General features: G+C 39.8%; 2 protein-coding genes across 2 annotated transcripts; one reads left to right on the forward strand and one right to left on the reverse strand.

Moving 5' to 3' along the window:
* Positions 1 to 10938: 10938 nt before the first annotated feature.
* MFSD9 (major facilitator superfamily domain containing 9) lies at positions 10939 to 22005 on the forward strand. Its single transcript, XM_068679954.1, has 6 exons — positions 10939 to 11280; positions 14008 to 14095; positions 15474 to 15517; positions 16816 to 16945; positions 18236 to 18445; positions 18973 to 22005. Exons 1-6 carry the CDS (start codon positions 11194 to 11196, stop codon positions 19761 to 19763), a joined length of 1350 nt encoding a protein of 449 aa, XP_068536055.1. The 5' UTR covers positions 10939 to 11193; the 3' UTR covers positions 19764 to 22005.
* A 3924-nt stretch (positions 22006 to 25929) lies between these two features.
* Positions 25930 to 60586, reverse strand: SLC9A2 (solute carrier family 9 member A2). The gene is made up of 12 exons (XM_068679968.1): positions 60181 to 60586; positions 54248 to 54711; positions 48632 to 48882; positions 40776 to 40993; positions 39263 to 39465; positions 37406 to 37495; positions 35919 to 35989; positions 34261 to 34422; positions 33537 to 33633; positions 32199 to 32330; positions 30214 to 30307; positions 25930 to 28426 (listed from the first exon to the last, which is right to left on the reverse strand). Exons 1-12 carry the CDS (start codon positions 60470 to 60472, stop codon positions 28056 to 28058), a joined length of 2445 nt encoding a protein of 814 aa, XP_068536069.1. The 5' UTR covers positions 60473 to 60586; the 3' UTR covers positions 25930 to 28055.
* Positions 60587 to 60948: the final 362 nt, after the last annotated feature.

Below are 60948 nucleotides of genomic sequence, written 5' to 3' on the forward strand. Positions count from 1 at the left end.
TTACTATAAATCACTTCACTAAATTAAGATTGCGTTTGTTTGTTTCTTTATGGAACTCTGAAAACATGTCAGCCAAATCACAGAGATGCCTTTGGAAAGTCCTGACCTTTATTGCACATACACTTAGCTTTACAAATTTGCATCTTACCTGTAAAGTAATAGCTTTAATGACACTAAGCATTTAACTGCTTTATTTGTTCCCATTCAATTTATTTGCATATCTGACAAATGCAAGCAAATAAAACCAAGAACATCCTAAAAATGAAAAAGTGAAACCAATTCCTGCATCACATCTCCCAAGCACCTGGTATAGAAATATCAAACTTTTTAAAAAAGAAGACACTTTCCCATCTGTGTTCCTTGGACATTTTGGAAAGTGATCAGGTAGCACATTTAAATTCCAATGACTCACTGCATAAGAAAAAGGCTTTTCCAAAAATTCTTGTAATGCCAAGGAAGCCTTCTCTGCCATCTCCAGTGAATTACAGGGTTTCCTCCTGTAGAGATCTGTTGAGTTTGTACCATGCATCAGATCCTGCAGTTCTTACCCAATAAAATTCCACTGGTGTTATCTATCACTGGAGTAAATAATCCTCACTGCTTTCCTGTGCTGGGAAGTGCTGTAACCAAGAGAAAGATGAAGTCAATTCACTCCATAAAATACGTGTTGCAAAATTTTATTGCAACAGATTTAGCTCTTAGGAATTCCTACTGCCAATGCCCACTCAGACAGTACTGCAGTGTGCTCACGGAGAGTAACGGAAAAGACTGTTTCTACCTGCTCTCACTTCCAGACAGGTGAAGCAGAGATGTGTCCTGAGTGTTTTCATAACACTACATTATCTGCCTAATGCCTTCTTTGTTTATTACGATTCATATTTTATTCAAACTTGATACTATACTAATTTAATACAGAAGCATTTCTGATATTTTCTGGCCCTTCTGCACTGCCCAGTTTCAGTGCAGAATAGTAAACAGATTTCCAGTCAAACAGAGTCTTTGTGTCATGTTTTATTTCCCTGGCAGACACAGATGCAGTTCATTTTGCTATACTTGAAGGGGATCTTTGGAGAGTATGCTATTAAAGAACAATAAGCAAAAAAATAATATTAATATTCAGAAAAAGAACATAGAATGTGTTATAGCAGGAAATAAAGCATATTTTAGAGCATATTTTAGAAAAACATTACTTGCTAGTTAGAATAATTCTGTGATTCTATGATTCTATGATTCTATGATTCTATGCTAGTTAGAATAATGTCCGGTCAAAATAGAAGAAATAGAAAAAGTCAGATTCAGCTCAGAACTAACCTGTTCAAATTTAGACAACTTCATGTGAGCTAGATGTCCTTCCATTTTAATCAATACAGATCTAATAAATGCAAATGGTAGCTCCAGCTAGTTCTCAGGGGATCCTGCTGGCTTACAGCTGCCACTCTAGAGGTCAATGTTTGTCTCCTGGCTTTAACTACATTTGCTAGCACCACACAGGGGTCTTAGGTACCCACCTGAAAAGGCACTAGGAGTGAGGGTGACTAAATCAAGCCTGGAAAGAGGGATACAGCTGCCTTGCCATCATTCCCTACCATTCCCCACCAGTACCACCGGATACTCCAGCATGTCTAATACATCTACATTTGGCAAAGAGGGATGACGAAGGACTTAGAGGAGATCCACACTTTTCATAAATGACTGCTACGGGCCAAGTTCACATCACCTAAAACTGATGCTAGATACCTCTGTTTAGATGACTGAAACCAGTCTCCACTAGTTGGTCAGGTCATTCTGGTTGTTTTAACTAGACCTCCATTGACTTTAGCAGCAGCACAGATCTCTATTTCACATGGAGACATGAATTTCAAGGTCTTACTCTGGAACTCAATCCCACTCTGCAGGTAGGAGCTCCCAACAATTCTGCTGCTGTATGGGTGGCCTTACGAAAGATTTGCCCAAAGCTTATGAAATTTCATTCAGTGAAATCCAGAGATGTAGACACTCACAACATAAACAAAATCAATAAAACATAAACAAAATCATTGTCACAGTTTTTTAGGATAGCCATTTAAAAAAAAAAAAAAAAAGGAGAGAGAGAGAATTACTTCAGATGTGCTGTTCAACAACATAATGCCATTTGGCTCATCTTGAACATTATATTTCTGAGTGTTATACAACATTATTTATAACATTCAAAATACCAATTAGGCCAGGCTTTGTTTAAGTACTGAGAAACTCACTACAACTTGAATTTGGTGAATTTTGACAATGAAAATAATAAGGCTTTTCACTCTTGTGTTTTAGTCTGCAAATCTCAAATATTTTTTTTTTCTTTTCAAAATTGTTATGCACTGCTATTTGTACCCGTGAATAAGGAAACTGTGGCACACAATGGAAAAATGCCTTTTACAGTGTTACATCTGAAGTGAAAAGGGGACTCCAGTCTCCTGACTCAGCCATTGAAACACATATAATAAAAGAAATAAAATGGTTGGTTTCATTCTTAGTGCACCCAGCTGCCTCCAGGTGGCTTCAGGTCAGACAAAAAAAAATTAAAAAAAAAATAAAAATAAAAAAAATAATAAAAATCAGTGACTCTATGAACCTATGAGAGAGTAACTTACTCTCATGAGTGGCTTCACCGTAATCAGTTTGTATGAAGTTTCACTGAATTCAAATGACACCTGAATCACTGACATAGGTTCTGTACATTCATTCTGGTCTCAGAGTAGAATGTTCTTCCTGAGATGATCTCATTTAATTATTCTCTTTTGTATTTATGGTACATTCTCTGGCAGCACTATCTTCTAAATACTCTTAACATCTCCAGTATTATGCCCGACTATGTCTGGAATGAATCAGAAGACAGATTTAGATCTGTTATGTCATCATAAAAATTCACTTTTTCCCACCGCTTGAATGCTCACTGAAAGTTCCAGGGCACTTTTTCTTCAATTCAATTAAATTAAATTCTGAAGGTTCCTCAATAGAATAGAGAAAGTTTCAAGGCAGTGAAAATAGGGGCAGGCTTATCAAATCAAAACAATCATTAATCTGATTCTTAAACACGGTCACTGTCCAATTACTTTGTAAACTCCTAAATTTCTACAGAAAGACTGACACTTTAAAGTCATAGCCAAATTTATCCCTACTATAATGACAATGATGTAATTAAATCTGTTTTAACATACAATCAATTTGGCCAATTATGCCCAACATCCATTGATTTTGTTGATTCATAGTGTGAAGATTGAAGGCCCTCATATAATGGATGCATTCCAATCTCATTTAACAAAGCTGGCAAAAGTTTTATGATTATATTTCTGTTTATTTTTCTTTTGCAGATAAGGCTAAACTAACTCCAAAATCTGCATATTTTTGTTTATTTATGTATCTAAATGGCTCCAGCATCAATATACTATCTGAGCCCCTCCTCGTATTTAAAAATAGAAAAGAATTAAAAACAAAATGAAACAATAGCGGGCTGTTTCTTTCTTCCCTTTCCATCTGAAGGAGAAAAAGCTTGATTAGTTTATGGGAGCGGGAGGTTGTTTATTTGCTTGTTTATGTTTGTGTGTGATTGAGTAAATGTCGTGTGTATATGTTTGGAATTGGCAGGCAGCTCCTTATCTGTGCTGGCAGATATGTCCATGATCTAAAAACAGCCTGTTAGAACTGGCTGCATGTCTCACTACACACCAAGAAACAATTTCTGCAGCTGCCTCAGAGCTGAGTCCTTCTGAGACCTCATTGCCCATTTGCTGCTGGAGAAAAAATGTTTTGAACATCAATAAAATACCGCACCCACTGATTCAGATCCTCATCCAGTCCATCCTCCCCAGCTGGGTAGTATGTTATCCATTGCACCTACAAGATCAATTGTCAGCAGTGTGCTGGGCAGACATATATAGTACACCTTGTCCATTAAATCCTTGGCTGGGATTCATCTTACCTAACACTAGACAGCTGCACTATAGCTGCCTCCAATTAAGCCAGTCCACCTCAGGTTTCCTTTACAGTTATATAGGCACTTTTAGGGCACCGTCCATCTGATCTATTTTTGCATGACTACTTCAACGTGCAGTGAATTACACCCTAGAAGTTCAATTCTCTGAATTCACTGAAAGGGCCTGGCCCTGCCTTCTTTGTACCCTCCCCTCAGGTATTTATATACAATCACAGAATCATTTAGTTTGGAAAAGACTTTTAAGATCACGTCCACACTACAGTTTGACCACTGAACCATGTCCCTAAGTGCCACATCCATGTCTTTTAAATGTCTCCAGGGATGGCAACTCTATGGACAGCCTGTTCTGATGACTAATCACCCTCACATCAAGAAATTCTTCCTGATATCCAGTCTAAACCTTCCCAGGTGCAACTTGAGGACATTTCCTCAAATCCTATCACTTGTCACCTGAGGAAGAAGGCTGACATCCTCCTTGCTGCAACCTCCTTTCAGGTAGTCATATAGAGCAATGAGGCCAGGATGCCACTGGTCTTCTTGGCCACCTGGGCATGTTGCTGGTTCATGTTAAAATGGCTGCTGACCAACACCCTCAGGTCCTTTACTGCTGGGCAACTTTCCAGCCACTTTTCCCCAAGCCTAGACTGCTGCATGGGGTTGTTACAACACAGGTATAGGACCTGGCACCTTGTCTTTGCTGAATGTCATGCGCTTGGACTTGGCCCATACATCTAGCCTGTCCATATCCTTCTGCAGAGCTTTCCTACCCTCAAGCAGATCAACACTCCCACTCAACTTGGTGTGATCTGTGAACTTACTGAGGGTGCACTTAATCCCCTCATCCAGATCACTGATTAAAATGTAAAACAAAACAGGCCCCAATACTGAGCCGTGGTGAATACCACTGTTGATCAGCCACCAACTGGATTAAACTCCATTCATAATGACTCTTTGAGCCTGGTTATCTAGACAGTTTTTTGCCCAATGAACTGTACATCCATCCAAGCCATAAGTAGACATTTTCTCCAGGAGAAGGCTGTGGAAAACAGCATGTTCATGTCTCTCTTGTACTGGGATGTCCAGAACTGAGCACAGTTCTTCATGTGTGGCCTCATTGGTGCTGAGTAGAAGGAAGAATCAGCTCCCTCAAGCAGTTGGCAACACTCCTCCTAATGCAGGCCAAAATATCATTAGCCTACTTTCTGGCAAGGGCACATTTCTGGATCACATAAATCTTGAGAAGAGACTGTAGAGAGTTCAAGTTCTCCACACATGGATGAAATCAAGCCATTCTGAATACAGAATGTCATTCCTTCTGCAGCACTGCTACGCTGGTATGTAGTATAGCTCATGAAGAGCTGATGGCCCAAGGACAGAAGAAGCCCTTTTCCCAGCTATAGCTTCAACAGGAACTCTCTAATGCACCAACAAGAACCATCTTCTTTATGATCCATTACATCTACACATTTTAATGTATCCAGATATTATACCATGCACATTGCTTATTTACTGTGTGGGAGGTAATGAAAAACACAGCCTCTCCCTCTCACTTCTATTTGCACAATCTGGTGCAACCTGCCTGAACAAGCACTAGACTCGCAGCTACCCCGATGAACTGCAGGGTGTATAACTCCTTTGGTGTATAACTCCCGCCACATATCTTCTCTGTCCTTTGGACTTTCACACTCTGCAGACCATCACAGGATTATTCAGCCAGAGGAAGGAAAAGAAAATGTTATTATGACCGTGGATGGATCACTTTGTTTCATGTATCCCACTCTGCAATATATTATACATTACATCTACAGTGGATAAGTACTTTAAATATGGGAAAGTAGGACACTTCTTAATTGAGTCATAACACTGACTCAAATTGTGATAAATCCACGGTGGACAAGATAACTAGAAACATCAAAGGTACAAGAAGATGCATCTGGGTTCCCCACTCATACCTGAGTGCTCTTAAATTTTCTTAAATGGATAGGAAAGCGAGGGAAGCATTACTGTTTCCCACAGTGTTTTAATGGAATACCTTACCCCTGAGTGCATTTTTCACATAAATGAGTTGCTTAATTTTAGGAGGTTTTCGAGGAAGTTTCCCATGGAAACAGTTATGTGCTTGCAGCACAGAAATGGCCAGAAATTAAGAGCTGCACCTCTCCTCAACATTTCTGTTGCTGTTTTATATGGGCCCTTTCACAGCAAAAATCTGTTATGAAACTCAGTCTGAGGCACTAACTCCTCCCATGTACTGCACAGATGCTTTTTGGTACATATTTTAGGATTTTACTCAGGAAGCCTAAGGAACCAGCCTTCAGCCCTTTCTGTACTCTTCAAGAAGTACTCTTCTCAGTTTTTTTTTTTTTTTTTTTTTTTTTGTTGTTTTTTTTTTTAGGCTGGGGAGGGGTGAATATTGTACTATGACAGGAAATGCGGGTGTGGGAAATGGACTGAAGTCAATAGGACTTGTCTGGGCAATCCTCTGCAATAGAGCAGGATCAATACCACCTAAACCTGACGTATTTATTTTATCTGATAATCATTAACTGAAAGAAACATGGAAAGCTATGCAGTTTTAGTTGTGCTGCCACAGAAAACTGCAGAAGGGGATAGAGGCCCAATGGCTGAAACAATTTCTTCCTTTAACAAGATTTTTAGAAATGCTTTCTAAGTCACTCTGTCTTGCCCACCAGCATTTATAGCTTTGAGGGAGGAGTCAATTAAAAGATTTCTTTCCATATTCCTTAAATCTGCACATCTTTTTGGAAAGATTACACTTTATATGCCTCGAATATTATCAGCAGCTTCCAAATTCAAGTTCTTTTACAGTTCCTCTTAAAAAGTTCTGGACCACTGGATTGTAACTCTTTCTACTGGCCTAATTTGTATATGAGAAGTTGAAATGACTGTTAGATGTTACCCTAATGATTTGAAACTGTAAACCAGAATGAAATAAGTCATTGTTAGATTTGCTAAACTTGGTGACAAATGGTACATTTGGGGGTCTTGACCTTTCCCGTTTGTAATGCAGAAATTCACGAATATGTTCCATTTACTGCAATAAGTTTCTGTAGTTGTCTTAGATCTGTCTTACAAAATGGCTTTAAGAACTGTATTTGAGAATTTATAAGGTTTAAAATTTTCTCCCTTGTTGAAGGAATGAAAAGATCTTTTTTTTTTCACAACTTTGTTAAATTTCAGATGACTTCCATCAGAGCTTTGACTTTGTCTTGGCGTGGAGCACACATAGCCTTCCTTGGCGCTGGCTGAGGAAGGACAAGTGCTGACTGCCTCAACCTCTTCCTTGGCAGGTGACACTAAGCATTTGCCACAGGAGATATTTTTAATAAAGGGTTGCAGATCCCTCATCCCTTCAACTCATTAGCAAACTGAACCTCAGACATCCTCCCAGATTACTTCTCCCATATATATGAGGCAAGAACAGTTCAGGAGGCAAGCCTTAGGAGGGTCAGATATCTGACAAACTGACACAGTAAGATACTTCTTCCTGCCATTAAAGGCTCTTTTTTGGACCCTCTCCCATTATTGAACATTGTCCTTCAATTACGACAGCAGAACTAGACAGAATGTTGCATTAGAATTTATATCAAAAAATAGATACAGAAGGAATAGTTTTCTGCTTTTTTTTTTACTTGAAATTCCTCTATTTATTATCAGAAGATGGAGTTAGTTTCTTTTGGTTACAGAATAGTAATAAAAACTTATTCTTCCTGATTATTTAACATGACTACCAAGTTTATTTCATAATCACTGGCTGCCACAACAGAGATATGCACCCCCTGAGCGTGGCCCTCATGCTTTGTTTATAGCTGTCTTTATATTTAGAATACTAAAATATCATGAAAGCTGAGTACTCAGATTGTATTGTACCAGTGGTATGCATAATTTTCCTGGTCACTGCGTTGCCCATAGCATCAATAATTTTGATACTATAGTTTCTTCCAGGTCATGAAAAAAGGGTAAGAAATGAGAGGACCCATCTAGACGCACCTTTTCCTCAGAGGAGATTCTTCATTCACAATTACAGTCCGGAGGGGTATCTAAAAATTCTGAATCCACATCCTGATGACCATTTCTGGGCATGTATTGTTCTACTGTTTTAATCAAAGAACCATCCAGTAGAAAGACAAATATCTTACAGTAATGTAAGTGTACAATATTGGCAGTATAAACCAACTATGCAATTCTGCCCTCAAAAGATATCAAATTAGACTGGTTCTATTTTCCTTCAGATTGAGATAAAAGGTCATTATATTTTATTCCTTTAATTCTGTGCTAGTCAAGTCGCTTAGCAGTCATACCATTCTTTATTTGGGATCCTTTATCTTAAATTTTGTAATTGCAATGATGGAACCTGAATGGGATGTTCTGAAGTAGCGGGAACCATCTACCTTCAATTCAAAGGTAACAGAGATCTTTTCAATGATATTATACATTAATGCCCTTTCCTTACACATTATGTAAAAACAGACAGATGCATATATATATATATATATATATTAATAACCTGATCGAGTTTTGCCAGTGCAGAAACAATAAAAAACCTGTTAAAGGAACAGATACCAGCATTTGTTGCTGGTTTTTTTTGTTTGTTTTTTGTTTTTTTTCCTCCATGAACAGTTGGCACTGAAAATGCTATTGGAGCAACCAAAAACTTTGTTTTTTGTCTGCTTTACAAGCCAATCTGCATAGATGGGAATAGATGAAAATAGTACACAAAACTAAGAAACACTTCTTACTATTAAGGAATTCATGGCTGCCAACAATATTTTGTCCCCATTATGATTGTTTGGATCTTCACATTATCTAAACCCTTGTACTGTCTTATAACTCTGGAATATTATCTAAATCCTTGCAACATCTTGTAATCATACACCTCTTTAATATTTTCCCTTAAAAAAACTTCAGGCTTTTTCCATTTCTTCTATCAAAATTAAAATGACCAAAATTAGTGAAATATTAAGAAGACACAGTGTAGTGTCAATTCCCATGATACTCTAATATTTCAATATCCTCTAATCATTTTGTTCCATTTCAGACCAACTGTATGTAACTGTGATCCCCATCAACGCTACACCCAAAATTTTAAAAGAATCATTATTCTGAGAGGACTTGTTATTCAAAGTAAATGAATAGCCTTAGAGAGCTAAATTAATAAGGAGCATTGGTTAAGCCAACTATAAAATATTACTGCCACTGGGATATTGAATAACCGAGTTATCTGAGAGACTGATAGCATCTTTGTCCCTATGCATACACAAGGCTATCCTTTTTGGTATCTTATAAATAAGCTGCATATTTAAGAATATTTCTTGCCTTCCAGCCTTTTTTTTTTTTTTTTGGTAGCTTAATTCTTCAGAACCATGAGGAAAATGACATTCCGTTCTCCTGTTTCATGAACTAACTCTGTTGAAGACCCTCGACCCTGTGGTATTTATTTCTTCTTAAAACATGAACACAGAGCCGAAGTTATCTGAAGTTATCCCATTAATTAATTAATAAGTGACATTCTCAAACTTTTATGAACAGGCACTGTTTAAAATATCACCATTGTTTTTCAAAAGCTTGTTCTTACTATTAATGAAAAACAAATTTTAAAATGTCCTGTTTCATAAATCAGTACTCTTGTTTTTGTATTATTATTATATATTTAACATTTAAAACTGTGCTCCTTTTGTAGATCAGCAGCTATACAAACAATCTCTGCTGCCTCCAATAGAACGATATTTTGCATGTGATAATCACTTCTATGTTTCTTGGAGATTTAAGAATGTTTTACTTCTTTGCATGCAAATACCTTTAAAATAGAGTAGTGGTCCAGATTTTTAGGTATCTCTGACTTTAGTGAAGCCATGGATAAAAGAATGGGGGCTTGCTTAATCGCATTAAAGATTTCTAAATAAAACAATCATTATTATTAAAGCCAGGAATGGAAGAATGGGGGCTCACTTAATTGCATTAAAATAGATATTGCTGAGTGTCTTTGCTTATTGCTGTGCAAATTAACTGAAACAAGGAGTGTTGGGGCCCCTCACAGAGGATGTTTCCTGACAAAATGGGGAACCTGTCTCAAAAACCAGCTGAGACTGACCTTGTTGTTTGGACAAGAACCAAGGAGCAGCTGAGTCTGTACAAAGGAAGGGGAGGGGGTCAACTAGTAGTGATGAAGAGGAGTTAGCAGCCTTTATCCCCACAGCCCCCCCAGTGACCACCAACAGAAGGCACTGAACAAGTGCAGACAGGAGGAGTTCATAGAAATGACTTCTTGAAGCTAATTTTAATACAAACCAGGGATAGGTTGTGAACATGTATAGCTGTATTAGGAAACTGCATGCATATGTAACTTTTTACTGCATATAACCAAAGCAAGTTGCTGTGTTAGGCTGCGCATGTCTTTGGGAGCTATCCCGCTTGTGCCCGGTGCCGAAATAAACCACATACCTACTATATAACTCATTTGCTTTGACTTGTAGAGTTCTTCCACGAGTCATTAGGAAAAATGCAGCACAACTAGGGACACACTAAGAAGAAACTAGGATGACCATCTCCTCTGGCTGTGTCACAATCTCCAGCCAGTTTGCACGCAGCATGGCAGGAAAGCACTTTGCCATCAGAAACACTTGAAGTGAGCAGATTTAGCCCAGTGAGAGCCAAACATCACCACACCAGTGGTAGTAGAACAGGGACACTTCCCCATGAGGGAGGCAGAACCAGAGGTGTACGGGTTTAAAAGTTGTCTTCCTACAGTGGCCAAGTGTACTGTGTGGGGGACCATCACCATGCTGCTGGAAGCAGAAATAATGCCCCAAAAGCAAAAAAGGAATATGATCTCCAAAGAAATATCACCTCCTCTCCTCCACCCTATCAAGGCGTTTCTACTTTCCTGGGGTGACACTGACACATTGCGAAACTCTCTGCAAACACGCAGAGAGAGGCAGAAAGGGCAAATTCCTGCAGGTGACGAGGGAAAGCCCGGGACTCCGAACACCTCCAAAAACTGGAGGAGCCCCGATTTCTTCGCCTGGAGGAGAGGAAGCACGAATATAAAAATTCGCTAAAACAAGAAATAAAGAACCGCCAAGGTCTACACGGCTGCACTGCGAGGGCTGCCCTGCCTGCCTGAGTCCCCGCCGCCGCCATTTTGCGGCCGCCCGGCGGCTCTGCGCACGCCCATCGCGGCCGCAGCGGGGCCAGGGGCAGCCGCCGGCCCCATGGCGGAAGATGGAGGCCGGGGAGCCGAGGCCAGCCCGGGGGCGAGCGCCCGCTTCGTGCGGTGCCTTTACGCGGTGGGCTTCCTGGTAAGCGGTGGCGGGGGGCTGTGCCGGGTGAGGGGAGGTGAAGCCCTCCCCGCCCCGCGGCTCTGGGGACCTCTGCCGGGGCGGTGCTCGTGGTGGTGGTGGTGGCAGAGGGCGCCTGCCCGTGAGGGTCCCTCAGCTGCTTGGGAGGCGCTCCAAAGCCCGAGGTTAATCAGGAATTGGGTTTCTATCTCCTTTTCTCTTTCCTCGGACACCCGGTCAGAGCCCCCGGTGCTCCCACCGAGCCTGCGGTCGGGCCTGAGGTGGTGTTGGGTCCCCCCCTTGCGCTGCAGGCGAGGTTGCCACGTTGCTCAGCTGCTTTCTGGAGTTAAAACATTTGCTGTAGCAGTGGTCTGTAGCAGCTGGGCTGTTTTTCCACTGTGATCAGTCATGTGGCCTGCCCTGGTATGGGTTGCATCCAGTGAATGCAGCAGAATAATGGCGTATCGCCATTAAAATTAAGTCTTGTTTTATATATATCAGAGCTGTTCTTTGCTTCCTTGAACTTATTGTAGTGCTCATTATAAACTCAAAAACCGTCTCTTTTTTTAAAGAAAAAAATTACAGTGGAAAAACAGTTTGTGTTCTGTATTTTACAAGTCTTGGGAAACAGGACAATTTAATATAATACCTTTTTAACTCATACCTTGCTGACACGAAGCTTTGAGTACGCACTGCCACCAAGCAAAAAATGAGTGCAATTCTAATGGTGTGGAGTGTGGTGAAATAAAGAGCTGTCACCGGTTATGCAAGTCCTGTAACCAAGCAAATGCAATATTGTTGCCGTTTGACATGAGATGTTATAAGCGAAATGACAAAATAACCAGTTATTAAAGAATAGCGGTCAATGGGTCTTGCCCAACTTGCTTGCCTGTGACAAGTTGAATACTACCAGGGTGCATTCCGAGGCCTGAACTTTTCAATATCTTCATCCCTGACCTCGACGAGGTGGCAGACTGCACTCTCTTCATGTTTGCGGATGACATCTAAGTAGGGGGTGCAGTTTAAGGCAGGGGAGCTATCTAGGGGGGAACTGGGCAAGTTGGATAGATGAGCTGACAGTAGCCTTATGCAACTGAATGAGGACAACTGCTGTCTTGTAATTGTCAAGAAATAACCCCTTCCAAATACACAAGCAGGGGAGTAGCTCTTCTGATAAGGCCCTGGTGGGAGGAAGTGAGCTGAATATAAGCTAGCAGTGTGCCCTGGTAGACAGGCAGTCAGCAGCATCCTGGGCTATGTGAACAAAGAAGTGATGTTACTTCACTCAGTACTTGCGAGAATGCATTTAAAATATTGTGTCCAGGTTGGAGTGAGCTTCCTGGGCCACCAGGATGGCTGGAGAGGTGGAACACTTGCCCTGTGAGGAGAGGCTGAGGAGGAACCTGGCAGCAGCCTTTCCTGTACCAGAAAGGAGGTACAAGAAGAAGGACCCAGACTCCACAGGGTGGTGCATGGCAAGAGTAAGAGGGACACAAGTCCTGTATGCAGTCAGAACCTCTCATTTTAATTTCAGGAAAGCCTTTTTTTACCATGACGATAGTCAAACAGCAGGACAGGTCATCAGAGAAGTTGTACAGTCTCTGTCCTTGGAGCTTTTCAAGGCATGACTGGTTAAAGCCATGAGTTACCAGGTCTGACTTCAAAGCTGGCCCTGCTGGGGACTGGACTAGAAACCTCCTGAGGTCCCTTCCAAGGGGATGATTCTATTTTTCCATGGTTCTATAAACTAGTGCTTGGAATAGCTTTTTGAGCCCTAATACGGTTTTACTGATGATGTTTGTAAGTCATGTGGGCTGTTTTAACTTTTTAAGTCTTAGTTGCAACCATAAGAGACTTAATGACAGACTGTTGGAATTTATTCAGTGGCATTCATTGTTGCAGTTATTCTGACTGTGGGCATACTATGAACAGCTAGTCTACTTCAGCTTCAGCAGTCAGTGATAAAAGGTGATCTTGCTTCAGTAGCTCTCCTTTGTAAGGTTCAGCTCTGATAAAAGACTCGTACCAACAGCGTATAGTGAATGAACTACTGGGTTAATGTGGTTAGCTTAACAAAAGATAAAAAGTCAAAAGGACTGAGTAGGAAATCCTTGTACCATTCAGAATGGGCAATGTCCTTTGCCCTCCTCTTACAAGAAGTTTTCTGCTTATGCTTTGTTCTACGTGTTTTTTTAATGTTTTTGCCTTTACATTTCTTCAGTTATACAGAAATAGAGTGTTTGGGTAGACTCAGATCTGTTTTAGCTTCTGCCCCATCCTGGCTGAGAGTTACAGTACTGTAGGTTTTCTAAATCCACTCCCTCTGTGCAAGTAAAAAGTATTTAGGCAACTGAAATGACAGACCACTTTGAATTTAAAATACTAGTGCCAAGTACTTTTCTTGTTAAACAGGTAAATATTCCCATAGCATATATTAAAATGTAATGTTTATATATGTATCTTCAGAATGTTTATATCTGGAGAGGGGAAAGTACTGATGTTTTCATAGTTTTCACTACTGTGTGAGGCAATCCTGTAGCTTTCAGCTTCTGTGTTTATAAATTTGTACATACAGGGTATGCTGCAGAGGTTATGACATACCACATTAGACATGAAAACTTTTTTTTTTTTTAATCTTGTACTAATGCAGAAATCATTTTGAATTAATGACTGACTGTTGTTAAGCCAGGTTGCTACCATCTCTGTAGAAGTGATCACTTCCTAAAACTTTTCCTGCCTTCTTTTCAGGATTTATTTGGTGTGAGTATGGTTGTTCCTTTAATGAACCTTCATATCAAATCTCTAGGAGCAAGTCCTACAGTTGCTGGAATAATAGGTGAGTTGCAGTACTCCATTGATTTACCAAAGAATTTACCTGCAAATTGGACATTGAAGCACAATTCTTCCTTGCTAGTAGCATGATAAAAAGTAATGACAAATTCCAAATAAAAATGTAAGGAAAATCATGCTGTGTTAGATCCAGAGACCTGTCCAACCTCCTGTCAGTAGCCTAAAGCAGAGTCCTGGGAAAGTGCGTTCTTGGCAAGAATAAGGAAGTCTTGCAATAATACTTGATATTATTATAATAATAATACATATACTGTACATATACAAATAAGAATAATAATACATGTGCTTTTCCAGCATCCAAGAATTCACAGCTCAGCAACGTTGGGATCCAGAGCTGTAGCTTTTACTTCTGTTGTTTGCAGGCTTTCCAAACAGTATTCCTACAGGTGGTTCTCACAAGCTTTCCAATGCCCCTGATTGCTTCCCATTTGATTAAATTCCTTGCAGCTGCCTTTTGATAAAAAAAAAAATATATATATATATATATATATATATATATATATCTTTAAGTAATATTTACAAGTAAACTCTGAAGTTTCGGAGTTGTATGTTAAAAATTAACTGGTAAGATGAAGTTCCATGGTTCTAAGGTTCTTATTTATATATTATGGTACTGATTATGGTTTTGCTATGATACAAGTGTGATATTCTTCATAGCCATGTGTGGTTAACTTGGGTTTTGTTATTATTATTTTTATTAACCTGATTTATTTATTTATTTATTTTATTTTGGATGAAAGCACTTTTTGTGAAATGATTTATTTCTGCTCTGAGGTGGCAATATTATTTTAAGCAGCAGTCCATCAAAAATATGTTTGCATTTCAACAGTCTGCTTTGATTTAAGCTTTAAAAAAATAGATTTTGAGGTGTATTCTTGTAAAAGAAAGAATTTGGCAGATGTTTCTCTGTGCTTTTCTTTGCTGCTTCTCTTCTGTCACTAACTGCGCTAAACTCAGCCTCTAAAATGAAAGAGTAGGGTCTGTGGTTTCTTCAGGGCTTCTGTGGTACCTTGGAATAGGTTGAAGTGCCAAGTGGAAAGTAATTACAGCCTTCCAGTAATGAAATCCTCTCCTGATTCTGAGAAAGGAGTTATAAATGCCAAGATCTCCTTTGCTTAATACACCATGCAAAGCAACATCCTTCTACATTACATAGCTTTGTGAGTTTGATCAGCAGTTACTTTTTCACTCCTGAAACTATTTTCCTTGCGGTCTAAACTTCATCCTTGGTTTGTTCTGTTCCCTCTTCTTTCAGTAAATTATTCCTAGAATCTTTCTCATGTTTCCTCATTTAAGATTTTGTGCACTTTTCATAAAATAATAATAATAATTTTTCCTGTTGGTATTTTACTTGTTTGTTTTAGGGTCTCTCTATGGTATAATGCAGCTATTTTCCAGCACATTTGTGGTGAGTTCTAACACTGCTTTTTAAAGTACATTGGTATTTCTATGGATTTTATGGAAAAAAGAGAATTAGGTTAATAATAACATTTCTTGAAATATTGAAAGTGTTTATAGTGTTCATGTAAGCATTTTGGGTTTGACAGAACTATGTTTTTTTTGCCTTTTTGTTTCACTTAAAGCAAATACCTAGATCCTTCAGAACGTTTCTAAATAGAATGAAGTCTTTAGACCGAAGCTAGAATTCAGGTTTGGTGTCAGTCACACGCCACATCTTAATCACGCAGGGTTGTCTTCAACATTGGTGTTAGTAAAGCAGTTTTCTTCAGTGCAGCAGCCTTTCTAAAAAGTAGTCTCATGAGTCAGCTCTTCATAATCCTGTTACCTAGAGCTTGCTTTCCCTGCTTCATAAGCAGTGTCTCGTAATCTGTCATATGGCCTATACTCAATGCAATGTGTCTTTGAGCTTTGTTTAGTTTTCTGTTTGTGTGTTGTTATTGTTTTCATTTTTTTGCTTGTATCCTGACTGAAAAAGAGTTCTAAGATTTGTCAAGTCCAAACTTGCTGAACACACACTTTACCTACTAATACCTTAGATCCATGCATTTAACCAGGAACACCTTTAATATTATTACCCTGGTACCTCATAGTTCTCAAGAGACCAGATTTTGAGCATCTTATGAAAAACCGTTTGAGAGTTTGTTATGCAGGCCACCTGGGATAACTTGCTTCTGTAATTTTGTGGCATTTTCTTTGAACTGCAAGACCACTACCTACTTTCTTAAAAACCTTCTTCCTGTTTGGAAACAAGCTGATTTATAAATATACTGTGTATAAGTTTACTGTTTGACCTTCTCGTAATTACTTCCTACTTTTCCTCTCTCAGGTGACAAACTCCTACCTTAATGCCATCTGTTTTAGGATGCTCATCAGCAAATGTCTATTCCATAGCAACCATTGTTGCAACCAAATATTTGTGGTTGGTTGTGATGACATTTTCAGAGGGCCAGCATCAGTAGTATTTGAGGGTGTTTATTGCAGGATTGTATTTTTAAAAAGAATGTATTTTTTAAGGCTTTATACATGACATTAAATAGAATCATAGTTTCAGCTGCTGCACTGCCAGCAGGACAGAACTCCTGTCACTTCCAGACTTAAAAGCACTTAGGAAACTTGTGTAATAAGCTTATTAAGCTTTCACTGACAGTCCTTTTAATTCTTTTCTCAGTTTAATTTAGGCATACTGATTGTGCGTTGTATCTAGTTAAATGTTATAAAATGTTCTTTAATTCCTTCTTTGTGAAGGGCTGCTGGAGTGATATAGTAGGAAGACGGTATTCCCTGCTTACATGCATTCTTCTCAGTGCACTGGGTTACTTCATTCTTGGAATGTCCACCACTGTGTACCTGTTTGCCTTTTCTAGAGTCCCTGTAGGTGAGTAAGCACTTGGCATTCTGCAGTTTAAATTCTCTGTACTTTCAGCTTGAGAATTGCTGCTAGAGAAGTGGTGGCATGTGGGTAACTACGCAGCATCATCCAACAGCACCAGCTGAACCCTGCTAATGGAAGCACCTCTACAAATTAATTCTCATGATTTTTCTGAAAATAATTTGAAATGTCAACTGTTCAAATGAAACTGTCACAAGTTTTATGCCACTTTTAGTGGCTGAGTTTTATGAGAATAGTAATGCAGCAATTCCTTGAAAGCAACTGTTGTAAGGTTAGTCCTTAGGGGTACCCAATATACCTGGTCACTGATGAAATCTTGCAATGCAGAATCGAATGATTTGTACATTATTTTTTGTTGTTGTTGTTCTGTTTTGGTTTTATGCTGAAAACATTCTTTTAAGTGATACTACAAAATCTGGCTGAAATTTTAGTTCAGTGCTTCAGTAGAATATTTATGTGCAAAAGCATGTGTTTTTGCTGCACGTAAGCTAGGTTTGTAGCAAGGTTCATAAAAGAATTTTTATGCTAGCTGAACAACTATTGTACATGTTCTGATGTACATTGCTGTTACTATGAACACTTCTACTGATGGGCACTTTTGTGCCCTATGGTCCCAATTTAGGAACTCCTTGTATTGTTTCTTAATTTAAAGAAAATTTGCTAATGATCAAATGATTACTCAGTAGAAGTAATACTTTTTAATACTAACAGCACTGTGCCTGTGATAGATGGTCAGAGTGGTTCTAGTCAGAGTGAAGGAACTTAAAAGATTGTATCGTTAGTATTCCTGCAGCATGCTTGCACTTCTGTGCTCTTCTTTTGCCACTCATCAGTCTCTAATATGAGTTTGGTGCATTACAGTCCTGGAAATCTCCGTACTCAGCAAAGTTGTTACTGAGCTATGTCTATAAAGAGAAAAGCCATTTCTGCTCCACCTTTACCCATCCATGTGATCCTGTTTTAGAGATTGTGTTATTCTTAGTGTGCTCCAGCAGTTAGCTCATTTACTTTTTATTATTCTTCCGGTAGGTTGAGGAGCACTTCATTAACTCGGTTATCTGAATAGTTTTGATTCTTAGGTCCAAATCCTTGAACAGCCGGGATGATGGTCATGGCTCAACACACTGTATAGCTCTAGCATTGAAGAATTTTTCTGTTTGTGGAATATTAAAAATATAAATAATACATATTTTTAATACTGATACTTAAGATAGTGTCTGGAATTTTTAATTTTATGAATTAAGCAATACACATTTTTTTAATATTATGTTGCAGGTATTTTCAAACACACGCTCTCTATCTCTAAAGCCCTGCTTTCTGATTTGGTTTCTGAGAGAGACCGCCCTTTAGTAATGGGGCGTTTCAATGCAGCCTCCAGTGTGGGCTTCATTCTGGGACCTGTTGTTGGTGGCTACCTTACAGAGTTGAAAGATGGCTTCTATCAAACGTCTTTCATCTGTGCTTCTATCTTCCTTCTGAATGCTGGTAAGTTTTGTCACATTTTGCATTTTGTGTTCCTTCACTCCCTGCTCTTGTATGTTTTTGTCATTTGTCACACCTGGAATTCACGGTTGCTTTTACTATTTATGGCACACATGTTCTGTATATTAATAGTACCCTTTGAATTTGAGCCTGTGTGGAAGAGCAGGAATTTTAAAACAGTTAACTTTAGTTGCTTCTCCATTACATTGCCTTTATAGTCAGACACAGGAATGGGAGCTTTGTATGTGCCCAAAGATGGCAACTGGAAATCAGAATTTTGGCTTCAGTCTTTAGATTACTATGTTGTGAGGGTGTTTGTGTTTTCAGTCCTTCAATTCATTTTACCACGTTTAAAATTGAACTGTGAATAATACTAGACATAATCTTTGTAATTTTTAAGGTGAAATGATTGTTGAAGTCATTTATTTATTTTATTTTTTTACACTAACAGTAAACTTACCATCAGACTAATGTCAGACCATAAAATTAATGCAATTTAATAAAATCAACTAATTTTTTGATCTATTTAGGTCTTGTCTGGATGTTACCCTGGAGTGAAGAAAACACTGGCAATGGGAAAAACAAACAAGGGAAGAAAAGGACAGACAGTATCACAGCAAAACCAAATTCTGACCTGCAGTTGAAATCAGTTACTAATGGAACTGTGGCCATTGATAGTCCTTTCCAGTCTCCGTGGGTCCAAATTGTGACAGTGCTGAAGAGGATTAAAGAAATTGCATGTTCTGACTTGTGGGATATATTTTTAGTGCGGTTACTGATGTCTGTCACTATACTGCTGTACCATAGCAATTTTAGTCTGGCCTTGGAGGAGAGATTTGGGGTGAAACCCTTGTTCTCTGGATACCTAATGAGCTATAGCAGTTCGCTCGGAGTCCTGGCTGGTTGTCTGCTTGGACCAATAACAAGACTGTATCAGCACAACACTTACAGACTTCTGTTGCACTCCAGCACTTTTACCTGCACGTTGATTCTGCTGTATGCATCAGCGCTTAGCATATGGATGGTCATTTTGTCTTCTACCTTCTTAGCCTTTTCAACTACTATAGGTCGTACTTGCATCATTGATCTTGAACTGACCATCGGTGGGAATGAGGCCAGCGGTACACTCCTGGGTGTTGGACAGTCCGTGACATCAGTGGGACGTATAATTGCCCCGCTCCTTTCTGGAATTGCACAGGAGTTCAGTCCTTGTGGCCCTCCAAGCCTAGCAGTTGCATTGGCTTTGGTAGCTATTCTGATAATGAATGTAAACAAACAGAAATATTGTAGCAGTGGAAATGTTAAGTTAAAAAATCAGTAGCTGCAGATTTGGATTTTATGGATGTATCTTACAGAAGAGGCAAAGTGAATCAACCTGGAGTGATGCTTACACCTACCAGACCTGTAGAGCAGTAACAGGATCTTTTACAAGGGCATGTTATGTTCACATGGACAACACGTAACAAACTTGTTGGAGATAAATACATATAAATGTCTGCTGCAGGACTGATATATTTCTGAACTGGTACCACTAGAACTCTGATGAGAGGGACAGATATTACTGTACAGTATGGGCTGTTTTTTTTTTAATGGACTTTACCCTTTCTGGAGGGAAAAAAGGATGACTTGAAGTACACAAATCCTGTTTGTAGCTAACATTTGAAACAGTATTTATACTGACTTTAAAAGGTGCAGACAGAAGTTGATTTGTATTATTTAATCAGAAGTGAATGTTTATTATTTAATTGGAATTTACATCATAACTCATTAGCCTTATTTTCTTATGCTGTGGCCTGCTTCCATGTGTCTGCTGTGACAATGGGATGTTCGCTTATATGATTTCGTTAAGCATACTTTGTCTACAAAACTTGTGCAGCATGATTAGGCACCATCTGGCCTGTTTTCTAATCTCTCCCAGGTAACAGGATTGGGTATAAGTTAACTTAGTGTGTTAGCAAGCTTAAAATGGACAATTTTAGAATAACGGGACATTCAGACGGAAACTGAGACCAAACCTAAGATTTGTTGAACCTTGAACTGGTAGCTTCTACTTAGTGTTGACTTCTACTGAGCAACTTTGTCATAAATAAATTTTTAATACTTCCTGTGCAGGTTTTGTACCTTCGTTTTAAGAATAAATTTTCTTCTCAAGTCTTTAAATGACTGTTAAAGTCTGCCAGAGCAACCAACAGTAATTCTAAGATGGCTCTGGATTAATGCATTTTCTCTCATCACTGGAGGCATAGGTGACATTTTAGTGGCAAAACAAAAAGTGTCGATTTGTTTGTATTTTGGTCTTATTTGTCTGAACTTCTTAAGTAATGAGAGTTTACTCTCTGAGCTACAGTGAGAGTTGTAGTGCTTCCTTGTGACATTTGTTGTTGGAGCCTATATTGCTCACCAGTAACCACTGTTTGTATTTAATCTGAAACATATATAAAAAAGTATTTTGCACTGATAATGTTCCATGTGCTTTTCCTAGTGTTACTTGATGAAAGTACAAAGTCAACTACATAGAATTTTTATTTTTTGATTTTAAAAAAGTTATTCCCTTGAACACATCTGTGCAAGTAATGTTGCTACTTTAGGAGAATCTCAGTGTTTTGCACTTTATATTTTCTTTTCCAGTGCCTGCTGCCATTTTAGTCCTATCTGAAATCTCAGTCATTCCAGTGACACCACTATGAGAATATATAGAGGGAGCTCTGAGTTTTTTATTGTATATATTGACGTAATAAGTGTCTTATTACATTGCTGCTATGATGTCAGTAACTATCCTCAGAATTACTTATTGTAGTAACCTGTGTTTACTTTATCCTAGGAACTTAAGGCATTTTATTTTGTGTTATCTTTCCTTGTCTTGCTTGATAGATGCTTCAAAACATTCTCACCCTTAATTTCCTATACTCTTTCTTTCCATGTCTTAAATAGATTTCAGTATTTATTTTTACCTAAAGCCACTCTTCTGTAAGTCAGCAATTTCTGTTTTGCAAGTACAGCATAGGTTAAAAGAAAAAAGGGAGGGAAGGTGGGACCTAAAAAACAAATGTATTTGAAATATTTTGTAATTTTTACTATGATTATTGGCTATACTAGATAACAGATAACATTCTAGAGTTGTTGCACTGTTTAAAGCTAAATTCTGTAAACATAAAATTCAGTTTATACTGTACAGCTCACAGAATATTGCTTTTCTGCCTATAAAAGCTTCAGTCTCACTGTTTTTTATACATGAGTAAAAATGTGCTTTCCACAATGATTAAATATTTTTGTTTAATACTATTTTGAAAAATAGGTCTCCATATACACTAAATAAAAATGAAATCTAATATTTTCATTAAGAAATCTTTGGAAGGCTGTGATCTCAGGGAATTTACAACTGGTGTTATGGAAGGATTTATTATTATTTTTTTTTAAATGTAGGCCAAAATGATTTTCAGAAGTGCAAACATTTCTTCTTGAAAAGACTCAGTTACAGATTTTTTTGTTGTTGTTTTGTTGTTTTTTGTTTTTTTTTTTTTTTTTTAGGAATAGTAATAAAATGAAATTGTGTTCCACTTTTATCATTTTGTCACTGTGTTTTTTCTTCTCTTCCTCTGCGGAAACTATAGCATGAAATAGAAATGGTTAAGTTAATGTTAAAGAAGTGCATTTTTTTTTCCTTTATGGACTAGCTGTTCCTTAAAATGATCATTTGAGTCTGTATGCTTTTAATGTAGAAGGCAAAGAAGCCAACCAAGTGGCCTGACAGCGAATGAAAAAGAAGGAAAAAAAATGAAAACAAAGAACTTACCAGTTTTAAGATGGAATGCTTAAAGCTACTGTTCCTAGTGCGTGGAGACCATGTTTGCATCCCTCATGTTGCCATGGCCATGTAAGCAGCAAGTGATGAGTAAATGATGTCCCAGGAGAGAAGGAGATGTGACTCCCCCTTTTAAGCCGAGGGAGAAGCAGTCGCAGCTATTTTTGACTACATTCTGCTGGGCTTTACTGAATCAGCAGTTTCTTTGATCCATTTGTGGTATCTGAACATAACAAAACCTCTAAATATGGACTAAACTGGAAAAAGAAGTTTCAACCTGCAAATGACTGCAAAGTGAGATTTTTCCCTTACTCACTATTACTTTAGTTTTGGGTTAGTTTTCTTGGGCTTGTATGCCGGGTTGATTATTTATTTATTTACTTATTGCTTTTTCCTTTTGAAATTTTCACTTTTTTTAACATTGACCTTTATGATCAGCTAATGCTGAAGAAACCATATACTGAGCAGTAATTTTTCTGCAAAACAACCGGTAGTGTGTGATAGGTACTCATTTTGTTGCTTTCAAATGATTAAATACAAGTAAGATTAATTGTTGGTTTATGCTCTCTACATTCCAACAGATATTTTATAAATCTATCAGTTCTGCATATTATTTTTTTGTGGTTGTTTTATGTGTGTGATTTTTTTTCTTTTTACTCTGAATTTACTCAGCACAGACCCACCACAGAGGTCTGTACTGTTCTCATTTTCTGAGAACATGTTTCCTGAGGACCACATAATGCAGCTACAGTATTGCTTGTTTATTGGCTTGCTCGTCAGTTCAAGCACTCATTAATTTCATTGAAATCAAGCAGACTGCAACCACTGTGGATATGTTCAAGCATTACCACTCCCCCCTTTTCCCCCCACTTATTCCCCCCTTCAGTTAGGGGTGCTGTGGACTACCCCTGGGTAAGTAATGCTTTATAGCTTGGCACTTTGGGATTTGGAAACTGAAACTGTGCCATTGTTGCTATAATTTTGAAGACTCATTCACAAAGAGATCATCAAGAGATGAATCTTGTAAGGAAGTTTATTATGGCCTGGACTTTGAGAATAAATTTATTCTGAGTGGAGGTCAGACCTTTTTCTCATAAAAATGAAATAGTTAATAGTGCTTCTTTTAAAATGAAGTCTTGAAGCTAAATATTTAGTTATTTTTAATCCAATGTTAGTATCAAAGAGCTATTTTTGAGAAATGCTTTGCAATTGGAGCTGCTCTTTCATTCTGTCAAGTCTATTAAACAAGGTGAGAGCAATAATATGAAAAATAAATAAGCCGGGGTATTTAAAACACTTTTACCTTTCTGCGGCTAAAAATTTCTTCTTGAAACAAAACCTTTGGCAGCTAGAGTGCTGTTGCAACTCATACAATACCAATGTGAACCTCAGCACATTCCAGATCGTGAAACAGTGAGACTCACCAGATCAACCAGTGTAACTATTATTTTCCTCCTGCAATATTAGCCCCGGGTATCAAATGTCACAGGATAAAAAGGCTTCCGAAGCTTCTCAGCCCTGTACAGGAATTGTATCAGGGTTTGACTGCATGGAGAAACAATGCTAACCCAATATCCCATTGTGTTGTCCTATTAGAAGACCTGTCCAGCACCTGCAGAAGGAATTCTGGTGGAGAAAAGTCTCAAGTGGCACAGTGCAGTTTTCAGCCCCAAATCTGATTAACTCCTAAATGCTGAGGTACCCTTCAACTGTTAAGAGGAGAATTAAGCTGTAATATATATTTTAATAAAAAAATAAATAAATAATAAAATATCTGCCAATTAGCAATTAGTCCTTCTTTCAGGATTTAAATAGCACCTGAATAAGGTGAGTTAAGTAGTTCATGAATTCCCTCTGTATTGGGTCCTAAAGCAGATCCTCATTCTCCTGCTTGGACTTGATACCTCCTGCATCTTGTTTTCTGGGCTGTGGCTCCTGGCCTCTACTGTTGGCCTGGCTGGCGCTGTGTGTTGCAGATGCTGTGTTTTAAGCATATTCACAATCATAGTTTTATAGGACCAGAGCTCTTGCGGTACAAGCATGCCTCCAACCAATTTCAAAATCCTTCATCTCTTCAAGAGCTGGGGATGTTGGCAGAACCTAGACAGTTTTGGAAATGGTGACCAGCTGAAGCACTTCTTGCAGTGTCAGCCTTAAAAGGTTTCTGGTGTCTGGAACTGATGGACTTGGCCTCTCTTGAAAAAGCTGGTGCAGAGTGCAATGTATTTACTTCCAGAGACCCCAAGGTACTATTCAGAACAGCATGCATGTTATTTTGGCCAAGTTTTCAACTCAGTTTGTTCCCCTATGTGATTTCTGTGTGGCTTCAACAGAGAATGATATTCTTAAGTTTCTAAATTGTTATGCAGCAGGGTTATCTTCTGTTAAACACCTGTCATTTCAGTGGGCCTTGAATTACACTTTAGTACCAAGCAGTACAGCCCTTAAAATTTGGTCTCTTAAAGCAAATTATTCTTGTTTTCTCTTCCAAATATATGCTGATATACAGATATATATATGCTGGTATGCATATATATATGCAAATATATGCTTATAAACAGATAACTGGCTGTCTATCTACACTGTAGCCCTTGCTATACCTACTTTCTTATCCTATTTGCTTTCAATTTTATAGGCCTCGGAAGCTGAAGGGGAAAAGAAACTCCCAGAGAACCCTAATTCACAGTGTAACATATATTTTCTACTGTCTCATCCCTGAAATTGGACAGCTGGGCATTTATCAAGGCAGTAAAATATTGATACTACAGAGAGCACTGGGGAGTCCATATGGAAACAAACAACAACAACAAGAAGAAATGCGTGGATTTGGCATGTTTCCCAGTCAATGCTGAAGATCTGGTTTTCCGAAGTGAAAAGCGTGTCCCAAGTCAATACACGTTTTTCTCCATCAGATGGTGCTCGAGGACAGCTTTATTGGGCTTCTCGTTCTCTAGCAGACGTGCTTTCTTAGTTACAACATTAAGGAAAGGTTTCTTAACGCAAGCTGAAGCTAGATGGGCACTTGAGGAAGAGGCAAAGGTGCTACTTTGCAGAAGAGGAGAAGAAGGAAAAAAAAAAAAGAGAGAGACAAACCTCAGACCCAAACCAGAGTCTGAGTTGCGTGAGGGGCTACCTGGGACATAGCCTGTGTCACCTGCAGCTGTCTTTGCTACTGAAAAGACCAGGCAGGGAAGCAGTTCCCAAGGTGATGAGATCTGTCCTAGCAGCACCAGAAAAGAGCCTGAAAGGGGTGGGAGGAGCAGGAGAGGGAAAGGGAGGCAGCACTTGCAAGGAGCCAGAGTCCCAGGAGATGTGATTCCGCATTGCAGTGTAACCATGCTGGAGGTTTACCTTGATGCTCCTCTTCTGAGGTTCTCGAAGTGCTTTGAAAAGGTAGCAAATTGCTGGTGTGTCTTGAAGCACCAAGAGCATATTTCATAAGAACAACCTCTACCTTTGTTTTTTTACAATGGGGAACCCAGTTCAAGTACCAATGATCTAAGCAAGTGCTGCACTAACGGACAACACAAGGAAAGCTGTCAGGTTCCTAAAACCTACATCTATTATTTAACATTGTGCCAATAAAACCAACAACCATTTTTTTAAAAAACATGACATCTTTCCCCAATTACTTGGTCATTACCAGCACATGAAGGAGAAAGCTCCACAGAGAATAAACTAAATGTCCATGTGCAACATTTTACATTTATTTATTTGGTCAGATTTCAGATGGACCTGCTATTAAACACCTGGTCTAAACAGTCCCATCTGCAGAGAGGTTTCGGAACTGAAATCCAAACTTAAGGCTTCTTTCTTATTTAATTGTGATATCAGTAATGCAGTGATAGAGTACCTGCTGGCAGTTTTACAGTTGAAATATATTTTCCTGTAGAAATACATTCAAATTTGTTTTTAAAGCTTACTGACTTTGTTAGAACCCGGTTTTATTTCCAGACAAGATATGATCGTTAAAGGGTAGACAAATATTGCCTTCCACAAAAATTATTTTTTGAAAATAGCCATGAACACCTGACTGAGATTTCTAGGGTTCACCTAGTCATCTCTCTGCAGCTTAAAATTTACATTTGACAAACAGCAGAAATTATATAGCCTGAACAGAGAAAAAAGATTAAAAGATGTGACAATAAAAGAGTTCAGGCAGGTTTGACTTTTAAAATACATACATTAAATGAATATTTTGGAAAAGCTGTTAAGTGAAGGAAAGTCATTATCCCTATTTATAAAACTCATTTACCAGCCCGCCCACAAACCTTTGAAAGAAATTTACCCTGTGATTTTAAAAGGAAAATTGATTTTTAATAGTTCTTTCAAAATGAGCTTAAATTTAAAAAAAAAAAAAAAGTAAATCTTATTGCCCACAGATTTAGAAATGTGCTAACGAAAAAAAAAGTTATGATTTCACAGTGTACATTCTTAACTGAAAGTTATGAATCTTGTAACAAGAAGAATGAAAATGATTTTTGCATTGTGCTGAAATGTGTATCTGTGCTGAAGAAAGCTCAAAACTTAAGATAAAGTGGGACAGAAAGTGCAAATTCCTGAGAGCTATTAAGTATCATTTATTTTAATGCACCCTCCCTTTTCATATGCACTCAGATGACAGCCGTTTATGCTAGGGTGAAGAAAGTCTGCATTTCTTATGGGTTTTAGTAAGGTGCACAGTGACTGCAACTGATTCCAGAGCTCTGTGGTGCTACTTTTACTGTACAAACAAATCAGAAGGAACATTTGTGTTCCTTGGAGTGCATAGCCCAAAGAAAAGATGATCCTCCCCCCTTATAAATGAAGAAACAAAAAGTAAAATAAGTTGACCAGGTTCACAAGCATGAGTGAAGGAGCTTTCTTGAACCTCGGTGGTCCCAAAACTCAAACAGGGCACTGCTGGCTTCATCTATGTGCAGTGCTCAACAACTATTCTACTGCTGTGTTTGCACTGCCATGGAAAAGCTAAGGTGCAAAAAGCAATTTGGAACAGTAACATTTTTTATCTACTTGAAGTCTCTTTTTAGGGCTTCTGGTGTCCTTTTAAGTGCTCTAGTCTTGTTGACATTAGTCAGAATCAAGGTTCAGATTTCAGTGAGAATTCAGATTTCCCTTGGCGATTCGCAGTACCATTCAAAGGCTACATATTGCCAACATTTAAAAAGTAAAAATTCAAGCTATTCAGGTCTTGTCTCTGTTGCAGCTTCCCTCTATAAACTGTGCAATTCTGCTCCAACAGTTTACTCCTTCTCTTCTTCCTCTGTTTGCACATCACAGCTCTTGCAACAAACTGGGCTCCAGGAATATACTTATTCTTCTTATGAAGTCTATATGATAGGTGCATTGTGCAATTTTCAGTGTTACTCATATTAAAGCTCTGGTTAAAACAAGTATTATTTGATCATAAATAAAACCTGAAATGATATAGGTTTTTTGTAAAGAACCCCTTCATCACTGGACTTTCATGATTTTCTATGGATATCTGGGTATTGTACTTGCATGACTTGGTTCCACAGGAGATGATGTGATAAGGCACGTTTCCATCCTATCTTAATAGTGGATATAATGTAATTAAAGCATTGCCATAAGTTATTTATAAAAGAGATATTTTTTAATGTCCTCAGTTTTGCAATTTCTCCAGTATTCTTTTCACTTATTTAATGGCATTGGCTTTGTCCAAATGGAAATGCTTAGATCCACATTAAGGTTTGTCTTCTCTTTAATGGATCCCACTGTCTGATCAGATAGTTTAGAATCCTAACTTGATATGCCCACTGCTTATTACCAATAGTTCAGTTTCGGCTGTATTCAATACGGCTGGTTCTCAGGCTTATTTCTCTGTCTTTCCCCTTGTGACGCTTGCCTAACCAATCGTGGTGGTGGTATAGGTCTTGCTGACCCATGGTCTGCAGTCAAATCTTCCCTGCTCAAAGTGCCAAATCTTGGTCTCGTCAGCAGTGGCTGCCTGAACCCAATGGATGGCTGAGGCAGACTGCCTGGCTCCTGCTGCTCTCCTCGTCCGTTCTGGCTCCCATCGACTTCATTCTTCCACTCCATCCTTAACTCAGACGGTGGCCGCTGCTGCCTCAGTCTCTGTTCTCTCAAGATTTTCCCTGCTCTGGGTCTTAAATTGAGCACCGTGGTAGTGGCATCCATTTCAGAGTCACTGCTGTCACCCACTGTTGATTGAAAACAAAATTAAAATTTGACATAGAAACGAGATACTCTCACCCTCACACCCCATAAGAGGCATTTCCAGGACACTGCACTTACAGGCACTCTACAAACTTGACTTTGGAAAAGTAGCATCAATGTTCCACCAAGCAAAGGATCTCCCAAGGGCAATGACCAGCTGGGAGGAAACATCCCATCCTTATTACACCTAAGCTATCAAAGAAAAAATACAGGGCAAATCTCACAGCTTGCAAGTGCCACAAACTCCTTCATCTCCTCACAGCAAGGTAGAAAATGGCCAAGCTGGGAAGCTGGCGTAACCATTCAGGGAATACTCTTAAATGATAACTATCAGGTAAGCTCAGCTGGAAACATTTTGGGTGTGTGCATGTGCAATATATTTTCCCCCGCAGACTTTTTTTAATTAATGAACATCTTCATCAAAACTTGCACACTTCAGTCACTTGGTAATCATTTTAACAATCGTTTATGAATGACTCAGATTTGTTCTTAGGCTCACGTCAGATATAGTGTTTTAAATGAATCAAAGCAAAGATTTGCATATTGTGCAACTGTCATAAGAGCAACTTCCATTAGTAACCTACATGTTATTTCTTTTAAATAGGTGAGGGAGAGGTCAACAGAGTATATCACTATATAATTGTCCATTCACCCAGATAATTTTATATCAAGGAAGGTCTTCATCATACTGTGTTTTTAGGCTTTTCTTCTCCTAAATATGTCATATGATATATATTTTTGACATTTGAATAATCTGGAGGCATTTTTCCTCTTTAATATCTAATTCTAGGTGACAGTAGGTGACCTCTGCAGACATAACTATAGAATAAAATGCATCCTACATTCAGGAGAGCAAAGATGTAATTAACAGCAGACAAAGACATGGTCTATTGTTAAATTAATTTGTAAGAGGGGGAGTCTAATTGGGCTGGGATGTTGTCAGGACATTTTAGTGAATGTACAGAGATTTAAACTTCTCAACAAAAGATCTAGATGGTTGCTTGGCATGAAAGGGAATGTTCCTGAGAATGATATAGGCATTGTAATGAAATTAGTAGCAAATAAAAGTAACGTATAGAGTTGGAAAAGTTTTCACATCAAATTGTTGCCTTCCTCCAGATTTTTTTTCTTTTTTTTTTCTTTTTATTTTTTAGAAACCAAGAACTCCAAAATGAAACACTTGTGAGTTTAGGCATAAAAATAAATAAATAAACATTTAATTCGTAAACCACAGACTTTTGAGATGTTCTTCATGAGATTTATAAATCAGACATCATGTCCTCATTTTCCTTGCTGGTTTGGTTCTCAAGGCACTGTCATCTGCTCTGACCCCAGTAAGAAAAGAAACCACACAGGGTCGCAGCCCAAGAGGGAGATCTGGGTATTATCGAATAAAGATGTGGAGAATACGCAATGAACAGACTTTCTGGTGCAAGTGTCTCACATGAGGAGATGTGCTGTGAGGACCATGCTGCTACAGCATTTGAACTGAGAAAGCCCCACAAGATTGTTTATTGGGGCATTTCTCCGCACTAAAATACCTGCTTTAGAACCCATCATTTTTAATGCTCCAAGACCCCTGCTAAATATCCAGCACCTACAAATATTCTGTGAAGGCATTAACTCTAGAATGAGAGCACTGTACATGAAGTAGTTAAAATTTATTTCAGTATTAACATACTGACTTCTTTACATCGTCCCTGGAAAAGCTTTCCTTTTATGTAGGCAAGATGAGTGCAGCACAGTAAGAGAGCAGAAAATTTTCCATTACCTCTGGAAGATGTTTTATTTCTTACACGTAGTTTCTCTGGGAGTTTAGTGTTTTTAGGAAGTGAAAGAAATCTTTTTGTATTTGCAGCAGCAGCCTGTCCAAAGAAATAAGTGAAATGTTAAGTTACAGCAAAAGGAAGTACCTCCATACTGTATGTTAAGATAAACAACCGAGGCTTGAACAGACTTAGGTAGCTAAAGGGCTAGAGAGTAGTTTGGGATTAGCTAATACGTGATCTTTTACTACACACTCAATTAACACTTCTGGTTGAGGTCTGTGGTAAGGTAAGGACTGGGTATTCTCAAGCAGCTTAATCAAAGCAGAGCCTAGTGCTATGCCCTCTGAGATCAGAGTTAATAAATATATGCTCTCTGACCTCAACCTTACCTGTATACATTTTCCAGAGGAAGGCAAAGCGTCATTTTATGCAATTCCAGTCTGGAACCTTATTAGTCAGCTACAAAAATTAGCTTGAGACTGAAGCTTGGGCACAAGAAGTAATCTGTATTCTGATCCTGCAAACACCTTATACATATAAATGACTTTTATAGTTGACTAGTCACACTAGTTGACGAGGAAGTTAGGCACCAGTGTGACCATTTACCAGTGCAGGGCATAAAAGCCTTGTTTTCCCAAGACTAAGCTCTAAAGTCCCTGGGTGCAGAGCACACCTCTGGCGTGCTCTGGCGAACACTTCCTGGAACATACAAGGTACTTTCCAAGACAGGGTGATTTTTAAAAAGTCAGAGATTTCTCAAGGGTACCCTTTCTCTCATTTGTATATGAAGATCTGTTTAAAACCTTTATGATCTACCAGCTCTCCCCTGCCTGCACCACCATCACTGCATACGCAAAGGGAGTGTGTAAGGAAAATCTACTTTCCGTGAGACATTTTTCATCTTTCGATATTTTTGTGCTTCTCAGGACCACTTCTGTAGTCTGGCCACGTGCACCAGGCACGAACCTACAGATAACACTTCCTTGTGTAGTGTATTTATTCAAGGATAATTATTTTTAAAATAACAGTCTGTCCATTTTAAAAAGTTGTCCGACACCATCTTTCTCTCTGCCCCCAAAAATGACTCAGTCCTGCTAAGTGTCTTCAGTATCCCTTCTAAAAAATCAACATGTGTTACTGTGGTTGAGAACAACACAAAGATCATTCAGAAACAGACTTATCACCACTCATGCCACAGGTCACCCAGGTAAAGATCACAAATGGGATGCAGTACTTATTGTAGACATCATTATCAGCAGCCTCAGTAGCTGAAGGACATATACACGTTTATTAATGAAGTCGCTAAGTGTTCTTGTAACATGAAAATACGTGTTTATAGGGTGGTTAATTTCCCTCAAAGATAAAATGGGAGTATCATCTTCTCTATTGTTGCTCTCTTTGGAAGGTCTGAAGTTTACAACGATGGCATAAAAAGATTGCTTCAGAATCAAATGTCAACACAACATGCCATTTCTTGCATATAGAGGAGTTTTTCCTATCCTGTGTCAAAACCTGAAGTCCTGACCACTTTTTAAGAATCCTAAGGAAATGGTGACAGATTTCAAATTGAGTGCTTACCCTGTCAAACTTGACCAAAAGTTCTCCTCTTTCCCATATTTTGGAGCATACTGTAAGTAGTTTGACTGTCTCAAAGTCATTTTCTACCTTGACCATCCACTCTTCATCAAAATACTGACAGAATTCTGGCCATGACACACAAGTACGCTGTGTATGGAACCTGCTCAGCTCCTCTGAGATAAAATCATAGCAGGACATCCCACTCTTAAATTCCACAGTATTTAAGGTTTTCTGAAGGGGTCAATGCAAACTAAGGGCCCCAAGTGTACAGCTGAGGGTGTAAGTGTGACATTATATGTGCTGTTGTCTTTCAGATTTGGGATTTATTTCTTCTGCATTTCAGATTTTGTTCTGCATGGCATTCAGCTACTGAGAGCTGTTTTCTATAAATCAACTAAAATGCAAGTACCGGTCTTTCTCTTGACAGGCTGTTAGTTTTCCTTAGGCTCTCTCTAAGGCTGTGCCGGCGACGGATCAGAATTTCTTTGGCCTGCTTCTCATTTGCATCTGCAGCCAGGCTATGTCGGTTATATGACATTGTCTGAAACAGAAAAGCAGTGATTACATTCTGAAAAGAACAATGTCAAACGTTGAGCTGTATGAACAATACAAAATAGGATTTTTGCTTTAATATTTTAATAACCACCATAAATCCTTGCAAACAAAATCATATTAAAGATGATTAAGAACAAGAACAATAATTATGCTGGCATTTTTTTTAGTCAGAGGCTTCGTGAGCAGCTGCTTGTTTTTTAAGCCTGCTGATATTTGTAATGAAACAGAAATTGCAGAAAGCTGACTTAATACAGTGTTTACCCCCACGTTGTACTAGCTCAGTCAATGTCAATGGAGGATGCACATTTGAAAGTGATAAGATGAGTCACCTAGAGGGAAGTCATTTTTACCTCCAGCAAGTTGAAGCAAGCTCCAGTTTTGAATGTTTTCCAAGGGCGCAGACATTCAAACTACTTAGCCACAGGAGGGTAAATGTGAAATGTCCTTTTGCTTTTATTTCACTGTTTTTCCAGCTCATCACCTCTGCTCTTAATACAAACAACTTCACAACTGGAGGCAAATGGGAAATCTAATCCCATATCATGAAGTGACCAAAATACTTATAGAAGTGGGGCAAGGTTGGGTTGAATTTGCACCTATTACCCTTTCTAAGTAATGGAAGTATATTGCAAGTAATATGAGAAAAACATTAAGTTTTATCAATAGTATAAGATCATGTAAGCAATTTGCATGAAGGATCACAAATACGTTGCTCTACATATGACAGCAGATTTGTAGACAAAAGAAGTAAATAACAGGATTAATTATTATGCTGCAGCAAAGCAGATGCTGTGCTGGCCCAAAGATGTCATAGAACCATAGAATATCCCAAGCTGGAAGGGACCCACAAGGAGTCCAGGTCCTGGCTCCACACAGCACAACCTGAATCAGACCCTATGTCTGAGAGCAGTGTCCAAGCACTGCCTGAACTCCAGCGGGCTTGGTGCTGTGACCATTGCCCTGGGGAGCTTCCTTAATGGCACAACAAAGCTTCAGGAGCAAACCCTGCTAAATGGTGAACCCAAGACCCAGAGGTCCAAATTCACCACACTGCAGTCCTCTAATATATCATTAGCACCTGAGCTGACAGTACCGTAAATGGAGTGAACAAAAGGAAGACTGAAAAAGCAGAAAGCTAATAAGTATATTCAAAAAGTAGTGGGTATTTAAGTATGAAAAGCTTCATTCTTACTCGATGTCGTATTTGGTAGAGATTCTTTGTTAGAATTTCCCGCATGTTTTCCATTTCAGCAGGAGACAATGGCTTTATTTTTCCTTCATGATATTCACTGTTGCAGAATAAAAATAATTAATTGAATAAATAAATAAAACAAAACAAACAGGAAAATACATGAAAGAGAGAGAGAGGGAAAGAATATTTATTTTTATGATTGGAAATTACATTTGAACTGTTTTCTTTGCTAGAGTTGGAAACAGCATTTTAAAACAACTGAGGAAGAGGTAAAAATGTACCAGGTAAGAATGAAACCTTGATCTCATTTGAGTCAGGTGCTAAGGCTCAAAACCCACTCTCCAAAACTTGGTATTGCTTTCACTAAATTGTAAATTTGACTAAGACACTTTTTAAAATGTCCCTCAGGCTTCCCTTGTAGTTCCTTGTAGCAGATGTGCAGGCACTGGTTTAAATCCAGCTCAGTACTAGGCAGCAAATCAATGTTCCCTGTGAGCTGCATGCAGCTGCCCTTGTAAAACTACACGCTCCGGAAGATTGAGGCTTACTGAGTGCTTTTTATGTGAGCTGCAAGTGAAACGCTCCGGTTTCATGTCTGCTTACTGTTCATGCGACATTAGGACACAAAGTACCCTAAGTTAAAATGATTATCTTGCCTATGGACTGTGAAATACATTACATGACCCCACCGCAATGCTCAGCCACACTGGCCTAGCTGGCTTACCTGAGAGACACCGATGATGGGACTTTGCTGATCATTCCACTCTCTGCCATCTCGATGGCATGCTTTATTTCCAGCTTCTTGTACAAAGAAACAATGCTGGATTTGGGCTGGTTCTCCCGGATGAGAAGTCTTCGCAGGTATTTATTGTCAAACTTTTTAAACCTGTATGAGAGGCAAACCAATCCAACCACTTAATTTCAACAATGCATAGCTGAGGAAAGCTGCTATACTGTAGCTAAAGTGATTGTGAAGGAGTTTATTCCCTTGGAATATGTGTATATTAAGAATTTAGGGCTGTATAACACTTAATCAAGGGTCAAGTTCATCTTTGTTTCAGATAGTCTTAACCTATGTTTTGGTTCATCTGTTAAAGCACATGGTCCCTGGCAGCAACATTTAACTTTTAGGTACTACGTGTTACTGGACATTATTGTTTCTAATTCTTCGCTTTCACTGAGACAAAGGGAACATTAAATATTTACTGTAATAACAACTAAAAGGTCTACATTTGCACCCACTGCTTTTTCCTTTGAAATTTTAGCTTGCTCTTGTAAAACTTCAGAAGTTCTCCTCTTCTCTAAAGCAACCACAACTCTCTTGGATGCTTAGTGAAAAAACATTGATTAGAGCCAGGGTAACTTTGTTTGTCAGAAAATATTCTGCCCTCCAGTCATTCTGAAATTATTCTTGAATTTCAGTCAGAAGTGTTTCTGAAGGTCAGAAAGAGGTGGGACTTTCCTTTGCTCCATAATCTGTTGGTTAAAGATCTCACACAGATTGGAGGAGAACCAGGCTAAGTAAAAAAGAATTGTACCCATGTTATCCATCTGTCAGGAACACATCCTCTGTCATGCCCTCTAATCATTTGGAGAGGGATCTTCTCAGCCTCTCCTGCTGATGCTCTTTCCTCTGTACGAAACACTTAAATTCTTATTGGAGCAGTGACTGGAAGGTGGGTGAGCAATGCCCATGCTTTGGGGTTGAAGGTTTTGGGTGAAAAAGAATGTACTTCTGCAAAAATGGGGTTAGATCCAAACAAATGATGATGATGATGATTCAGCAGCTAAACTGAACACATGAATAATTCAGGTATAGCCAGTGGTAATCTTCTTAACTGACACTAAGTCCTAAATAATACCATCAGGAACTGTGGAACTGCCTGCCATTAAGATCTCTCATGCACCTCATGCCAGCCAGTGCCTTGATCTTCCTAGAGGAAGTCCCAGAGCTTTTGTTTGTTTCTCATCAACTAGGGAACTAACCCCGCACTTAACACCACAGAGGCATACAATTTGCAGCAGCATCCTGAGCAGGAAAGCCAGCTTGGGATGAAAAGCTCAGCAGACATACAGGAAATGCTCTGAAACTGTCAGAAATAGGGAGATTGCACTCATCCTCAGAAGGTAGAATACTTTACCCTGGGATCAGAGGGCTATACTTTTTCCCAGCTGGAGATTTTGTCCTGTTTGCTTGTGGTTTAGTTAAAAAGACATTGTTTTTCTGCCTTCTCTTTGTAACCCACACGTTCTAAAAACAACCACCCGCTTTCAAGAATAAAATGCCGAAAATGAAATCTGATGCCCAACAGCCTCTATTTGTTGCTGTGGAGCCAGTTTAGTTTCCCATGTATAACAAAGAGTTTTAAATGCCATTCTTACTTATCTCTCCAAAAGTTGTGACCCCAGTGTCCACACACATCTTCAATTCCCGTCTTCACATGATCAAAGAACTAAAGGGGAAATGTTGGATCATTACACAAACTTACAGACATAATTTGGTTTGCCCTTAGATATTATGCTTCAACTTCAAAACAGAAAAGCCTGGTCAGAATTCAGGACAATGCTTGAATTTAACAAAATGCAACTAAATTATGTTAACTAAATTCAGTCTAAACAAACAAGTGCAGGCTTGGCTTATGGATATTGAAAGGAGTCTGTCCTTGCCTCCATTCAAATGCCATGGAGGGCAGCATGATCTCAGAGCTGGATTCTGTTCTTCTCCCCGGGAGCTCCATCAGCTCACAGCCCCAGAAGGATTAAAGTCAGCTGCCAATCTCCACGTCAATCTTGCTGATCTCCTATCTAAATCTGGAGGTAATTTGTTTTTCCTATATTTTCATTTCTTTTATGTTCCGTAACCAGTTGGGGCTATGCCTGTGCCTTCTTCAGGGACTTCCCCAGGCTTGACAGTGAGCCAGGTATGACTTTGTGGAGGAGACAGCCTGAAAGGGCAGGAGATCCCCATACCAGCACTTGCCCTTCTGGATGCACAGGGTAGAGCAGCAAGAGCCAGCATCAGGTCCTGAGCTCCTATTTCAGACGACTATGGTCCAACATCACCTCAAAACATCCTGAGCCCCCAGTATTAGAACCATGCTCTTCCTTACTCTATTACCAATTACAAAAGGATGAGCCAGTCCATCTAAGATTTCACTGGATCCCCAGAGGTGGCTCACAAACAGTTGTGCTCTTGATTCAAGTACCATAGCAGGGGGGCTCTAAAATTCAGAAGGAAATCCTGATAGTTTTGTGCAAAAAGTAAGTTCTAGAAGTATTAGATGTCTAGATTTTGTTCTTTACTGAATGTCACCCTTATTATTCCTCAATTTGGAATTTAAAACCACCTACCGCAGGTATGCTGTAAGTAGAAATACATTCAAGAACATGCACAGCTAATGAGCCACAATAATTAGACATACACATACCAAATACAAATCCACTGAGAGGTTGGTGATGTGAGAGTTAGGGAAGTTTAAATGTGTCTTTAGAAGGAGTTTACATATGTTTAATTAGACTAACTCAAATACAATGTAATGTAATTAAATTGCCAAAGGTTTCTAATGTAGTCAAGTTCTAAAATAACACATGTCCTAAGAGAAACAAATCACAAGAAGATAACTTACTTCAACAAGTAACAAAACAAGGTGAAGATTCCCAAATAATGATACATAACTATGATAATTTTGATAATGATAAAAATTTAAATATAAGCTTTCCAGTTGTTGTGCTTAGAACAGCCATAGAAAAGAAATCTTAAAGAGTGCATTTATCTCTGTAGTACTGTATGTTAAATCTCTCATTTTGAAAGTCATTAGGAATTTTATCTATATGAAGGTTTCATCTGTAACACGAAAGGTGCAACATACCCTGTTATAAATTTCTTCACTGACAGCAGGTTGCTTTTTATTTGACCTTTTGACATCAAGAAACTCCACCAGTGGTCGAATTGTTATTCCCTGTGAAGAAAAAAGAAAATATTTATGTGTTTTTCCATAAGCATAAAAGAAAAACAAAAGCTTTTGGTCTTTTGCATCTCGGTCAGAGCAGTGAAAATGGCTGTGGATAATTTTTTTAACTCCAAAAATTTTCTTACTTCAGGTACTCAAATATGTCTCAACAGTAGCGCTAAAATTGTTATTGAATGGCTTTAGACCAGACCCATGACACCAAGATTTTTGTTAAATATGTATCCATGTTATACTACTCTCAAAGAAAGAACAAATGCTTTGGCTACCACTAAATGATATTTTGAACCATTATTTGTGGAAGAATTTACATCATGGTTTATTTGTACAGGCACACTGACACAGGAGAGAGAAATGAATCTAATGGTGTTGAGATCAGCCCCTACTATCCCAGACAACCATGTCATGTATTTCTATTCATAAATGAATCAAGCTTTATCTCAAAAGTAGTTAGGTTTCTTTGCCCCATTGCTCATACTGGAACACTCCTCCTGAACCTCATTGTTCTGATAATTAGAAAGCTGCTTCTTAATTACATCATGGTCACTTTGTACCACTTTGTTCTTGTGCCAACATTGTCTTTTTGGCTTGAACAGTGTTCCTCCTTCTCTGGTGTTCACTCCCTGATATAAACAGTAATTACATTCCCTCTTCTCCTTCATTTTGCTGAGGCCAAGACATTCTGGTCTCCTTTCACACAACAGGCTTACCAGTCCCATGATCAGTCTAGAACATTACTTTGTTTTCTCCTGGAAATACCTGTCTCAGTATGTCTTGAGATCACATTTGGCTTTCTTCTGTCCGTATTGCATTGGTGGCTTAAACTCCACACCATTATCATTATCATTAGTATACCTGTGTCTTTTTCCCTAGATCTTTTTTTTTCAGAATGAAAGGTCCCCATTTCATAAGAGAAATCCCTAGTAAGAAAGTCATTGCAAAAACACATTTGCACTTACTACTGTTAAATTTCATTATATTTCTATCATATTGCTATCATTTCTATCATATCTGCTCTCCTTTTCCTAGCTGCTTCCCCATTAAGTTGTCACCTTCTGAAGTCTGTCCTCAAAAACCATCAGCACCAAAAAGCTCCTCTGTCAATAACAAGAATATTAAACAAAACCATCCCCAGGAACCATCCTTTGAGGAGTTCTCATCAGCCTCATCAGTTCTCATCAGTTCTCATCAGCCTCATCTGTCCAGGATGGTCAAACCCGGGAGCAGGTACCTAAAGAGGCTGGGGGATCTCCATCCATGCAGATATGCAGAACCCAACTGGCCATCACCCTGAGCAACCTGATTGAGCTCTTGCAGGTGGCCCTATTGTGGGCATGGGGCTGGACTAGAGTCCCTCAGAGGCCCTATGCGTCTATTCCCTATTTAGGAGAAATTTCCAGCTCCTTCCTCATTCACTTTACAATCATTCAAAGACCAGTCTAAACCTCAGTTTAATTAACAGTTAAGCTAACAATCTCCTGTGTAGCAGCTCGCTCCCTTCCCCCCCCTCCAACCTCATAGGGTTTTAAATGCTTAATGCTACTTACATGTTCGCATAAGTACTTAATATCTGGCATACTTTTGCTACCTGTCTGCTGACTGCATAGCATTTTTTTTTGTAAGTATGACCATGGAGCAATACAGAAGTATGTTCCTTCAAGTATGTTCCTTCCAGTAATTTAAGACACCTATTTTTCTACCCACTTCTTATTTACAACATTTTTTAGAAAGAAAAGTCCAGAAGAGGAAAGGGGTTACCTGAATGAAAACAGTAAAGAATATCACCACGATAACGGCAGTGATGAACAACTTCTTCCTGGGGAACACAGTAGAAGGAAGCAGAAACACAAGTGAAAAACAAATAGCTCCTCGGAGGCCTCCATAGGCAATAATAAATTGGTCCTTAAAAGTGAGAGGAATTGTCCGGAACACATTAATGATCTGAGTCAGAACAAAAACACCTGAAGAAAAAACAAAATGGAAATACAAAAACAAAAACAAAAAAAAAAAAAAAAGAGAGAGAGAGAAAAAGGAGAAATTAAAATTGCATGGAAATCCCCCACAATACTAATATTTGTTTTGAAACACCTTTATGTGCTTCTTTATTACTTATTATGGAAGAAATGAAATGTTATATAGCAGCTTGAAAACACCACAGAAGAAAAAAAATAAATTTCCAAGAAGCAGTCTTAAACATACCCATCTCAGGTCAGCTGGATTTAGGACCTGAAGCACCTAACTGAGAGCCATGAGACAGCCACTATGCATTTCCAAAGCAGCAACAATTTTTGTGTCAGTATAGCCTGAAACACCTAAATTACATTTTTAAATGGGATATAAAGTGCTTTTGAACACACTGTGTTGTCAAATCTGTGCTTTGAATTCTGCAAAATCTTAGTCTCTTAATTTTACTTGCATAGACAGAAAGGATGGAGGACTGGGGATGGAACAAGAAGATATCAGTAAATGGGGGTGTACCAAAGGCACAGGCTCCAGACATGGGGCAGGCTGGAGTGAAGGCATAAAGGCAAGTGAAGGGAGCAAGCCTATGGCCCTGAGCTAAGGGGCAGTCAGGCTGGTTTTCGGTATAAGGTATTAATTGTGGGGTTACATGTGGTGGAGGAAAAATAGTACATATCTGTGCAGTGAAGGGAGACTTTGGAGCTAGAAACAGGAGTAAGGAGGCAGTCCAGAACATGAGCTGCTCGTATGCGCAGATGGGCCAAAGTATTACACAGCAAACTGAGATTGAAGACCTATGAATCTGACATCTACTTTGGTATCAAGGTAAACGAAAAAGAGCTAATATTGCAAACACAGCAGGGTCAAGCACTTTCCTCACATCATATGCCTGAACAACACTACAAATATAGCATTTCTTGTTTTGATGCTATTAATGTCAATGATGGGGAAAAACACAAGCTACGTAAGAATTAAAACAAAAACAAAATCTTTTTATTGTTGCAGAACTGATGATCCTTTTAAGTAAAAATGGTTAATTTGTAAATAAATGTGTAATTAGATATATGTATTCTGATTACCATGCCTACTGCTTCTGCCTTCAGATAGGCAAGATCAAGACCAAACTGATGTTTAGGTTCTGTTCTGGGAAAAGGTGGAAGCTGACCCTGAGATCTATAAAACATTATAAATAAGAAGACAATTCCACAAGCTGATAGGACTGCCTAAATTTTGGCATTTTCTGCTAGAGGAAAAGCGGTAGGAGTTTTCTCTTGTAAAGAACGCGATGTGCAGTCTGAGACTTGCTTACCCAGTGCCCTCCAGATTAAACAGAAAAGGAGGGTGAAGCTAACGAAGGCCCAGTTCCACTCATGGTTCTTCCCGACTGTGGACACTCCCATGAAAATAAAGATTAACGTCTCACTGACACTGCTCAACATCTTCATAAAATACTTTATCGTCGTATACGATTTCTGGGAAACGTTTTCCTCCACATATTTATTCATAGTCATGGCACAAGATGTAATCCTGGAAGGCAAACATAATGCTGTATCATTGGCATGATTTCTTCTACCCTCTCTCATTTCTACAGAATACTATCACTTTCCCATAGTCTTCTCTAAAGTGCAAAGCACAACTTATTCCACCACCACCAAATATAAAAGTTATGGACTTAGCGAACCTCCAGCTTGGGGCATAGTTTTTTTTTTTCCTCACAGTGGGAAGTTTTCTGAGAAGACATCAGTATATGGAGAGTTTTGTCACATATTAAATCCATGTGATCTGTGCAAGGGTCACTCAAACTGTGTATTTTAAGAGAGGCAGAGCTGAGGAAAACCAAGCACATCCCTAGAGAACTGGGACTGCTGTTCCTATTGCTGCTGAAGGGCATCAGACAGACGTCCTTCAGACATCAACAGACAGGATGGAAACTGTAGGTGCTGGGGCTGGACTTTACTCCCTTCCCATACGTAGTTTCCCCACCAAACCATTCCTCCTGCAATGGCAGTGACAGTAGCCAGCTCCGCGTTCCTGGTAAAGTAAGCAGCAAGGCTACAGAAAACTTCTCCTCCACTCTAGGACTCTGCTTGTTTTGTGTACACACAGAGCTGACCATGGTTTCAGAAGTAAAAAACACAACCAGAAATCATGCTGGCGCTGTTGCACATTTAAAGCACTCACAAATGAATGAAATGCATATCTCAACTGATATGTGAGAATAGACAGGATTTACTATGTCTACAAGTCCTTCATCTAGGCCTGTTAGTAAACACAGGTTCTTAAGCAGCAGGAAGAGCAAAGTAAAGAATGACATTACTGTTTGTACGTCATTTGCTCAGGATGGTGTTGTATCCCACAGTGCAGGGATGGCTGAGACTATTCAGCTGCAAAGTCTTCAGGCTTAAAGACGGTTAGCAGTGCTGACTAGAAGATAACCTCAAGGTGGTGCCTCGGAGTAAGGAAGCACAGTCTGAATTGCCTAATAATCATCAAGGTGGGCAACTAGTGCTAGATGAATTGAGAAACAGCTGTCGTTCTTAGTTCTTTTACCTAAGGCAAAAGCATGACTTCCCTCCCTGCAGCCATGTCTTTTCCAATTTCCCAGTTAAAACAGTATTATACACACCCACTAGTGATTCTGAGCCAAATGATATAGAGTAAACCTAAACAGTGGTAGAGAAGTGTATTTATGTTGCCTTTCTGAATATAGCCCATGAGGACTTACATGTATACCATGGTTACTTGTCCCAGTACCACCAGCTTTCAGTTTATAAACACTATTTGCTGACACAGGTGATATCTCCTCCTACTGAAATGTTCACATTGCTCTCTCTCATGAAGGAAGTAGATCAAAAGTGTTCCAGACCCTCCTTGGAAAGAAGCTGAGGAACATTTCCTCATGTCTCATGCAGATTCCAGTGAAGAAAATCTAATTCTGTGTTCTCACTCCAAGCTGTTAGTCCCATCTCTGAACAACTCAGTTGTCCCTGACTGTAAGTGCAAATGGAAAAGAAGGCAGAGGGAAAGCTCAGAACAAACCTACTGACTGGAATACTGGAAAAAAACATGTCTAGATTCTTTCTTCTAAAAGTTTTTTTTTTGTTTGTTTGTTTGTTTGTTTGTTTGTTTTAAATATCAGAATTAGTAGTAACTTCAAAAAGACCTCAGAATAAAAACTTTCTTAACGTTTTGCAAGAGGTTGTCCCTAACAGAGATTGAGGCTGTAGCTGAGGCTGGCAGACTTGGAAAACATTTCTTTAATTAAATAACTTAATTAAAGTTAGTTTTGTCCAGAAGTTTCTTTCTCTTAAGTCGAGCCAACATGACCTGTTTTGGAGGACAATGGCCACAATGTGATATGTAGTTCTAGATCTCTGACCCAACCAACACGTCCACTGCCCCAAAAGTGACTGGGAAGCATTAGGTCTGCCGGGTGAACCTGGGACATAACATGGACACTGGGAGAGGGCACAGACTACTCCTCTTACCTCTGCTGAGCAGTGCAGACATATCAGGGTGAATAAAAGGCAGGGAAGAGGGTCTTACATGGGGACAGATGCTTGTAGTGGCTTAGAAAGGTAAGTGGATAGGTGTTAAAAGAACAGTGCACCTAACTTGGCCTTCACTCTGCATTTTTGTACAACTACACAGAATCACAGAATTTCTAGGTTGGAAGAGACTTCCAAAATCACTGAGTCCAACCTCTGACCTAACACTAACCAGTCCTCCACTAAACCATATCACTAAGCTCTACATCTAAACGTCTTTTAAAGACCTCCAGAGATGGTGACTCAACCACTTCCCTGGGCAGCCCATTCCAATGCCTAATATCCCTTTCAGTAAAGAAGTTTTTCCTAATACCCAACCTAAACCTCCCCTGGCACAACTTTAGCCCATTTCCCCTCATCCTGTCACCAGGCATGTGGGAGAATAGACCAACCCCCACCTCTCTATAGCCTCCTTTAATGTACCTGTAGAGAGCAATAAGGTCGCCCCTGAGTGCCCTTTTCTTCAGGCTGAACAAGCCCAGCTCCCTCAGCCACTCCTCATAAGACTTGTTCTCCAGACCCCTCACCAGCTTGGTCGCCCTGCTCTGGACCCTCTCGAGCACCTCCATGTCCTTCTTGTGATGAGGGACCTAAAACTGAAAATACTTAAGGTGCGGCCTCACCAGAACCGAGTACAGGGGGACAAAATCTCTGTACACTTGGTGATACAGAGGCAGATCTAGTCTGCACAATACAAAATGGCCATTTCTATCCAAGCACTAACTACATCCCTAACCAAACCCCAAGACTGAGTAGAACGAAAGCGTGATAAAAACTGTCCCAGGTCCTCACCTGCATTTAGTACCAACATAACAGTCAGCTATCTCTCATTGTCACCTGATTTCACTACGGTCTTCAATAGAAAGATCCTCTGTGGCCCAAGACTAGCATGCTTTCTGGGAAGCAGATTTTATCATGGCCACATGGCACAATTGAAACACAAATGAAACAATGCAGATTTCATGAGTATGCAACCTTCTTCTTTGCAACTTTCAGTTGTTTAGGTAACATTTCTAGTTTAAGCATGACTAGGACAACCGAGGTCCTGCATTTTTGCCAACACAGACTGTGATGCAGATGCTCTTCACAGCTCTCCTCCTCATTCTGATTTTACAGTTGCCCAAACTAGGGACTTGTCAGAGATCCCACATTACACATGCCTGCACATCTCAGGAAGAAAGTGGGAGAGGACCTGGGCCATGAATGATTTTGTCCTGACATGGAGTGATGACTTGGCCGGGACACATACCCAAGCCTGGGAGCTGGCAAACATTGCCAGGTTCTTCAGTTTACAGGTGACCAACCTCTAAAGAGTATGTGAAGAAGGGTCTCAATGCTACTTATCACATTTACTCTCCAGAACTCTCATATTCAGGGGAAAATCAGCTGCTTGACAGCCACAGACTGCACTGATAGACCTACAGATATCTCAGGTCATGTCACAGCCAATGATGGCTCTCATGTGAAGGCACAGCTTATCTGCCCAGGTATAGCAATTTGGTCACATCCTCACCACCACCAATTGATTGCACACACAGCACAGATGGCACTGGCGCACATGCAGGGGCAGAAAGGGCAATCTAGTAAGAATGCAATGGGCAGACTGCAAAACAGACACTTATAGACACACGGTCTTTTCAGGGTCTCAAAGCTGCAGCTTACTGCCTGATGCATTGTGGCTGTCAGGTCTGCCTCAAAGACAAAACAAAACACTCATTCATATTTATTACCCTCTTAAAATAAATAGTTTTTGTCATTATAGTCATTTAGGAAAGCCCTGTAGCTTGGGGAGTGGGGAAGCGTACACTGGACACTGTTTTTGGATCCTGAGGTAATGGAGACACTGTAAATAGATGTCTGATAAGAATCTGCCACCAGATTAATCGTGATCTTTACAAGGTGTAATTTAAAACACCTACCATGTTTAACCACTGCAAGAATTTAAAGGGACTACGCTCCTATATAAAATATTTTTTTCAGTCAAATTTTGTATTCATCCAATTAGTGTCATCAGCTGAGTTGATTCACTCTTATTCTTCAGATAAGTGCTATTCCAGTGCAAATCACTGTTTATTTTATGAATCTCGTAGCTCTTCAGAATATTTATCTACATTAGAAAAAAAATATCCAATTGAAGTCTCTTCAATTTGAAAATGGTATGGAGATAGTGTTAAAATTCAATATAAAATCAAATCCTTTAAGATTCAATATAAAAGAAAATCCATTAAATTTTTATTAAGATTTTATGTAGATCACTATAAGATGTTTTTCACAGACTAAATTTTTATTGTCACCATAATCAAATAAAATGCTTACATGTGTTTTATTTCACATTTCTTATCCTCACACATTACTTCTATCTTCCATTTCTGTGACCTGAGGTAGTTGCCTTGGTCAAGAAAAGGAGGGAAAAAAACAGTTAATTGCAATTAACCTGCAGGTTTCTGTGCCTCTGAAGAATAGAAATTCTCCTGCACAAACAGTAGAGTTTCTGTCATGACTGAAATAAACTAGGCCACTGGGTTCAATCCTCATGTTTCCTTGACCTACTAAATTTACAGTAGTTTCAATGTTTGTTCCTTTCAGACTGCTAATTCACTGTTGAAAAAAAAAAAGAGAAAAGAAAAAAGAGAGAAAAAAAAGTTCTGCTGTCTCACAGCCTTTACAATAAATTAGTAAGCAGCAAAAGCAGCAAATGCAGTATTATAATTACAAATGGAACTGAGCAGATAACGTTCAGATTCACATCTGCATTTTTCACACCCGTGAATCTGACTCAAGCCAGTCTCTAATTACAGGAGGACCTCCTTCCTCTCCTTCTGGAGCGGACTTTCACACAGCAGCTGGCAGGGACGTGATTCAGTCCCAGAGTTATTTCAGCCAAGTAACTCAGTGCAGGGGTTTCACATGGATGCTTCATGAACCATTTGTCCCCAGGGTGAATACACAGATTTATCAGGGGAGGGTACCTTTTATTCCCCTCTGCTCCTTTGGCAGCAGATTTCTACTTGCACAGAAAGGAGGCATTCTGTGTGTCATAATATTTATGTAAAAATCTTATTAATGCAATAACACTGCATGTTCCTGCTTATGTCCTGTGCCTAAAGTGTGGTACTGTGTGTACCTGCAAGGCTTTGTGGAGTATCTTTAAGAACCTGGTTATGAAGGAAGAGGGAATCAATAGTTCAGCAGACTCAAGTGAATATGTATTTCTTCCCCGTGGGCTGAACTACAAATGGACAAAGAATCATGTAATGACTGAACGAGCTGGGTTGTGAGAGTCACCCCAAGGTCATTTGGTCCACCTGCTTGCTCAGAGCAGGGCTGCCTTTGAAGTCAGAACAGAGTCATCATGACTCAAGGTACTCTCTGCAAAACGTGGCAAGGGGCTCAGTACCAGTGCGTGCTGTGCTCTGACACAGGGCAAGAGATTCTCCCTAGCTTGGAGACTAATGAAATGCAAAGAGCACGAGGTAAGATTTACTCCCAGGTGATGTGGGGATTACAGGAGCTGTAAGGCCCCCTGCAGGGAGGGGGCACGCTATATATCTCATGATAGCAGAGAGTCTACACCTCTGCAGAGAGCCCTTCGCCCTTCCCATCAGTGCCACCGAGGTATCCAGCTCCCTCAGCTGATACAAAATATACGTAGAGTCAAAGCACATTTAGGACATTTTAAAGATAACTTCTGTTGTGTTGTTGGAGGGAAACAAACAAACAAAAACAAAACCTCAGTGTTTCCTCTACTGTTTTGCACCCACTCAGAGGATGGGAAAGGAAAGGAAAGGAAAGGAAAGGAAAGGAAAGGAAAGGAAAGGAAAGGAAAGGAAAGGAAAGGAAAGGAAAGGAAAGGAAAGGAAAGGAAAGGAAAGGAAAGGAAAGGAAAGGAAAGGAAAGGAAAGGAAAGGAAAGGAAAGGAAAGGAAAGGAAAGGAAAGGAAAGGAAAGGAAAGGAAAGGAAAGGAAAGGAAAGGAAAGGAAAGGAAAGGAAAGGAAAGGAAAGGAAAGGAAAGGAAAGGAAAGGAAAGGAAAGGAAAGGAAAGGAATAGTTTACTCGTCGTGAAACAATGGTGTGCTGGTTCCAGGCACTGGAATGCACCAGTTCCACTTAGCCACCAGCAGACCCATGGTGCCCTTTCCATTTTACCCCAGATGCAGAATGTCCAGTTCAGTATTTTCATGCACACTGATAGATATTTTTTTTCCATGCACAGTTTAGCCACACGTTTTTAGTTTAGAAGCCCTTTAAGTATTTGATCATAGGATGTCAAGGACATTTGACTTAAGAAGTGGAGGAAACTAGAAACCACACAAATGCTATGAATAGAAGCTAGGGAAAGAGATGGCTCATTTATGAACTCGGTCAAAGTGGATGCATATGTTACTTTATTTAGTCTCATATCAGAGAAAGAAACCCATGTAATCTTTACATCTTTACTTATATTAAAGTACTAACCCTTCTGATTTCATGGCATATTTCTATCTTTATACAACTGAAATCATCAGCTACTGGTTTCCTTGTAAATTGCTTCCTGGCCCCAGAAAACGTTATACTGACAGGACTACAATATCAAACCTATCTTCACTTTCTTAAAGCATAATCATCAAACGAGGTATTATAAAGTATCAGTGATACTCAGAAGCAACATATGAGCTTTCAAAAACAACTATGCTTCTAATGCCTGAATGACTCACATTTGCCACTAGAACAATACAAAGTCATTAAGGAAGGTCAGCCTTTAAAAATATTACTTGGAACCAAAGAAAACCATATATCAGGTGTCATAAAGGCTCTTTCTAAAGTTGAGGTTGCTAGAGTATAAACAGCACCAAATGAGAGTCCGTGCTCTATCTTTACTGAAGCCCAGGAGTGAAAACCCAAGGAGGGAAAATATTTTTATGTGTTAGCAGTGGGAAGAATAATATTTTTTTTTTTACATAATGATGTATGCAGACAGCCTTGTAATACACAGGCACATGTATGAATATATGAAACTAAAGTGTTATACTACCAAAAGACTAGATTCTGCAAATCCTGCATTCATCCAGTCCTTACTGTACTTGTAATCCAGCAGGAGTTTGTCTGGATGATACATGCATTGTCTTCATTGACTGGCATTTACTGGCTGCTCACATGACGGTGTGAAGATGTAGTTTCACAATACGTTGGCATCAGCAGTGAAGCCAGCTCATGAGGTTCGCAGCCACCACTCCCACTCCCTGCCAACCACTGCTGCCCCCACGTCACTCTGTGCCACCCCTGAGCCATGCCTTTGTGACTGGTGGCAGGGTCATATGAGGACTTGGGTCACCAACCAAAATGGGTTATGAATAACCCCACCAAAAATACAAGGGATTATTTTTAACTTGGAACGTTTCAAAGATATGGTTTATGGTGTGATGCCACGGGCAGTTTTAGTGACACAGCTGGTGTGGTGGCAAGCTGAGACAATGGGATGGAAGCAGGAGGGGAGAGGCCGGAAATCCTCAAGCCAGCTTTGATGCCATGCACAGTGGAATGAGGCCACATGGCAGAGTTTGCAAAATCTGGTCCTCTCTGCAGTTCCCTTTGGCATTCTTATCTGGGTGCTATAATCACTGAAGTTTGGGGTACTTACGCCATGATGCCCGAGAGATGAAACATTTCAGCTGTTATGTATGACAAGTAACTGTACAGGAAGACAAAGAGTGGCTCAATCACTCGGATTTTATGGGTGAAACGGGTGGTAAAGGCTGCTACAAATCCCAAAAGGATTCCAATCAATACTCCACCGATCCCCACTATAAAGAAGTTAGCAATTCCAGCGAATACATCAATAACCTTAATTGTGCTCATCTGGCAGAAAGACTTGAACAAATTGTACAGGACCTATGAGAAAAAGAAAAAAGCACATCATGTTTCTGAATTTTTTTTAATTTCCTTTTGTGTTATCATGTTCCTCTGATTCAATGTTGGACTTTGTATTTCTCTATCTTGAACACACTTTTGAGATATGCTGCTGTTTACTTCTGTCATTTGTGTCCTCCACAAATATCAGGGAGATATACAAAGAAGGGTAAATATAATTATTCCCATTTTTGCAAATGGAGACAAAAGACTGCAGTGTCTCAACTGACATCATTCTGCAGGCCAGGAGCGTAGTCATGATTAGACTCCTTACCTGGCTGATTCAAAGACCTGTCTAAAGCTCTACCTAAACTTTTTTTAAACTCATTCACTTGCAGAGCTTCTAATTTCCCTTCAAATGGCTATTTCAGATTTTCCCCAGAAGCAAAGAAATAAAAAAGGAGGAGGAAAAAATACAGCTTTGTAATTGGTGAAAATTCATGTTATTTTCAACCGTATTTGAGCTACATAGGACACCAAGAGCTGCAGCACTGAATTAGACTGTAGATCTGTCTGGTATGGGGGAAATGGACTGTGACCATCCCAAGAATTACAAGAAACATAGCATTCATGAAGTGGTCTTTCTCTACTAACCATTAGGAATCCAATGATTTAAAGACTTTTCAAACTTGAGATTATTTCTAGAGATGTGGATTTAATTGCCATTAGAAGACGTCTTAACATGTGTTTGCCCAGTTTCATTTTCAAAGTTCTTACAACAGTCCTCCTAAACAAATGAGGTCAATGAGATTTTTGTATTTTCTTGGTCAGAAATCCTTTTTGTTCTATTCAGGAAACAGAATGATATAAAGTCCAAATTTCTCTAACATTCAGTATGCTAGTTACTACTTAAAAGACTACAACAGAATCAGTCACTCCTAAAGAAATCTTAAAGGGTCTCCCCTGTTACAGATTTATTGTATGTGTGCTCCGAGCCATGCGATATCATGATGGCTATGTGGCCTCCTTTTCCAGCCCAAAGCTTGGTCCTTCTCCTCTTACAGAACGCATCTAAACCAGAAGTGTAAACTAGGGTCACAGGTTAAGCCACCTTGGACATAACAAACACCAGGCTAGGCAGCTTGGACAGTTTATAGGAGCTAAACCTCTGCTTTCTTTCTGGGCTTCTTAGTAGACCAAACAGGTTTCTCTATCAGAAATGCTATTTGAGAGAACAATGTTTTATCAGTACTTGAATTGTGCCAACAATGTAGGTATTTGAATACTGGGAGGGATTTTTCACCTTTGCAGTCTTGTTCTCTCTCACATGACAGAAAGAAAGTTGTACAGATCTTCTTGGCCAAAATTTGAGAGGTCTTACACAGGTAAAAGTCCTCACTAAAGACTAATGCGAAGACATGGGCTATTAGGGGTCCTTTAGGCTAAGTGAAAGGAAAGAACTGAAAAAGAAAAGAAAAAATATATATTCGAGTGCAAGCATGAAAAAAAAAAAAAGAAGGTTAAATCAAACACAGCAGGGTCACTGGTAATTTCTGATTTTCATTACAAAGCAACAAAAAGGGCAAGAGCACGAGCACAAACTGTTCATTGCCTAAGAACGATACCCTCGGGAAGAGTCCACATAGGAGAAGTGTCATTTTTCACCTGGGCAAACCCATTCACCTTGCTGCTGTGAGGCAGACTACCAGCCTTTTTTTGCCCTGTTCCTTGCTACTGTGTCCCATGCAGAACACGAAAGTAATGTCATATGCTCCAGTGGTTTTCAACCTGTTTTGATTTGTGGACCTTATGAATTTACATGGAGAAAAGCATAACAGAATTAAGCCTCCTGAAAATAGCTATGCCTTTATTTTTTGCCCTAAAAAAAAATAAAATAAATAATAATAATAATAATAATAATAATAATAATAATAATAATAATAATAATAATAAATAAAAATAAAAATAAAAGAAACCCTCCAGTCCACAGACTCCCAGGGCTTTCCAAATCACACGCTGAAGAAAAAAATACTGCTGTCTTGTGTCAAGCAAGGAGAGGAGTTTCCTTGAGTCATTTCTTGGTACTTGTGACTACTCAGGCTTGTGTTATTCTTCAAGACATTTACAGAATTTGACCTTGTAGAATAGTCGCTTGGTATGCATTATGGAAAATGACTATTTTCTTTAAGTGGTGTCAAATTGTTTTACATTTTCAAAACTAACTATATAAATATATTTATATGTACGGCAAGTCTCTGAGGTAAGGCCACTGAGAGCCACTTGTACAGAAGCATGTAATTGTGACCTCCTCAAGCAACAGCCTTTTCATAACATCACCTCATCTTCACAGAGAAGTACTCACACTGCAAATTGAATGGAGCCTGGTTCCATCAGACATCCCTACAAATCTTGAGTCTGTTGCCAGAAGTTACTTGAAAGAAGAAAAGCAAAGTTCATGGTTCAAAACCAGACTGCTGTGCTAGAAGCAGCAGCTAGGACTATGGAATGTCATGAATACAATTTCAATCTCGTCCTTATTGTTCTTTATTTGCACTACTGTACATGAGATCATAATCAGGTTCAGTTCCCTTTTACTCTACAGGTAGTTCAGTTTTACAGCTCTCTTTAAGCTTTCAGGTGAGTTAAACAACAGCAACACTAGACACATTTTGCAATGCTTTTGGTATGAGAACCGGTTTTTTTCAAGTTCAAGATTTGCATTTACTCAACATCCTTTAGCTGAACTTGCTGAAGGTTGTAAAAAATAATATCAGTCACCAATCCTTTCTTAATCGTGTCTCAGAGCATCTCTGCTCTTCCTAGATGTTAATTGCTTATTTTCATCAGTTCTCAGTTATTAGTTTTTAATTCTGAAATTACTTTAAAGCACTCTAAAATAATGTTTTCACTAGAGGCAGAATACAGAGTACTGCTGCAATGTTTTCTAACAAGGGAATAATATTATTGCAATGACACTAACTCCATCCCTGTGATTTCAAGCCCAGGACTGAAATTTGAACTGCTAACACTCAGTTTCATCTGTGATCTTGCCATTTAGTATTATCATGGTAGTTATCACTGAACCAGGAGGCTAGTAAAGCACCAACCCGAACAAGAAGCACTGCAGCTGACAGGCAAACATTGCCTTCAGGCAAATTCAAGCTCAGAAATTCCACCAGTAGGATAAATGGATTGTCCAAATACACAGGCCTATCGTGAAACCTATCAGGAATGCAAGATCATCTGAGAAGCACAGCAGAGCTGAGATTCCTAACAAAAGAAAAGCTTTTATTATGAACAGCCTGGAAGTGCAAGCAGGTTAGCAGGAAGAAGGCCTTAAAGTATTTAGAAAGCATGGTTACTGAAGTCACACTGTACTGCACTGCCTGTCTGTGTAGCCCCCAGGTTTTGTGGTACTTTTGTGGTTTAGTGGCTGGTGTCTGCAGGCAGGAATTGGGCAGTCCAAGCTGCTGGCCAGCCCAACTTCAATATCCCTCCCACCCCATCCCCACATCCCACTGAAGGCACCCATGCTACCCTGACCACACTGCAGCAAGAACTACTCTGGCAGCACCGCCATGGGGACAGGAGGCAAAGTCCACTAAGCACACCCCACAGAGAACTCATGCAATGGTCTGGGTCAGGTTTTAAGTCTAAGCACATGATTGCAGGTGTGCAAAACCATAACAGGGAGCCATTAGCAGGCCAGTGCGTAGCATGTGGAAACCACCTGGTCTGCTGCCAAATACCACCTCTAAGCAATAGCTGGGAAGTAAGACTGAACACACTCCAAATCCCTTTCACTCCCTCATGAATATATGCATGGCCAGTGCCATATGTTCAGTTGATCCTACAGGCTCCTCAGAGTACCTCTCCCCGTGCTGGGGTGTTTGGGAAGGCAGTGTGCGAGAAAGGACCCTAAAGAAGGCTATAATGATGCCTACAGGAAAGCTGCATATCATGGTTATTTAATTGCCATGCCAGTACCTATAAAAACAGTGCCTTGAAGTAATCTGCCGCGTTACACACAAATACATCCGTCATCAGGATGCAGTGTTTTGCTAGCAAAACTGGATTAACTGCTGCTCCAGTGGAAAGGCGATTGATTTTGTGATTGGAAAAAGCAATTTCAGTTGGAAACAAAAAAATCAAGAAGAAAAACCTTTATATTAACATAAAAGTAGCCCCCTTTCCCCTTAAATAATAACAATATGGAAAAGAATTCCCTTGCATGAGTGGTCATTAAGAGTGAATAGTGACAAGGCACAGCCATGGCTAAACTGCCAAGTTATTTGAAACACAGTATTTACACCCACTGTTTTCCATGACTGCTTTAGGTAACAGATTAGTCAGAACAGGCAGTTTCATCTGAAAGCTAATGCAAAAAGTTAGGCTTTAAGGCAAGGCCATGCAAGGGGATGTGATTCGGCTGACTGGATAGCAGCAGAGTCAGGTAAAACATGAAGCCTAGGAAACAAAACAGTATGGGCACACAAGAAAAAATTGGTATCAAGGCTCAGATGAAATGTTTAAGAAATGCATGTGTTAAGCAGATGAGGCAAAGTCCTAGAGAGGAGGAAAACCAAAGGACAGTTCTGCATGGAGTGGGACAGTAGATAAGATGCCAGTGACAGAGACAGGGATGGTGCAGACCCAATTCATGTACATTCATGATCTTTCTGGAATATTAGAAAAAAAAAAAAAAGGATTTCCATGGCTTAGAAAACAGAAAGTACACCAGGACATAGTTAACATGGGCAGGGTTTCAAGTAAGGTATGGCTAAATGGAAGTAATGTTCCAGACATGGTGTCATCAGGTACAAATGAGGGGCACTGGGGATTTGCAGATTGCTGTCTTCAGGTCAGCACCACAAACCCAGTTCAGCTAGTTAATGATTAGAAACATCTACCTCTGGGTGGCTGTCCTATCTCATCTGTAGCCTGGGAGAAATGTATAGGTGGTCTCAGTGCAGTTCCAACTGGACAGGCACATGCAAATACTTAGCATCAAGAGGATCCTGTGCCTGTGGTAGCTCAGTGACTGGCCCATTCTCCCTGCGAACTTGCAGGGACACCCTACATTGGCCCTTTTCCCTCTCCTATCCAATGACATTTATGCAGGTGAGTTTAGGATTACGGAAGTAACAGAATTAAAAGATACAGAAACTAAAGAGGTCAGGTAGTAAAATCACTTGAGCAAATATGCTACCATTATGTGTTGCTCTGCTCTAGTTAGGCTATTGTAGTTTCTAAACATAAAGAGAATTACATAAATGCATTAGCACTTAAATGACTTCCCTCTTTTAGCAAACTGCAATCACCACACACATACAAGGAGATATAACACAGTGACATGCAAAAAATCATTTATCATTTTTATCAACTCATCATTTATCAAGTAACTTACCACAGTTATAGCATCATTCAGCAATGACTCTCCAAACACCAGGATGTAAAGCTGCTCATTGACATGAATATTTTCAAAAACAGCTAGCACTGCCACAGGATCCACAGCTGAAATGAGGCTGCCAAAGAGCAAATTCTGCAGCAATGTGATATCAGTCAAACCAAATGCACTGATTTGGCAAATTCCATAAAGTGAAATCCCAATGCCAATGGCATTCCAGAGTGTGCCTACCACGGCATACCAGAATATAGTACCAAAGTTCTCAAAGAAAAGACGAGTTGGCATAAAATATCCAGCGTCGAGTACAATCGGTGGTAAAAGATATAAGAAGAAAACATCACTGCTCATTACAGGTGGGGACTTCTCCTCTGCTCCAAAAATAATGCCACCAAGAAGCAATCCAACCAGAATAAGGAGGCAGCTTTCAGGTACTATTGAGGGCAACTTGTGGTAAAGATGAAAGCCTTCAAAGGAAATTCAAACACAAGAAAGTGAAATAGTTATTTGCACAGAATCCAAGACTATTCTGGATTCTGTTATCTTAGTCTCTATAGTAAACAAACAGCAATTGCAGGGCAAGCTCATTTTCATTGCAAAGACTGAAATGGACCGCTACAACAGGTGTATGTACATTTGTGAGCTACAGCAGTTAATTCAGTTAATTTGGTGGAGAATCAATTTAATAGCTAGATTTTCAAGCTAATAGAAAAACTGTTGCCCTGTTTGTGAAAGTGTGGGGTTTTTGCTTGTTTGTTTTTTACATAAAGTGGAATACCCCAGAAATGTGATCCAAAGACTTTTACAGGGCAAATTACATCTGAGAGAAAAAAAAAATCAAAGTTACAGCACCTTCCTCCATGGACAGCTTCACAAAAAAGCTTAAGAAATACACTCATTTTATTTTTAGGTGTGCTTTAGGGTCTCAAAGCTAGAGGAACTAGCACATTTGACCTGCATTCACTCACCCATGGTCACTTCATTAGAGACCATGAGGATCACTCCAAGACACATTCTTTTAACTTTAGTGGAGCCTTCAAATTAATTTCACACACACAAAAAAAACACACGTGTTTTTCATAAAGTGACAATAAATTGCAACCTGTACTATTATACTCATTCTTCTCTGTTATATGAATTATAGTAGTGTCAAGAGTCTCTCATAAGCAGACTGTGCAAAGTACTTAAAAAAAAAAAAAAAAGAATTAAAAAATTCTGAATGACAACTTAAAGACTGTTCCATAGCTCACTAAAATTCTCAAAGCCAAATAGTTTTGATTTAAAGATTCTGATTACTTTTAGAAGTTGAATACTTTTTTTATTTTTTTTTAATTTATTTGTGTGTGTGTGTGTGTGTGATGAATGGGAGATGTTCCAAAGGAACTTACTTTGGCCAATCTAATGGGATGGTCAACCATATGCACCAAGGTCACATTCCAGGTCCTGGCGATACCAATCTTTTCCAGGCTCCTCCTTATCTATATTTGGCCCACATAATTATATAGAAAACTATCCACACCCACAAGATCCTACAATTCTTGCCTAACTAAAAAGCATTTAAATTATTTTAAATGAGAGCTGCATGGAAACACTGGGTGTGGTAATAACGGGCGTCTATTTCAGTAAAACTATTTCAGTAAAAATCACACCTGTAGCCGAAACAGTTAAACTAGTACAAACTTGGAATAGTTCACATCTAGTTTACCAGTTCCAGGTTTCTGTATCTTGTGACACTGATTTTGTTAATTCTCCTCTCATCATAGATTTTTTCTGGGTTAAAAAAAAAAAAAGCCTGAGTTTATAGTTAGGAAAAACAAATGGTTAACAAGGACTAAGGGGGGAGTTGTTTTAATCTACAGAATTATACTTACATATTCAATAACTGTTAAAGCTACTTTTAAAAATAAGCAACTCAAGCTTTTTTTTTTTTTTTTCCCCCCTCTGGATGAATACAGTTTTTAAAAATTAGAAACACAGCCTATGTGATGTGTCAGAAGAACTGCCAAATTCACTATCGTTCCTCGAAACAGGAATCACCAATATCCAGTCTATTGCATGGGCAGAATAGGTAATGACCCTGGAGACACAAGAATTGCCTTCTGGACACTTGACTCTTCACCTTTCAGCTACTTCCACTTAAACATTTTATGGTTTGCCTTAGTTTCTGCAGTGGCAGGATGCCAAAATTTTTATTGCAGTGATTGAAGTTTCTCCTGGCTAAGTAGGTTTTGCTAGAAGAAAAGTTTTTAAAAGTCTTCTAAAAGTACCTTCAATAATTTTCTAAATAAAAAATGAAAAGAAGAGAATTTTTATAAATACTGTGTTCAATGAAAAACAAACAAACAAACAAAAAACTCCCAGCCACTTCTAACACAAAGGCAATGATATGTCTATTATGAATATAACTTTTTTTTTTTTTTCTCCTTTACAACTCACTGTTTGGAAACCTTATGTCTTCTCAGAGCTTTTGGGACTCTACCTCATCCTTGAAGGTAACATAAAGGCTCCTTATATTTATTGTATTTAACTATGTTAAATGTGCTTTTTATCCATGTAAGCCACATCAAAACTCCTAAAAGACTATCCGCCTCTGTGAAAGGCATTCACAGGTGATCTCAGGAATAAGCTGTGGTTCCCCACTTATGGGAAGATGGCCAGGAGATGGCATCCAGTGCACACCAACTCAGGCACAGGTGTCCGGCAGGGTGAGGGACATCTTCCCTGCTCTGACAGATCCACAGCCATGTTGCCTGCAGTGTCCGGGGAGCAGATCCCCAGCAGCACATGACTATTTGGCCATTTATGCTGAACCCAGGACCATAGCTACTTTCTCCTCCTCTGACCCAGCTTGTTTTTAGACTCCTGACTATGCAGTGGAAGCATGGAAGATGTTTGCCCTCAGGCCATTGGGCATTGCCTAAAGTGCAAGTTCAATATTCTTCAAAATGGAAGTCCTTAGAGCCCTGGTTTCCCACTTCTTGGGTGAAATCCAATACTTTCTGATTCTGAAAATGCTATTGAGACATGTACTTATGATTATGTGTGAGTTTTCCAAGGGCACTCTGAGTTCAGGTGCTGAACAGTTTAAACCTTTTTTCGGGAAAGAAGTGTTGGAAAGATATCAGTTCAGTTCCCAGAAGCAGCACTTCTAATCGTGTATTTGTGATTAAATGTAGTAATGGGAATCTGGATGAGTTAGAGTACATTCTGTAAGTTTAGAGGCATAGGAATTCAGCAAAACTGGGCAGTAAGCAGATGAGCCTCACTGCCTAGGCACCACAGCATGCTTGCGGTGCACTGGATACCACCTAAGGCACTGGTGGAGTCCACCAGCATGTTAGTAACATACCTCATTTGTGGTATCACCACACAAGATAATAAATAACTAGAAGTAGCCAGAAATTAGCAATTCTGTTCAAGGCAATTTCTTAGATTTCAAAATGTGCTCTTGTTTTATCTTGGAATATACACAGCCTGTTCCTAACTTCTTTGTGAAAATGTACTTCATCAAAACTTTTAAGTTCTGCCTGACAACTTCAAGTTTTCCTTTCCCATGCTACGTTTTGTGCTCTCTTTAAACTTAGTCTGCAGTGGCAGGATCTGAAAAACCTTTCATATCTGTAACAATACGCACATTTTGGAATCTTTCTGCTTCAGTGAAACTTCTCTTCTGCAAAATCACATTTGTTCAAAAAGGCTCCAACCAGGCAACAAGCAGGTGCTGCGATACAGTTGTCTTAGGGAACCTACACACACTGTGAGAACTGTTATTAAATTTGGCCATATCTTCTGAGCTCCTTGCAGCTGAGAAGAACTTAGGGCTCTGCTCATAAAGGTTTGCTGTTCGGCAGTGCCATGCGTAAGCGCTCAGTGCCTAGCCCCAGAAAGGAATTTGCGATGCCAGATTAAGCACCTAAATTTCCTGGGCAGTGCGTGGCATGACACAGGAGAGATGCCTGTGCTGCCCAGCAGGAAATGCTGGAGAAAGGAATCTATGGGAGAGCAGCCTCTCTCACAGGCTTGGAGAGATGGGCTGAGAAACTCCTCTCCATCCCATTGAACTGAAATGGCCCAATCCTAGAAACACAGTGGGATGTGGTAGAGCCAACGCTGCTCTCTCAAGAGTTAAACAATTCTGGTCTGGGCTACCTATCAAAGAGGACACAAGTGAGTGCAAAATTAACACTGTGGGAACATGGTTTAGAAGTGATGAGAGTCTGTGCTGGGCAGGTGTAGTGACCCGATGCAGTGGCTGGATAAGGGAGCGCAAAAGGAGCTCCGGCAGCAAGAACTGGATGTTCCTAATTCCTGTCCTGGAGTCAGGGCCCCTGCAGGTAGGCGTGGTGGAGCCAAGCGCAGCCACACCTAGGGCCTCCCTTGGATCCAGCCCTCATTGCTTAGTACACATTCGTAACAGCAGGGATAACATTCTCGATTAGCCACATCGGCTTTCATTCAGTATAAATGAAAACATTTTCAAATTATAGGTATTTCTCCTCACTTATGCTCTCTGCATATTTATTTCACTGCAGTCAGCTTGGGAAATAAAAGTAGCTAAGTCTCTTTTTTTTTTTTTTTTTTTTTGCTAGCAAACTGACAGTTATAATGAACACAGTCCTGCAGAATCTACATATTACTGTGTATGTGTTTACACATTTCAAATGGATTGCCAGTAATCTTTAATAAAACATAACCTTTTTTCATTAGTCTTAGATTATTCAAGAGTTCTTGCTCTATCAAGACTCAGAAGCCAGAGCAATTTTGCAGTACTTAATTGGCTGAGATTAATTCTGTACCAAACTCTGTATTTTCTGGCTATAACAGTTCATGATATATTTGTGAGTATCATATTTGAACTACAGCCTGATTCTATGCCTAATATGCCTAATCACATACTCAAGGCTAAACATGCATATTTAATGCATTAAGATACATGCAACCTTAACGGATGCAATGTATAATAAATCTGTGGAAAGTAATGAAGCTACAGCAAGTAGGGGAGGGGATCAGGCTGCCAATTTCAACACTAACTGGTGGCTGGAGGTAAGCACAAATTTTTGGTTTTGGAGAATTCAATTACCTGTCTTGCAATACGTAATTAACATGATATGGTCCATTTAAATGCCACAGGCGGAAGTCAAAGTTTTAAGTTGTATCAAACTGTTTTGCCAAAGTGAGTATGATTGGAGCTTTTACCAAAATCTGTGCTGCCAGGTCTGACTTCTGATTTAAATAACTGGAGTATGAGTACACTTTTTTTTTTTTTTTTTTGGTCTCCCTCAGCTTTATCCCTGACATTAAGACTACCTTTTTGTTAACAAGATACAGAGTTTAGCATTTATAGTTTTACTGATTTTTACATAGCTCGGTAGGACACCTCTACCTGACATTCTTTAGATTATTATACTGCACTAATTTTTCTGCCCGGACCATAGAAAGCTCATTAAAAACACGCTATATAAACCTCACAAAACAGTCAAACTATGCAATACAAATAATTTCCACATGAGGGAATTAGTGGCCTTTCTCACTCATTCAGCGCCGCATTTTGCATCTTTCACGGGACATGAGTGAACGGTGGGAAAGCGCAACGAGGAAGCTTCCTCATAAATATTTGCTTTCCATCGATCTGTTGTTCTGTTAGGAAGCTGTCATTATAGCCGGCGTTATTTTAAGAGAAAGCGCTCAAATGACAGCAGGGACGACCGAGGAAGGAAGGGGCTGAGTGAACTCCCGGCGCCGGTGCTTTCGGGGCCGGGGGGGCATCGCCCTTCTCCGCGACCCTTTTCCCAAGCCCGGCGCCCCCGGCTGTCACCACAAGTCACGCCGGGATGTCCATGCCGCCGGAGCATCGCCAGCCCCGGGACCCCCGGGGAAAAATGAAGGGGAAAAGGGATGGGGTAGCGGTGAGTGGGGTTGTTGGTGGTGGGGCTCACCGATTTTAGCGAGGGACGCCAGCAGGATCCAGAGGGTGATCTCGAAGGGGATCTGCACGTGGGGGTAGTCCAGGGTGAAGACGTGCAGCCTCGTCTCCTCGGAGGCGGTGCCGCCGGGGCTCGGCGGGGTGCCGGTGCCCATCACCGTGCCGTCGGGCGCCGGGCTCCCCGCGGCCGCACTCTGCTCCGCCGCCCCCGCCGCCGCCAGCACCGCCAGCACCGGCACCAGCCGCAGCAGCAGCCCCGACCCGCAGCGGCTCGGGGGGTCGCCGCCCCCGACGCCCCTTCCCATGGCGCCCCCCCCGACGCCCGGCTCCTGGCTCCTCGCCGCTGCCCTACGGCCCCGCCGCCGCCACCATCCCGCCGCCGGCACCTGCCGCCGCCCCGCCGGCTCCGCCTCCTGCCGGGCACTGGGCGAGCCCCGGCACCCGGCTCCGCTTCCCCCCGCGCCGCCCCCTGCACGCCGCCGGGCCCTGAGCGGGGGGAAAGGCAAGCACGGAGCCGGGGGGTAAAGGGGCGATGCGCTGTAGGCACCTGTGGGTAGGCTCCTGGGTGGGTGTGCGTGCCCCTCCGCACACACCGGTGCGTGTATTTTAATAGTACGCGCACAAAATCAACGTGCATCGCTATAAATGCACACACGTGTGAGCCCATATGCCCATATATCGCCGCTATCTGCTACAGGAAAGGGGCTTCTGCCAAACACGTCAGAGGAGACGTTCTGTCCCGGCAAATTAAGGGTTGAATTCTGTTAATTTAGAGTTAAAA

The sequence above is a fragment of the Anas acuta genome, chromosome 1 (genome assembly GCF_963932015.1).
Source record: "Anas acuta chromosome 1, bAnaAcu1.1, whole genome shotgun sequence".
In the NCBI taxonomy this organism is placed as follows: domain Eukaryota; kingdom Metazoa; phylum Chordata; class Aves; order Anseriformes; family Anatidae; genus Anas; species Anas acuta.

Coding starts and splice junctions, on each gene's coding strand:
- MFSD9 (XM_068679954.1), top strand. CDS start 11,194: ATGGCGGAAGATGGAGGCCGGGGAGCCGAGGCCAGCCCGGGGGCGAGC. Junction 11,281..14,007: donor TTTACGCGGTGGGCTTCCTG/GTAAGCGGTGGC, acceptor CCTTCTTTTCAG/GATTTATTTGGTGTGAGTAT. Junction 16,946..18,235: donor CTTTTCTAGAGTCCCTGTAG/GTGAGTAAGCAC, acceptor ATTATGTTGCAG/GTATTTTCAAACACACGCTC.
- SLC9A2 (XM_068679968.1), bottom strand. CDS start 60,472: ATGGGAAGGGGCGTCGGGGGCGGCGACCCCCCGAGCCGCTGCGGGTCG. Junction 37,496..39,262: donor TCTTTACTGTTTTCATTCAG/GTAACCCCTTTC, acceptor TTTTCTTCACAG/GGAATAACAATTCGACCACT. Junction 34,423..35,918: donor CACAACTTTTGGAGAGATAA/GTAAGAATGGCA, acceptor CCTCTCATACAG/GTTTAAAAAGTTTGACAATA.